This window comes from Cervus elaphus, chromosome 12 (genome assembly GCF_910594005.1).
Source record: "Cervus elaphus chromosome 12, mCerEla1.1, whole genome shotgun sequence".
NCBI classification, from domain to species: domain Eukaryota; kingdom Metazoa; phylum Chordata; class Mammalia; order Artiodactyla; family Cervidae; genus Cervus; species Cervus elaphus.
The window spans coordinates 16396552-16468093 of NC_057826.1; the positions used below are offsets into that span (position 1 = coordinate 16396552).

At 43.2% G+C, this 71542-nt stretch overlaps 2 protein-coding genes across 4 annotated transcripts; one reads left to right on the forward strand and one right to left on the reverse strand.

Moving 5' to 3' along the window:
- Window positions 1–3756: 3756 nt before the first annotated feature.
- On the forward strand, window positions 3757–29206 carry MLH3 (mutL homolog 3). Of its 3 annotated transcripts, none has more exons than XM_043920802.1 (13): window positions 3757–3896; window positions 5300–8639; window positions 11344–11442; window positions 12140–12225; window positions 12964–13068; window positions 14436–14508; window positions 18625–18696; window positions 20060–20171; window positions 21140–21299; window positions 25262–25285; window positions 25388–25466; window positions 27626–27777; window positions 28803–29206. In XM_043920802.1, the coding sequence occupies exons 1-13, from the start codon at window positions 3816–3818 to the stop codon at window positions 28944–28946; spliced, it is 4527 nt and encodes a 1508-aa protein (XP_043776737.1). In that variant the 5' UTR covers window positions 3757–3815; the 3' UTR covers window positions 28947–29206. The 3 variants fall into 3 exon arrangements, with proteins under 3 accessions (XP_043776737.1, XP_043776736.1, XP_043776738.1); XM_043920801.1 differs by having other exon boundaries at window positions 3837–3919; XM_043920803.1 differs by lacking the exons at window positions 3757–3896; window positions 11344–11442 and having other exon boundaries at window positions 8501–8639; window positions 14380–14508.
- Window positions 29207–38332: 9126 nt separating this feature from the next.
- Window positions 38333–44899, reverse strand: EIF2B2 (eukaryotic translation initiation factor 2B subunit beta). The gene is made up of 8 exons (XM_043920838.1): window positions 44653–44899; window positions 44428–44548; window positions 44119–44267; window positions 43026–43189; window positions 42289–42384; window positions 41238–41375; window positions 40151–40217; window positions 38333–38886 (listed from the first exon to the last, which is right to left on the reverse strand). Exons 1-8 carry the CDS (start codon window positions 44813–44815, stop codon window positions 38729–38731), a joined length of 1056 nt encoding a protein of 351 aa, XP_043776773.1. The 5' UTR covers window positions 44816–44899; the 3' UTR covers window positions 38333–38728.
- Between the last annotated feature and the right edge of the window lie 26643 nt (window positions 44900–71542).

Sequence of the window (71542 nt, forward strand, 5' to 3'; positions counted from 1 at the left end):
CTGGAGTTTCTGCTGTCATTTCTGTCCTCCAGGTAAGGCATTCACATAAACTGATGCTATGGGTTAAATTATGTTACCCTCCCACCCCTGCCAAATTCACATGTTGAAGTCCTCTCAATACCTAAGTATGCGACTACATTTGGAGAGAGGGCCTTTATAGAGGTAATTAAGATTAAACAAAAACAATACCCAGTTGTGGATGGGACTGGTGATAGAAGCAAGGTCCAATGCTGTAAAGAGCAATATTGCATAGGAACCTGGAATGTTAGGTCCATGAATCAAGGCAAATTGGAAGTGGTCAAACAGGAGATGGCAAGAGTGAACATTGACTTTCTAGGAATCAGCGAACTAAAATGGACTGGAATGGGCAAATTTAATTCAGGTGACCATTATGTCTACTACTGTGGACAGGAATCCCTTAGAAGAAATGGAGTAGCCATCATAGTCAACAAAAGAGTCCGAAATGCAGTACTTGGATGCAATCTCAAAAACGACAGAATGATCTCTCTTTCCAAGGCAAACCATTCAATATCATGGTAATCCAAGCCTATACCCCAACCAGTAACGCTGAAGAAGCCGAAAGTGGAACGGTTCTATGAAGACCTACAAGACCTTTTAGAACTAACACCCAAAAAAGATGTTCTTTTCATTATAGGGGACTGGAATGCAAAAGTAGGAAGTCAAGAAACACCTGGAGTAACAGGCAAATTTGGCCTTGGATGAAGCAGGGCAAAGGCTAATAGAGTTTTGCCAAGGGAACACACTGGTCATAGCAAACACCCTCTTCCAACAACACAAGAGAAGACTCTACACATGGACACCACCAGATGACCAACACCGAAATCAGATTGATTATATTCTTTGCAACCAAAGATGGAGAAGCTCTATACAGTCAGCAAAAACAAGACCTGGAGCTGACTGTGGCTCAGATCATGAACTCCTTATTGCCAAATTCAGACTTGAGCTGAAGAGAGTAGGGATAACCACTAGGCCATTCAGGTATGACCTAAATCAAATCCCTTATGACTATACAGTGGAAGTGAGAAATAGATTTAAGGGACTAGATCTGATAGACACCCTGATGAACTATGGACAGAGGTTCGTGACATTGTACAGGAGAGAGGGATCAAGACCATCCCCATGGAAAAGAAATGTAAAAAGGCAAAATGGTTGTCTGAGGAGGGCTTATAAATAGCTGTGAAAAGAAGAGAAGCATAAAGCAAAGGAGAAAAGGAAAGGTATTCCCATCTGAATGCAGAGTTCCAAAGAATAGCCAGGAGAGATAAGAAAGCCTTCCTCGGCAATCAATGCAAAGAAATAGAGGAAAACAACAGAATGGGAATGACTAGAGATCTCTTCAAGAAAATTAGAGATAGCAAGGGAACATTTCATGCAAAAATGGGCTCAATAAAGGACAGAAATGGTATGGACCTAATAGAAGCAGAAGATATTAAGAAGAGGTGGCAAGAATACACAGAACAACTGTACAAAAAAGATCTTCATGACCCAGATAATCACAATGGTGTGATCACTCACCTAGAGCCACACATCCTGGAATGTGAAGTCAAGTGGGCCTTAGAAAGCATCACTACGAACAAAGCTAGTGGATGTGATGGAATTCCAGTTGAGCTATTTCAAGTCCTGAAGGATGATGCTGTGAAAGTGATGCACTCAATATGCCAGTAAATTTGGAAAACTCAGCAGTGGCCACAGGACTGGAAAAGATCCGTTTTCATTCCAATCTCTAAGAAAGGCAATGCCAAAGAATGCTCAAACTACCGCACAATTGCACTCATCTCACACGCTAGTAAAGATGCTCAAAATTCTCCAAGCCAGGCTTCAGCAATACATGAACCGAGAACTTCCAAATGTTCAAGCTGGTTTTAGAAAAGGCAGAGGAACCAGAGATCAAATTGCCAATATCCGCTGGATCATCGAAAAAACAAGAGAGTTCCAGAAAAACATCTATTTCTGCTTTATTGACTATGCCAAAGCCTTCGACTGTGTGGATCACAATAAACTGTGTAAAATTCTGAAGGACATGGGAATACCAGACTACCTGACCTGCTTCTTGAGAAACCTGTATGCAGGTCATGAAGTAACAGAACTGGACATGGAACCACAGACTGGTTCCAAATAGGAAAAGGAGTACTTCAAGGCTGTATATTGTCACCCTGCTTATTTAACTTAAATGCAGAATACATCATGAGAAACGCTGGGTTGGAAGAAGCACAAGCTGGAATCAAGACTGCCGGGAGAAATATCAATAACCTTAGATATGCAGATGACACCACCCTTATGGCAGAAAGTGAAGAAGAAGTAGAGCCTCTTGATGAAAGGGAAAGAGGAGAGTGAAAAAGTTGGCTTAAAGCTCAACATTCAGAAAACTAAGATCATGGCATCCAGTCCCATCACTTCTTGGCAAATAGATGGGGAAACAGTGGCTGACTTTATTTTTTGAGCTCCAAAATCACTGCAGATGGTGACTGCAGCCATGAAATTAAAAGATGCTTACTCCTTGGAAGGAAACTTATGACCAACCTAGATAGCATATTAAAAAGTAGAGACATTACTTTGCCAACAAAGGTCCGTCTAGTCAAGGCTATGGTTTTTCCAGTGGTCATGTATGCATGTGAAAGTTGTACTGTAAAAAAAGCTGAGCACTGAAGAATTGATGCTTTTGAACTGTGGTGTTGGAGAAGACTCTTGAGAGTCCCTTGGACTGCAAGGAGATCAACCAGTCCATCCTAAAGGAGATCAGTCCTGGGTGTTCATTGGAAGGACTGATGCTGAAGCTGAAACTCATGCAACGAGCTGACTCATTTGAAAAGACCCTGATACTGGGAAAGATTGAGGGCAGGAGGAGAAGGGGACAACAGAGGATGAGACGGTTGGATGGCATCACCAACTCAACGGACATGAGTTTGGGTAAACTCTGGCAGGTGGTGATGTACAGGGAGGCCTGGCATGCTGTGGTTCATGCGTTCGCAAAGAGTCGGACATGACTGAGCGACTGAACTGAACTAATCTCACAATCCCCTTAGAGGTCCACTCTCATTCCATTAGAAAAATACCAAAAAATGTCAGCGAACAGAATCTTGTCCTCATCTGTAAATTAAGAATAGAGCTATATTGATTCTTCATCTTTTTCAGCTCTGAAATAACTACAGATCTTTAAGATGGAAAGCTCTGGATTAATATTTTAGTGTCTAACATAAGCCTGCAGTTCCTGGGGTGACAAGGAGTCGGACACGACTGAGCGACTGAACTGAACATAAGCCAGGCACTGTTCTTGCCATGGGGATACAGCAGCAAATAAAAATAGACAAATATCTACATTCTAGTGAGTAGACAGATGATAAGCAAATAAAATATCATGCTTAGTCGTGCCTCTTTGCAACCCCATGGACTGTAGCCCCTGAGGCTCCTCTGTCTATGGGATTTTCTAGGCAAGGATACTGGAGTAGGTTGCCATGCCCTCCTCCAGGGGCTCTACCCTACCCAGGGATCAAACCCTTATCTCCTGCATTGGCAGGCGAATTGTTTACTACTGCAGCACCTAGGAAGCCTCTGTTGAATTAAATGGTAGTACGCACACAGGAGATATGAGAAGGGGAAAAAGGGAAAAACGAGTAAAAATTGCTAGAAACAGCTTTTCACGCCATGCTAAAACGGGATAAGGACTGGAAACTTCGGTGTACCAGTGAGAACAGACCTGGGGACACGGGCGTTTCCAAGCCGGCGATACCTGGTGCGCATGCGCATCGGGGTGTCACGGACTGGAGGGCGTCCTCCGCGCGGTGCCTCAGAAGCGCATGCTCGCGGGCTCGCGCGTGCACGAGCCTCACGTGTACGAGCCACACCAGCCAGCGAGCGCGCGCCCGGCGTCCCAAGCGGTTGGTATCAGGGAGTTGGGGAGGTACGATTCCGGGTGACTTGGCGTAAAGCACGCGACCAGAGGACGATTCTGGGCCACTCGAAGGGCCTTGGCGACCGCTGCGGGCCAGCCTTACGGAACCAGCGCGCGAGGGGCCTGGGAGGCCTCCTGGCCTACCTTCAGCCGGGTGCCCGAGCCTGGGCGGGCCGGGCCGGGGTTTCCGGTTGCCAGCTGGGAGGGGGCGGGGGTGGAGCTTGAGTCTGACTGCCGCGGAGGGTGGGGTGGGATGCGGGTGCGGCCCTGCTCCTCCTCCAAGCTTTTCAGCTCTGAACCCGGATCGAATCGTCCCACTTGTCACAGGAACCCCGAAAGCCTCATAATTAGGAAATCGGATATCGTTGAGTTTTGGGTACCAGTAGGAATACTTACTAAAGCTTGACCTCTCATTTTTTGCCGGCTGCAAAGTACATTATCTTAGAAACCATCAGATCTGCAATTAGAGCTCTGATTTTCCCCGTTTGAAAAACAAGCCCTACCACTTGTGAGACGGTCCAGCCCATGCTGCTGTCAGCTATGAAGGGAGGGGACCTTTCATTGAACTATGATTTTTAGCTGCAAGAAAAAGTCTCGTTTGAAGATCCCCTGGCCATCATTATCATTGCTGAGGTAGTTTGGAGCCATCTGTAAAGACCAAAAGTGTATTAATACAAAATAATAAATCATAAGTAGTAATAGGTAAGGGCCTTCTGAAAACTTAGTAATACATGTACAAGATTTAAAAATCAAATGATAGAGAAAGGCTTAAAAGGCAAAGGAATTTTCCTGCTCTACCCGTTCCCATTCTTAGTCTCTTTCCCCTGAGATAACTACATTTAACCAGTAGTAATTATTATAATAATTATCGCTCCTTGATATAATAATTTTATTTCATTTCCTCCTCTTCCTTCACCCTAATTAGTACAGTGTCTTAACACTTCATTAGTAATTTTTTTCTAAAAGTCATGGTTATTGTGTAATGGATAAATGTTATGAAACTAGCTTGGACATTTTTTTCAGGAATAATTTCTAGCTAATGTTTCTTAGCGGAAATTAGGCATCTGTTTTTGGTGAAGTGATTGGCATTTTGAACACTTTAGGGGTCAATTTCAAGTGTGATTATGATTTCACTTAGGGCATTTGGGATTTAGAGAGGAGCAGTAAAAATTGTGAAATTATGAATACTGTTTTGGATGTTAAATCTGCTGTGCCAAATCTGAGCTGTTTGATCTGCCTAGAGATCAGAAGTATAATTTTTGTTTCGTTAATAAGAAATTTCGTTTACCTCAAATATTTCTTTGTAATGCTTGAGAGAAATGGTTGATGCCATGTAACTCTGAAGCTTTAATTGTGTGTGTGTGTGTGTGTTTTGTTTTCTTCCCATAGGCAATTATTTCCAGTCAGAAAAGGGAACCACTGCCTGGCATTCTCACCAGCTTTCTACCTGCCATGATCAAATGCTTGTCACTTGAAGTACAAGCCAGATTGCGTTCTGGTTTGGCTATATGCTCCTTAGGCCAATGTGTTGAGGAGCTTGCCCTCAACAGTATTGATGCTGAAGCAAAATGTGTGGCTGTCAGGGTGAACATGGAAACCTTCCAAGTTCAAGTGATAGACAATGGATTTGGGATGGGAAGCGATGATGTAGACAAGGTGGGAAATCGTTATTTCACCAGTAAATGCAACTCCATACAGGACTTGGAGAACCCAAGGTTTTATGGTTTCCGGGGGGAGACGTTGGCCAGTATAGCTGACATGGCCAGTGCTGTGGAAATTTCATCCAAGAAAAACAAGTCAATGAAAACATTTGTGAAACTGTTTCAAAATGGGAAAGCCCTGAAAGCTTGTGAAGCTGACTTAACTCGACCAAGTGCGGGGACAACAGTCACTGTATATAACCTGTTTTATCAATTACCTGTTAGGAGGAAATGCATGGATCCTAGACTGGAGTTTGAGAAGGTTAGGCAGAGGATAGAAGCTCTGTCACTCATGCACCCTTCCATTTCTTTCTCTTTGAGAAATGATGTTTCTGGCTCCATGGTTCTTCAACTCCCTAAAACCAAAGACATATGTTCCCGGTTTTGTCAAATTTATGGACTGGGTAAGTCCCAAAAGTTAAGAGAAATAAATTTTAAATACAAGGAGTTTGAGCTTACTGGCTTTATCAGCTCTGAAGCACATTATAATAAGAATATGCAGTTTTTGTTTGTGAACAAGAGGTTAGTTTTAAGGACAAAGTTGCATAAACTCATTGACTTTTTATTAAGGAAAGAAAGTATTATATGCAAACCAAAGAGTGGTTCTGCCAGTAGGCAAATGAATTCAAGTCCTCGGCCTCGGTCTAACCCAGAACTCCATGGTATCTATGTAATCAATGTGCAGTGCCAGTTCTGTGACTATGATGTGTGCCTGGAACCAGCAAAAACCCTGATTGAGTTTCAGAACTGGGATACTGTTTTGGTTTGCATTCAGGAAGGAGTAAAAATGTTTTTAAAGAAAGAAAAATTATTTGTGGAATTATCAAGTGAGGACATTAAGGAATTTAGTGAAGATAATGATTTTAGTTTATTTAGTGTCAGTCTTCAGAAGCAAGTGTCCTCTGATGAGAAGTGTGGCCAGGTCAATTTCCAAGAAGCATGTAATAATATTTTGGATTCCTACGAGATGTTCAACTTGCAGTCAAAAGCTGTGAAAAGAAAAGCTCCTGTAGAAAACGTAAGCACACAGAATTCTAGGGATTCAGAAGCTATCAGGAAAGAGACAAATGATTCATTTTTGTACACTTACAAATCCAATGGGCCAGCCCATTGTAAAATGGCAGAGTCATCTTTGCAAAATGAAGACAGTGCTTGCTTACAGTCAAGGAACTTAGAACAAGAGACAGCTGGAGCATCAGAATCGGGAGAAAATAAGAAACATCAAAAATATTGCTTGGAACATAATTCTCCAGAAAATCCATGTGGAACCAGTTCAGCAATGTTTGGAAGTCCTTTTCAGACATTATATCACTTTGAGGGGAGTGGAGAAGATCTAGAAATACAGAAAGTAAGTACTACTGTTAATAGCATGGATGCCAACATCCTGGAAAATAATAGAATTCAGAATCAACCAGAGAGATTTAAAGATGCTACTGAAATGGAATGCCAACCTCTGTCTTTTGAGACAGCATTATCAGGAGAACCTAGTGCTCAGAGAGAGGAAGAGAAAAGGAAAAAACCTAGTACTTGCGGAAGAATAAATGTTTTTCATTATGGACAAGTTAAATTATGTTCCACTGGCTTCATAACTCATGTGGTACAAAATGAGCAAACTAAATCAACTGAAACAGAACATTTATTTAAAAATTATGCTCAACCTGGTCCTGTGAGTGCCAAAGAAACATTTGGAAATAGAACACTCCATTCAGTTGAGACTCAAAACAGCAAAGATTTAACCAGCACTTTAAGTAAAGAATTTGCTCAACTGCCCAACGAAAGTCTCTGCAGAACAAATCGAAGTTATGGGCTAGAGAACAAACATACAGCAGCTTATAAAAATTTTGCTATTTTTCGGGAAAGTAGTAAAAAATCACACACAGGTGGCTTATTACCTGACACATCCTCTTTCTCTTGGGGTAGACATGTTTCAGATGGTAGTAAGAAAACAGACAAGTTGATTGGTCCTGCCAAACCCATACCTCATAAGAAGCTAAGCTTAAATTCACAGCTAGGATCTTTAGAGAAGTTTAAGAGGCAATATGGGAAGGTTAAAAATCCTCTGAATACTGAAGTGGAAGAAAATAATACTTTAGAAATCACTACCAATCTCAGTCCTCAGGTTGAACCTGACATCCCATTGAAAGACAAAAACCACTTAGACAACTCTGATATCTGTGAAATCACTACTATGAAATATGATTCCAATAGTAGCTGTCAACCAGTAAATCACATGTTTTTTTCAGAAAAGTTTCCATTCTCCAAGGAATATGATTGTTTGGAACAACAGATGCTTTGCTTAACAGAAAGCACTATAACTCCACAGGAGTTACCTCATTTTAACAGGAAATTTTTGGATGTTCAGAAGTCGCCTGAATCACTAGCCTCTAAATTATCCAGATTGAAGGGTTCCGAAAGAGAGACTCAAAAGATGGAGATGAGTCATTTTAATGAATTGCCACAATTAGATTCCAGTAGGAAAGATGGTGACTTGTCCAGTGGGTTAACCCTAGATTCTTGTAAGTTATTTAAAACTGAGCATAAAAAAACAGAAAGTGACAACATCCCAATGTCAGACTCTGTCGCACAAGGTAATCTCTTCAGTAAAGACAGTGAAACATATTCTAACAACAATACCACTGAGAAGATACCAGGAAATCCTTTGGTACTGCCCTATGACCATGCTACAGTTACCAGTAAGGATTCAGATGTTCCTATAGCTTCAAAACAACAGATTGGAAGTCCTGACTCTCCGAGTAGAATGTTAATGAGTTGCGTGGAAGATTCCACAGCTAACCAAAATGGAACTTGTTTTCAGAGTGAGGGATCCATAGCAAGAACTTGTTCTGGAAATGAAGAGTCCAACACTTGTTCTTTGGATTGGCAGCAGCATTTTGATGTAACTCTGGGAAGAATGGTTTACATCAACAAACTAACAGGACTTAGTACATTCACTGCTCCTACTGAGGATGTTCGGGCTGCTTGTACTAAAGACCTGACAACTATGGCTGTGGATGTTCTGCTGGAGAATGGTAAGTATATGGCGTTCACTGGCATGAGTGCTTTTGAAGGTGGAAATAATGGCTGAGGAGTAAGATAGTCATTATTCAAAGAGATTTTATCAACAGAACATTTTGAAGTTTAATTATAAAATGTGTTTTATTATATATGAAAACTCTCTAGTTCCAATATTATTTAAACATAAAATTACAATGAAAGAATGGTATAGAATGGAACTGTAAGTATATATATGGCTGTATGTGTGTACAAGAGGATGAGACAATGTTTAATGAAAATGGTGCTATTGATAGTTGAGAATATCTGCAGTGTTTCCCTGGGGACTTCCCTGGTAGCTCAGCTGGTAAAGAATCTGCCTGCAATGCAGGAGACCCCAGTTCGATTCCTGAGTTGGGAAGATCCACTGGAGAAGGGATAGCTACCCACTCTGGTATTCCTGAATTTCCCTTGTGGTTCAGCTGGTAAAGAATCTGCCTGCAATGCAGGAGACCCCAGTTCGATTCCTGGGTTGGGAAGATCCACTGGAGAAGGGATAGCTACCCACTCTGGTATTCCTGAATTTCCCTTGTGGTTCAGCTGGTAAAGAATCTGCCCGCAATTCGGGAGACCTGGGTTCGATCCCTGGGTTGGGAAGATCCCCTGGAGAAGGGAAAGGCTACCCAAAAATTCCAGTATTCTGGCCTAGAGAATTCCATGGACAGTCCATGGACTGTTTTCAGACTCAGTCCATGTTTCCATGAACTCTGCACCTTTCCCAGGTAAAGGACTAGAATGATTCTTGTAGTCATCCTAGATTTCCCAGTAAAATCTATGGCTTAGTACAGTAGTATACTTATAAACTTAAAAAAAAAAGGACTTGACCATAAATTTTTTGAAATGTAGGTTAAGTATGTATTTTTATAATCATACTTTTCAAATGTACTTTATTATAATGTATATGCTAATAATCTTGGTCTGTATAAGTGGCCGTTATTCAGAAAAACAATAATGTGGCTTTTAGATCAGACCACAAGGCCACATCAGAGCCTAGGCTAGGACTCTGAGTTCCCAGGTCTCAGTCAACATTAAAAGTGACATTGTTTTGGCAGCATGTTGAGAGCCAGATGTTGGGAGATGGTAAAACTGATTTCCATCTGGCAGTAATCTTGGTTTTGCATCAGGAGGATAAACATTAAATGTTCATTTGTATTAAGTCTTGAATGTTGCAAAAGAATGTAAATTGTATGAAGGTAGTTCCAAATTAACTTATCATTTCTCCCTAGGATAAATATCTCTAGCAGGAGGCTCTGATTCATTTAAGGTTAAATAAGACTTTTATTTTTCAGTGGTTTCCAGTTTTTTTCCCTTGTGAAAAAAAGTAATCATTGTAGTAACTTTCAAAGTATTAAATAGAAAAAAACCCTTTTCTTCAGTACTGCTCCTGAGACTATCACGTGGCTCTTAAAGACACACGTGTTTTTCAGTGTATGTAGTTTTGTGTCCTGATTTATACTGAATGCTAATCAGAGGTAAATCTAAGGCACTGGCACCTCATCTTTCTGAAATACAACTGCTTCTGATATGGTAACAAAAAATAACTGAATATTATTAAACTGAGATGGTTGTTTCTAAAACAAAAGGGGGAAATCTTGGCTGGCCATACTGAACATGAACATCTGCTCCTGTTAAGTAAATCTAGATGTCTAAAATGCTTCAACCTACTTAATTTCTGGATTAGCAGGTCTTATAGTGAACCTTTGAGAGTCACGTTAAGTCAGAGATTCATAAATATTTGGGGTCTAGGAGCTAGTTCCAAGAAACATGGCTTCTGAGCACCCTCCATTCACAGGTGGGGTGAGGGTTGGCTACCATTCTGTAAATGGCTGGTGTGTAGCAGGTCATTAGGACATGGTTGAGCCTCATGTAAAAGGTTACATGAGATGGACTGTTAAGAGGTAGATTTAACTGCACAGAAGAAAGGCTCTACAAAGGTAATTTTAAGGAGTGGCTGTCAGGTCTCCAGCCCTGGTAGTTATTTTTCTTTAAAATGTCTTCAACTCTGTCCTTTCTATTGACAGTGACACACTTTATTTCACCTCACACTTATATTATTCTTAGTTAATCTCTCTCCATTTTTTGTCCAACAGATTTATCTTTTTGAAATAATAGTTTCATCATGTTTTACTCCTGTTCAAAGCTGTCAAATTCGGTATTGTCTCTAAAACTCAAATCTGATCATCCTCAGAGAGGAGGGCAGAATTTGGGTGACATCTTACTGGGCATTGGAATTTAAATTGAGAACTTTTCATTCATTCATCTCTTTATTTATTCACTCATTTGTGATCCATACCATGCTTGGGGCTGTTACATTGCATATTGACTGGCTTTACTTTCAACTGTCCACAGACTGTTGGGGAGGACAACCATCCAAACATATTAATAGGATGAGGTAAATGTTATAATAGACACATACGTATTGCAAAAAAGAGTATGTCCATTGGGGATCTTTTCTAGGTCTTCATTCTGCCTGGTATAGATGGGTAATAGGACTAAGCACTAGGGCAGATTCCTAAATTAGCAGAATAATTTCATTAAAAAAACTTCTGACTCAGTCTAGTGTTTACTAGTCTGCCTTATGTCTTAATTCAGTTTGTACAGAAAGAGATTTTATGAAACTATTATTTTAATAGTGTATATTTTGAGTTCAAATGTCTAGATTTTTTTCTTTTTTGTATTTAGGATCTCAGTACAGGTGTCATCCCTTTAGAAGCGACCTTGTTCTTCCTTTCCTTCCTAGAGCTCGGGAAGAGAGGCCTGTGATGAGACAGAGTAACAGAGGTAGGGGCACTAACAGCGCCAGAACACCTAGTACATGCTGTGCCACCCAGCTCGAGGAGAACAGAGCAGGGCTGTGTGGTCGAGCTTGATCAGTGCCAGCTGTGCCTTCCTGGAACCAGGAATTCCCTGTGGTCCTGTTTCACAGCAGAACTAAGTTAATTCAGTGCATGCATTTAGATCAGAAATTACTTTTCCAGACGAGGGCAATGCTGGTTGATTAGGCACAGTCTGTGGTGTCTTGTGATTGAGAAAAATGTTTCTTATTTTTAAAGATTGGAGTTGACTCCATATTGCAGTAGTTTTATATAAGCAAGATTCTTATCTTCAAAAAAAAAAAAACAACCTGCATTTATAATTTTTCTTTTTGTTGATTCTAAAAATAGATAAGGTATATTTTTACCTCAAAAAGTGGGGCTACTAATTTGAACCAGTTTCTTGTGGACTTGTATTCTGAAATATCTCTTGAAAATAGTTTATAGAAAAAGCTATAACGCCAGAAGAACAGTCATCAAGTTTAGTTTAAGAAATAACGGATAAAAACAGTTTAGAGATACAGCCAACACTTCACATGTGCAGAATATGGGAACGCGGTGTCTGATCTTTGGTCTTGAGGCTGCACTACACCAACCATGAGACACCATGCACCCTCTTCCCTGAGGCTCTTGATGCCAACTTTACTTGTCCCCTTTTGCTCTAGCTACTGGGGACGATGCCTTTGGTCCTGAATCGCTTCAGTCTTTGTTCTCAGAATGGGACAATCCAGTATTTGCTCGTTATCCAGAGGTAGGTCTGCAGCACTTATTCTTTGCATGTTATTTTAAAATTTGAATTTCATTTAAATTGGAGGTGGGCATGAATGACTATATTGATTTGTAATTATGAAGGGAAAGTGAGCATGTTTCCAAATAATGTATTTGGAAATGAATATTTAATGTAGAGAGGAGGAATCAGAATTCATAGCAGTTTGGAAGCTTGGACACTTTGGATGATACTTTAGACCTGTGTCATCAGTGTGTGAATAGTGAGTGTGTTTACCACTCTCAGAAACCCTGACTTGCAGCTTTGGCCAAGTATTTAAGGTGATGGTAATAAAAACTGTTATCATTTGATAAAGTGCTTTTATCTGAATCTTCATTACTGGACCTGAGTGTGCACCCTCTCCTCAGTGGGTTATCACACAGTGTGCTTTCTGTGTGGTCCTGAGGCTGCAGAGTGGATGAGCATTTGTTACTGATTCATCAGTTAAGATGTCTTTAAGGACATGCTTATGAAGCACAGGCAGATTGTTATTCTGAAAGGTATTGGGTTTTTGTCAGTAATTTTGTGTATAAACAAAAATTATTATTCAAGAGTGAAAACTCATAGAGCCCTTTGAATTTTTATAAGTTCTCTAAATTCAACCCACCTCTAATAGGTTCTGTGAAAATGAATGTTATTAAAGCACCTTGAGATCTTTGGTAAAACAGTTCTGCAAACATAAAAGATTACAACGTAAATGACATTTGTTCTGGGTCTTTCTAGGTTGCTGTTGACGTAAGCAGCGGCCAAGCTGAGAGCCTAGCAGTTAAAATTCACAACATCTTGTATCCTTATCGTTTCACCAAAGAAATGATTCACTCAATGCAGGTAAAAGGTTGCCTTTGAAATCTCATTTATATATATAAATATATAGCCTAAGCTAGGCTAACTCATGTGAAATTGGATTTATTTAATGATATAGACCACCCTGATCAAGGCACATGTGTTCTTTTTAATCTTACTAAAACTTTTATCATCAGAAGGAAAAGCAAAGGACTAATTATAATTGCTATTGTTCAGTTGCTAATCATGTTGGTCTCTTTGCAACCCCAAGGACTGCAGCATGCCAGGCTTCCCTGTCCTTTACTATGTCATAGAGTTGGTGATGCCATCAATTACAAAAAAAAGTGTCCTTAGTGGGGTGAGCAAGTTTGGAGTGATGAATTATGGATTCAGGCACACAGTTTCAAGGATTATATATTGACTTTCTGTACTGACAATAATTTGTAAGTCAACTAAGTAATGTCGTTGACTTATAAATTTGGGCTTTCCTGGTGGCTCAGATGGTAAACAATCTGCCTGCAATGCAGGAGACCTGGATTCCATCCCTGCATTGGGAGGATCCCCTGGAGAAGGGAATGGCAACCCACTCCAGCATTCGTGCCTGGAGAATTCCGTGGGCAGAGGAGCCTGGTGGGCTATAATCCATAGGTTGCAAAGAGTTGAACACAACTGGGCAACTAACACTTACTTACTTAAGTAATGTAGAGACATTGTCCTTAAATGTGCAATGATGCCCCTTTTAAATGGCCCTCTATTGTATGAGGCTGCAAATGACATGGCTTAGGAGATTCCAGATTGAAAAGTTAACACAAAGGACCCTTTTTCTAGTTTGCCCTCTCTCTACACCACTCAGGCTGTCCTCATCTTCTTATTTTCAGTGTGGAAACAAATTAGAAGCTGAGACCAATCTAGGTAGAGGGGAGCTACCAAGGTCTACAGCCACCAGTGGCTATTAACTTACTGCCTTAATGTACCAACTCCTACAAAAATGGTTTCCATTTTTTGTATACATTTTTTGCATACATTTTCCAAATTTTTTTCAGCCCTATTTGTTAGCAGTCTCTGGTCATATTAGTAATTGTCTGGTCACATTACCTGTTATTAAGAGTCCTTCTGTTGGGAACATTTAAAGTCTACTCTGAAGTTTTATTAACATAACCCTATGAGTTGCTTCAGTCTGTTCCCTTGTAGTCTTTCCTTTTGTCTTATAGTTGCTCTACATGTCTATTCTTTATCCCTCCTAATGACGAACCTTGAACTCCTGCAGGTTCATCAGCAGCTCTCCTCAGTCTTAGATATGAATGTTATAATGCAAACACCTTTAAATTAAATGTGATTTTGTCTCTCTTTATGCAGATAAGCCATTGTTAACTTATATTTAGTATTGTACCACTCACTTGAATGTATGGCAGGTTCTCCAGCAAGTGGATAACAAGTTTATTGCCTGTTTAATGAGCACTAAGACTGAAGAGAATGGTGAGGCAGGTAAGAATCGGGTTAGTTTTAGTGACCAGCTGGTCTTCTCACAGTCTCTTTTTAAGGTTATTTTTTAATACATGATACAGTTTCAAATTTGGCCAGATTAGGAAAAACCAATCTAAATTATGAAAATACATCATGAAACAATAGTTTTAAAGTACATTTAGTTTTATGTGCATACACATAGATGTGTGTGTGTGTGTGTGTGTGTATGTATGATACATGTTAAACTATTAAGAATGGTTACCTTGGGAGTGAGAATAGAAATGGGCAAAGGGGAAATTTCATCTTTTACTCTTTGAAATATTTTATATTCTCTAAATTTTTAATAATGTTTTAATACAGTTGCTTTATAATAATAGAAAGTTTATATGATGAACTCTGTTAGGTTTATGAAGAGTTACATATAATCTCTTGGTGACCTGCTTTAATAAAACAATGATAATTTGTAAATAATAACATTAACTCATTCAACAGATGTTGATTGAGTACCTACTACATATGAGGGACTCTGCTAGAGATACAGTGGTGGGACACAATATACAGGCAAGAGAAACAGATAGTTACACAAACATTAACATTTTACCTTTAGCGTTATGGAGGAGAGAAACAAGATGCTGTAAGAACCTGTATTAGGAGATTTGATTTAGTGAGGAGGTCAGAGAAGGTTCTGTTGGTAAGGAGAGATCTGAAGTGTAAGTTAAGGAGGTAAAGAAGGGAGGGAGAAGTATTCTGGGCAGAGGGAATAACATGCAATTCGTGCTTCCGTCTCCTTCAGTGAGAGGAAGCAGGGCAAGCCCTTGTGTGAGAGCAAGGAGATGGGCTAGAGATGTAGATCACAGCCAGGTCTTAAAGCCCATTTACAGGCGTTGTCTTCATCCCAGTACCAATAGGAAACAATTGAAGGCTTTTTGTTTTCTTTTTTATTGTTTGTTTTCACAGTGGCACGTGTCACATCACATTCGATTTTTTTTTATTCAACTGTGCTGGGTCTTCATTGCCATGCACAGGCTTCTCTTGTTGGGACTTGCAGGCTTAGTTGCCCACGGCATGTGGGATCTTATTCCCTGACCAGGGTTCGAACCCCTGTCCCCTGCATTGGCAGGTGGATTCTTAACCACTGGACCACCAGGGAAGTCCCCACATTTGCATTTTGAAAATACTGCTCTGGCTGTAGTATGGAGTGTGGAGCAGGTGTGGAGGTGGAGACCTAGTCGCTCCAGAGAGAGTGTTAGGAGGATGTTGCAGTATCTAAGAAATGATGGGGAGGTGGCCTAGAGAGAAAGATATTTAGGAGATAAGTCAGTAGGACTCGGTGATGGATTGGGCATAGGGAAGGGATGTCAAAGAAGACTCCTGGTTTTCTGACCTCTGTAGCTGGATGACATTACAGGACCAGGCTGAAGAAGAAGCAGGCAAGGAGGGTGGTGAAAATCATGAGTTTGGTCTGAAACACCTTTGAAATGTTCAAGAATATATCAGGAATGTGGTTGGATATTACACCTCTAGCAGAGACTCCGAAATCTGTGACATGGAAGAGAGACTAGGGAGGGTGAAAGCTTTTTTTTTTTTAAAACTGGGAGAGCCTTGAGCTATTTACAAGGAATGCTAGATCCTGTCTGGTTCTGGAAAAGGCCTGAGTGCCTGAGAGTCCTGAGCACCCCTGCAGGAGTTGGCATCTGATCGGTAGGCCTGCAGGAGAGAGCTTCTGAAGTTTGAAAGTGGTTCATTCTCTTTGCTTTTCAAAATGTTCCCTTTTATCTTGTTACAGTATAAATTTATTTGATAAATATCATCATAGATCAGGGGTAAAGTAACCAAAAATTATCATAATTATCATAAATGTAGAATTAGTAAATGTCAAAATCTAGTAGTCTTACTATATCTAGAAAGCGAATAGATTTTTTTCCCCTAAATATTTGATTACCTGAAATTCTTTGTTGTTTAATACCAAAATCTCTACAGTGGCACCTGAGATGGGTATAGCCACTAAATCTCCAGATATTTAAATGTCTCTTGCAATTCCAGGTTGTCACTGTGTTGATTGGCTACCACCAAGAAGTATGTATTAGATTAAAAAAGTTTTTTTAATCAAAATGAGTTTTTATTGCTCATGAATACCAAAAACAACCTATCCCTATAATTGTTTTATTTTAGTATTTTCACTAATTTTTGTAATGGACATAGAATTGTTTTAAATTATAGTGAAACGAATGCCATATAATGGCATTTTTATTGCCTCTTTCCACCTATAATTATGATACTCTAAAGAATAAGGATTCATTCATTTATTCTGTAAATATTTATTGAGTGCCTATGATGTGCCTGGTGCTGTTGTACATGCTGGGAATATAACAGACAAAAATCCTTGCCCTTATGAAGTTTCTATTCTGTTATTTTGGAATATCAAAAATATAGCTCTGACATAAGTAAATTACTTTTCATTTATTCTGCTTCATTCAAGGAATGGAAAATGTCATGAACATTTTGTAGACTATAAGTCTTCCCTCCAGAGTAAGGTGCAGGATTGATTTCTTAGAGTTCTTGACTTTTGGTAATTTACACTGGTAATTTACACTGGCTGTAGTTTTGAGTTTGAGGTTACTCCCTCATAATTTATTATTTATTCCATTGTTTTGCCCAATACAGCATGTTCAGTATTCATCACAACCAGCTGCAACTCCTCCTATCCTCAAAGGAGCTTAAAATTCAGCATTTGGGGGCCTGTTTTGTGGTGGAAAATGCTGTCAGAAAAATTACATAATTTTTTTTTTTTTTTAAGTCTGAAGCTCTTTTGCCATGAATTTGATGGTGTCATAGAAACAGTTTTTTTATCTTATTAGTAGAAACAGGAAAAATGGACATTATCTCGTTTGATCAAATTCAAGAGGAGAACTCTCATTTCAGTATAATCAGTAACAATAAACGTCAACCCTTTGGCCAAAAGTAGTAAAATTACAAGGTAAAATGTACTAATGTCATTGAGAATCAGTCCTCCTGTCAGTGAGAAAAGGATTTCCCTGTAGGTTTGGCTTTGGGGTCAGGACAATCTGTTTCTTTTGTTGCACTTGAGAGTGTAAAACCTGGCTACTCAAAATCAAGGTCAGTAAATGACATCACATGGGAGTTTGTTAGACTTGCACAATCTCGTGTCCCATTCCTAACCTACTGAATCAGAATCTGCCTCTTACTAAGATCCCCAGGTGATTTGTCTATTCTTCAAAGTTTGTGAAGCCTGAGTCTAAAGCAAGGCACACTGTGGCCTGGGGGGCCAGATCCGGACAGCTGTTTCTGTAACATCCAGGGCGATAAGAATGGTTTTTATTTATTTTTTTAAATTGACATATAGTTAATTTACAGTGTTACATTAGTTTCAGGTGTACTACATTTTTAACTAGTTGAAAAAAAGCAAAGGAAGAGTTATATTTTTTAACACATTAAAATTATATGAAATTCTATGGCCAATTCATGTTGATATATGGCAGAGGCCATCACAATATTGTAAAGTATTATCCTCCAATTAAAATAAACAAATTTTTAAAAATTATATGAGATTAACATTTCAGTGTCTATAACATTTATTGCATCACAGCTACAATATTCACAGATTGTCTATGGCCACTTTGATTCAGAATGAATATTTGAATAGTTGTCTCAGAAACCATGTTTCCAAAAGCCTAAAATATTTACTGTCTAGCCTTTCACAGAAAAGAAACTGCTGACCTCTGATCTAAAGTGTAGTAGAATTACACTCTTCATGGGTTCTGGAGTAGCTTGCAAATCAAGGTTAGCTGATTAAAAAATATGTAGTTTAATGATCCTTCATTGTATCAAATTTGAATTAAAAAGGCAAAGTCAGTATTTAAACATTAAATTCACACATATTTTAGAAATGAAATGCTAATGAACCAAAGAGTTTATCATCAGAGATACATTTGTTTTAGTTTTCCCATAATACTTTTTAGGAAATAAAAGAAGCAATTGTTACTGCATAGTTTGTATGCTTCTCTTATGCTTATGTTGTTAAATAGTTTGAATTATCCTTTCCTTCCTCAACATAACATGATTACTTTAATCTTGACCTAAGAATTTGAAACCCAGTGGTGCTTGCTGGTCTTCTAGGTGGAAACCTGCTAGTCTTGGTGGACCAGCACGCTGCCCACGAGCGAATCCGATTGGAGCAGCTGATCATTGGTAAGGATCTGCTGAGGCCTAGGAAAGATTCGAGACTCCCCAGTGGAATTAATGTGCCTGAGTTTGCCTAACGTGACTATGGTGAAAAAGATGAGTTGTATGTTTAAAAAAAATGAAAAAACAAACTATAAAAAAATGAAGCTGAAGCCTGTTGGAGTGACTTTTCCAATTAAGATAATGTAGTAGTTCACTTTACTAATTCAAACATGTGGATCTCACTTACATGGTCAAAGGCATATTTGCCATATACTTACCATCAGCCCTAAAGATGAGGCTACTTTATTACAACATTCAGCACAAAGATATGCCCCTCCACATGCCCATGTAATCATGGTTTACCTTCACAGTTCATCAGGCAGAGACCACCAGCAGCTCAGAAGGCCCAATATATTTTGTTTCTATTTTAAAATTTAATTTGTTTTTGAATAGGTAGTGTAATTGAATAGGTTCCAGTCTGAAAAGTACAAAAGGGAATAAAATAAAGTTTCTTTTCTACCCTTGTCCTTCATGGCACCTAGTTTCTCTCTCCAGAGGCAACCTGCATCACTAATTTGTTACGTATTCTTCCAAAGTCATTATGTGCTTTTTAATTTTTGCTACCCATTTTTTCTCATCATGAGCCTGTGTGTCCCCAAGATGATGTAAAATACCCAGGAAATCGTTACTCCTGTGGTCAAGTAATAAAAAAACCAAATGGGTGAAGACTTCAGGAGGTATTTCATGGACTAGAATGGCAATGATGTCACTTTTCACTTTTCCCTATAAAATGAAGACCTAAGAGTTGGGAAAGATACAGTAAAAGCAGTGTTAGAAAAACTCGCTTGCTATAGGCCCTGGACTGTTTGAGAATAGTAGTAATTCTCATCAGAGACTGGGCAGTCCCTCCGAAGGAAAGGAGGCACCTTCTTGAGCCTTGGGTTGTGCTGTGCTGTGCTTAGTCGCTCAGTCTTGTCCGACTCTTTGCAACCCATGGACTGTAGCTTGCCAGGCTCCTTTGCCCATGAGATTCTCCAGGCAAGAATACTAGAGTGGTTGCCATGCCCTCCTCCAGGGGATCTTCCCCAATATTAGTCAACCTCTGTTATTGAAATCACATTTGTTGACTACCTACAGGATCACTGAATTGTTCATTTGAATGTAACATTTAAGTCTTATATTTCTTATTTAAGAAAATACTGCTAAAATGAGTAGACAAACTAGATATTTACTAGTTTGACTTTAATGATGGAAATTCAGAGCCTAAAACCGAACATTGAACATGCTACTAAGCACTATAAAAATCCCACGACTGTGTCTTCATTTTTATCTGAATTTGCAAGACTTCAACTTCTTGCTCTTAACCTGTTCACCTTTCTCCCAATAGATTCCTATGAGAAGCAACAGCCACAAGGCTTTGGTCGAAAAAAATTACTGTCTTCCACTGTAAGTCCTCCACTAGAGATAACAGTAACAGAGGAACAAAGGAGACTCTTACGGTTAGTACCACCATGAGGCTGTGATGTAGCTAAGGTGCATCCTCACAAAAATTCTGTGAGATGTAAACGTAACTATTGTTCCTTTTCTCAGATGAGGTCTACATGACTTGTTCAAGGTCATAGCAAATATTAAGTGATGGAGCAGGCACTCAGAGGCAGGTTTCTGACTCCAAATGCTGTTCTTTCCACTATATCACAGATGTTGAGTAAAGGGTATAGTTTCCCTGATAATTCTTTCCAGAAGTTGGCTTAGAGTACTCTTACCATTCCTTGGAACAGTCAGTATTTATGCTGTGCTGTTTCTGAAAGCGAAGTTACTGCAGTAATTGCTTCCATTCTGCTTTGCCTTGGTGCATTCTAGATTCTTAGTGTTCATCACCATAATCGTACTGGGAAGAAAGTAAAACCCCAGGCCCCAAGGAACGGGCCAATCATATAATGAGTCACAAGATAGGGCATTTTCCTACTTTGGGGCAGCATAGATTATTGGAAATGAAAAAGAGAGAATTGTCTCTAAATTTATTTAATGTGGGGAATATGAGACTGCCAATAAATCTTTTTCTCTGGGGCATAATTTATATTAGAGGCAGATCCATTTATTTACATCCTGTTAATCAGAACTTCTCAGTTCCTGGGGCTGTTAATTACCTCCCTGCTTTAGTGCTGATTCAAAACATTCGCAGCCCTTTTGTGTCAAACTTCTTTAAGTGCCAGCAAGGAGTAGTTAGCAATCCCTCAGCAGAGAATAAGACACAGAAGCAAATTGATTCAGTGGAAAAGAGGGGAAAAAATAAAAGTTACTATAATTCAAAAAGGAAATTTGATAATAAAATCCTAAACAACCATAAGTGTGAGGAAAACAGTGCAAGTTTTAAAGCTCATGGCAGCTTTTGAGAAACTATCAAGTATTTGGAACCAATACTGAAATGTGAATGAAGTAGCTGTTTTACATTTAAGCTTCTCTTTAGGTGTTACCACAAAAATCTTGAAGATCTGGGCCTTGAAATTGTATTTCCAGACACCAGTGATTCACTGGTCCTCATAGGAAAAGTACCACTCTGTTTTGTAGAAAGAGAAGCCAGTGAACTTCGAAGAGGAAGATCTACTGTGACCAAGGGCATTGTGGAGGTAAGACACAGCTGCAGATGCTGAGAAAACTGCTGCTTGCTAATAACCTCCTCCTTTGTTTAAAAATTCTCCATATTCATCTTTTATTCAACAAACATTTATGAAATACCTGCTGTCTGCCAAGTTCCAGAGATTCAAAGATGAATTAGCTCAAGGTGAGGAAGGATACTTAAATTACACTGCAGTGAAATTTGGCCAGCAGAGGTATGTTCAAAGTGTTATGGCAATACAGAATATTTACTGTGCCCAGGAGAGTGGAGGTCAAGGAAACTATCAAAAGAAAAGCCTTTTTTTGTTTGTTTTAGGAAAAGTCTTGTAGAACAGTGGGAGCCTGCCAAGTATAGAAGAGGGGAGGTCATTCTCCACAGATATCAGAGACTTGAAGCAGATCCTGTGCTTAGGGAGCTACCAATACACATGGCTTGTATTAAGACATACACAGGATAGTGGTGGGCTTAGATGAGCCTAGATAGGTGGTCAAGGCCAACTGATCAAGGGATTCAGCATATTCAGCTAAATAGTTTGCATTTTATCCTGTAGGCAACCAGTGAAGAAGAGTAAAGTATACTTTAGCATTGCACTTTAAATACTTACGTGTTTTTTTAAAACAAACATGATTTATTTTGTATTTGTTGTCTTTTCTTTCCTGTTTTCTATTAAAGTTTCCTTTATTTCTCTTGTTTTCCCCTCTCCTGGTTTAGAAGGGGAATTTTAACTTGCATCCTTAACTCAGTTAATGGTAATTTGTTCTTCTGTTCTCTTCCTAAACTGTACATAAAATCACCACCTTTTATCTTCTAGCACTCGTCTCCCACCTGTCCTTTTTTCATGGTGTCCTTTTTTTATTCATTGTGATTTCTTAATTGCTTCTTTAGCTCTTTCAGTTTGGAACACAGGCAAATCCACATCAACTCAGTCTATCATTTTTTCCAGACACCTGAATTACTGTAGTAACATCTAAAAACAAAAGGTAGAAGATAGATTTAGTGGATAAACTGTGAGATAGATGGATTTAGGAAAGATTTGAGGTAGAGAGCACCTGAGGGGCTAGTGCCCTGGTGCCAATAGGACAGGATGAAGGTTTGACTTAAGTCAGTAGCAACGGGAACAGAGAAGATAGACGTATATGAATGAGACATAATCTGGAAGGCAGCATCAAGAGGACCTGCTGATCAAGAGAATGTAAAAGAGATAAAGGAGAAAAGTAAGTAATGATTCTGAGGGTTCTCACTTGGTCGACTGTAGGGATGGCGCTTTTGACAGAAAAAGGAAATGGAGGAGAGTACCCTTGGCTGAGGAGTTAGACCCTGAGCCTTCAGATGAAGATATGCAGTGGATAGACAGGCCAGATCCAGCACTTGGGAAAGAATTCGGGCTGTAGAATCTGTTTGGGAGTTAACACTATAGAGTTATATGGCCCTTGAACAGCATGGGTTTGAACTGTGCAGATCCACAGATACACAAATTCTTTTAAAAAAATATACCCTACCCTACTGCAGGATCTGTGGTTGGTTGAGTTCCCAGATGTGGAGGTGCGTCCACGGGGGGCTGACTCTAAGGTTATACAAGGATTTTCTCACGTGAAGAGAGCTGGTGCTCCTAACTCCTGCATTGTTCAACTCCCTTGATGGTCAACTGTTTATATTTTGATAATATCAGAAGCTGGAAAAGCGTCTAAAGGACATGAGATTGTTCCAGGAGAATATGAAGAAGAAAAAGAGAGCAAAGTGCGGGGCCTGTGGAACACCAGCATTCAGGGTGTATACGTTTTGGCAGCAGTCTGGAATGCTAGTGCTAAAAAGAAGAGACCGTAAAGGATGACTGAAAATATTTGGTGAGAGAAGGAGGAGGAAAACCAGGGAAAAGTAATACTGCCACCGCGAAGGGGAATTTTCAGCAAGAAGGCAATGGTCAACAGTGGCCAGAGAGTAAAGCCTGAGGAGTTGGATTTGGCTTCGGGGGACGCTGCCTGCCTTGAGGAACCCGTTCTTAAGGGTCGGCAGGAGTGAGGGGAGGGAGAAGGGGGAGCTATGGAGGCCATTCTCCCAAGGACTCTGGCTACATCCAGAAGAGACGGGGAGACAGCGACAGGTGAGGCGTGTCGGGAAGTATGGGGGCAGGGCACCCGTGGAGGAAAGAGTTTTGTCTCTTGTTGGACAGGAGAGACTTGAGCAGGTGTGTTGGCTAAGCATGAGAAGACGTTTGAGAGGAAGAGGCAGCTGACGGGCCAGCTGTGGGATCACCTTGACTTGAGCCTTCCCAGAATCGCCGTTTGATCAGACCACCTCTGCCTGGCTTTCAGCAGGGGGCCCCTTTCTTCCTGCACAGCTTGTTTTCTCCAAGGCTTCTCTTCCAAACTGTCTTAAATCCAAGAGATAGGATCTGCTCGAATCTTTTATTGTAATTCAATCCTTAAGTATTTAACGAGAAAATTATAATAAAAACTTTCCCTAAAGTGACTTCAAAGATGACTGGTAAGAAGTTTACCTCAGACTGAAACAGGGCTTATGGTTTCAGCAAATCTTGATTATGTTAAGTCAGGCTGATCAAAAGAGATTTTGTCGATTCTGAAAGAAGCTGGAAAAGTTCTGGCATCTTGAAGAAGAGGTAGTTACTTGGATCCTAGCAGTTGAAAGATCAAACCAAGACATCTTTCTATAAAGTTCTACCTTACAGCTTAATGAATGTGCCTTTTAAATATTATTCAAATTATCTAGCATTAATTGAACCATTGAAATATGAAATGAACAGAGAGTAAGATCCATTTCCCCTTCCCCAGGCTTACAGACTAATGTTTTACAAGTCCCAGATAGATAAGCAAAAGAGAGAATAGCAAAGAAGTTAGGATTGGATCTGTAACCACACTAAATTTTGTTAGCGGGTCAGGTATAATGAGACATCTATTTAGGTTTGTTTGGGAAAATGCATGGCTTTTAAAAAATACATAATATCTACCCCCTAGTTCTTGGTAACTGCTCATTTATAAGTATGGTGTCCTAGTGTCTAAATGAGAGAGGCAAGAGAATTTTCTGAGTCTGGTTGAAAAAGAATCTATCATGTTGTAATCTTGTGAAGCTATTTTTTTTTAACTGTACCACTTGGCTTGTGGGGTCCTGGTTCCCCAACCAGGGATTGAACCCAGGCCCCAGCAGTGGAAGCACTGAGTCCTAACCACTGGGCCACCAGGGAATTCCCAGGAAGCTGATTTATACATTTTTAGGAGTAAAGAAATCCTGTGTTTTCTTATAAAGAAATTATTGAATGTGCCATATCGCAAAACAGTTTTTAACCTCCAGAGGTTAAACAAATTAATAACATGAAATAGTGTCTGCTTTAAATTTCTTTAGTCCTTTCATAAATATTAACATCTGCAGGGATATTCTTACTGCAAAGGCTACCCTAGGGACAGAGATATGCAAAGGAGGAGAAATTTCCCAACAAAATGCCTCAAAGAGTAAGCTTTTTGACCTGAAGGGAATTATTGCACACACAAAAATGCCTCTGGGAACTAACTACTTATGTTTCTGATATCGAAGCAAGTGTTACACTGAGTGCACAGTTGTGTTGATGACCGTTGTGTATTCTGTTTATGTGCCATATTAACGTGTTCTAGCCAAGGTAATACAAACAGACAACCTCGCAGTAAGAAACCTCCCTGATACTTAGTCAAGTCATTAGCCTGCCAGTTACATAACCTCATGAGTTGATGAGCTATCTCTGGAGAAAGCTTCAGTAGCTAAATATATTCTCCACTGAGCAAGAGTTCTTTCAGTTGTCTTGGTATTTCATATTCAAAGTGCCGTACAACAAATACATTGTTTGTATCTAAGTGCTATATTGCTGGAGCTCTTTTCTTCAAGAGGCATATTTTTAAAGAAGGAAATTGGGATATTTTGTAAATTATCAAAGGGCAGTTATAACATAGCAATAGATTCATGTCTGTTGTCCTTTTCTCTTTGTAGGAGTTTATTCGAGAACAAGTGGAGGTAAGCTTTACTTTCATTTTGGGGTTCCACACAGAGGCACCGCACACAGAAGGCTCCATTGTTCCACTGGCTTTTCCATTAATGGATGTGTTTATGCATTAGCTACTCCAGACCACAGGAGGCATCCAAGGGACTTTGCCACTGACCGTCCAGAAGGTGTTGGCATCCCAAGCCTGCCATGGTAAGACTCTCAACACACCAGCTCTTGAGTGCCTTTGCATGCTAAGCACTGGCAGGGTTCAGCAGTTATGAAAGAAGTACACGATTATCATCTGCCTCTTGAAAGGTACAACTTAGATCAAGAAACAATACACTAAAAATGAACCCTAGAAAATTATTTTTACAAAGCAAAATTTGTTGTTGTTGTTGTTGTTGAGTCACTAAATCGTGTCCAACTCTTTGTGACCCTGTGAACTGTAGCCTGCCAGGCTCCTCTGCCCGTGGGGTTTCCCAGGCAAGAATACCAGAGTGGGTTTCCATTTCCTTCTCCAGGGGATCTTACTGACTGAGGGATTAAACCCACGTCTCCTGCATCGACAGGCAGATTCTTTACTACCGAGCCACCAGGGAAGTCCACAAAGCAAAATACCAACATATATAGTGGACCATAATGCAGACTGATTTATATGAGTAGAGGAGTAACTCACTCCTAGAGGAGATGCACTTTTGAGTCAAATTTTGAATGAGCTGAAGGACGTGGATTTAGAGGAAGGGAAGGTTTAGTACAGGGGAAGAAACAGCCTGTGCAGAGATCCAAAGGCAGAAACAAATCGGTTATATGAGGAGCAACAAAGAATACCAGGAAATTAGGATGGTGAGGAAGCGTAGAATCCTAGAAGTCACAACAAAACCTTTAGACCTTATACAAAAGGCAAGAATCATTGAGGGTTCTTGAGTAGGGTAATATGATAAAATAGAGAAAATGGTGTTGGAGGAACTTACTTTGGGGATCATGAATCCCCTATAACTCTCATTTGACCACAGTGGGATCTCCACTCCAGACACCCTCCCCATCCATTTGATCTCCCCGCAACCCCCATCGACCTTCCCCTCTCTTCACTTCCTGTCTTTTCTGGCCTTATAACCTCAGTCCCTCATTAATTTGTCTCCTGCAAATACCACAGATCCCTTCCCCACTTTATCCTATCTTTACTCCTTGTGTCTTCTCCATCCCCAATTTGATCATCTCTACCTGCAAAGTGTATCTTCAGGTGTCTAATGCGAGCTGCTTCCACTGCCGCCTCCCCGCCCCAGGACTCAACGATTCTTCCCCTGTTGAGTCCTCTGACTTAGTATTCCCATATGTATCCTGGTTTCCCTTCAAGCCATTCTTCCCACAACACCCAGAGGAAACTTCTTGAAACATAACTCCGAGCGTGTCCTTCTTAAAGAAACATGACGGTGACTCCCCATCGCCCTGAGGATGAACGTGTTATTCTGACTGTGGCCTGCAGGGGTCTTCAGTTTCTTCTCACAGTACTCTCCACCTCGACCTTCACATTCCAGCTGGCTTCCTTGGTCTTGGTCTTGTTGCTAAATTCTGCACTGGCCTTTTTCTTCTGTCTGAAATGCCCTTCTGCTCATTCCTCAATTAGCTGTGTTTTTCTTAACCCAAGGTCTCAGATTAAATATCATTTTGCCACAAAAGCCTTCCCTGACCCTCCTAAACCAGGTTTGGTCTTCCTTTATATATATTCTTTGATTTTCTATATTTTATAGTACTTACAATTTTAATTATTGTGTAACTGTTTGTTTAATGTTTGTCTCACCTATTAGAGAGTAAGCTTCGTGGGGGTGGTGATCATCCATCTCATTCATTGCCTGGCAGAGCTCCAGCATAGAGTAGATACTTAATATTTGTTGACTGAGTAAATTACTGTAGGCATAAAGGCAGTTTCTGACAGTATGAGAGTTTAGAGTAAGAAGATTATGACGTAAACAAAAAATCAGCAAATAAAATGGACATTGTAGGGAAACAGATATCTTGGTGATAGACTGGCTCTGGATGGAAGATGACCTTGATTTCACAAACTTAAGAAGTAGGCAAAAATATTGCTTTTACCTCTCTGAGAAAACTCTGAAAGCAAAGTCCTAACAAGATAAGAAATGCCTGCTTCAGGGATTAGAAAGACAACTGACTCCATAAGGAAAGTTGAGAGACAAGTCAGTCCTGAAGCCTTAGTTTCATCCATGGAAGTAAAGGCCGATTTCAAGCAGTATTAAAGTCACATGAGAGAAGTCTAGGAACATGTGTCTCTCCCCAGAGATTTAGCTCTCACCCAGGGCCAGCAGGGTTTCCCACCATACACACCATACCCCTGGTTTTTGTCTTTTGTTTAGGGGCCATTAAGTTTAATGATGGCCTGAGCTTCGAGGAGAGCTGTCGCCTTATTGAAGCGCTGTCCTGGTGCCAGCTGCCGTTCCAGTGTGCTCACGGCAGGCCCTCCATGCTGCCGTTAGCTAACATCGACCACTTGGAGCAGGAAAAACAGGTACAGAAATGACTTAACAGGAGACTAGCTCCTGTGATCCAAATGTAATCTGTCTTAATCCTTTCCCCAATACAAGAGTTTTGAAAAATACTGGAAGTTTTTTCGGAAGTCTCACCATTTCATCTTCTAGCTCAAATTCAAAATGGAGTTTAGGCAGAACTATCTGATTATACATATGATGCCTTCGTATTTTTTAAGCTTAACACATGTACAGACTAAAGCATCCTAAACACCCGTTGCCTACAGGCTCTAGGTTTTCTGAGATAGAGAAGTTCTCTCTGGGACCACAGAAAGTTGGCCAAAACAGCAAATTCACTGCCGGCAAATGTAGCCTAATGAGCCAGTTGCTTGATAGTATTGGGTTGGCCAAAAAGTTCCTTTGAGTTTTTCCATAACATCGTACAGAAAACCCCGAATGAACTTTTTGGCCAATCCAATACTTGCTGGAAATGGTAGCCATCTCCAGGGATCTCTAGAATAATGATTTGAGGATCAGGCAAGGAACCAAGCTTAGGAGATTTTCACATTATGTTTTGGCCCTGATTACTCAGCAGTCCAAGAACAATGATGTGGATAATTCAATAAAGGCAGCAAGTGGTTTAAATTAAAGAACATTTCTATCCTTGTTATAATCTTAAATGAAACAGAACATGAGAGCATAATAGGAATGTCCGCTTTCCAAAACCTTTTATTTTGCTTACTTTTCCTGCTGAGGGCTGTATAGTCTTTTCTTGCATGGAGTTTTCAGGTACTAATGTTTTCTGATTCATCTAGTCCATTTTACTCCATTAAGAACTTTTTGTTTCATATGACAGTGGAAAAATGAAAGAAGTTTTGTGCCCATTCCTGAAGAGATGTGCCTCTAGACTTAGTTTTCAGTCCCACTTATCCTAAGGAAATCTAAAAATCTTTTCTGAATCCAGAAACTAGAAATCTAAACTAATGTGAGTAGCCGTAATTAGGAAATACTTACATGCTCCTTGGCTTTTCATACTGCTAACTCGAGTTATTCTTTCTTCCCACAGACTAAACCCAATCTTGCTAAACTTCACAGAATGGCTCAGGCCTGGCATCTCTTTGGAAAAGGAGAAGGATGTGATATGGGGCAAAGCCCGCAGGCATCCATGCCTCCTTGTGAGCTGCCAAGAGAACAGAATTACTGTCTGTAAAGAACCAAAGGGATGCTGACTATAGGCCTTTGAGCAGAGAGCGTGAGCAGCAGGCACTAGTCGGGTCTTGACTGAATGGGCCTGGGGCCCTGATCAGCATCTCCATCTTCCCTGAGCAGGTGATCCCTCCAGTTGAGGAGCCAGATGGATTTCAAGCCTAAAGACAGGTCATTCATTGGCATCCATGGACACAGGAGGTTGCCCTCTAATATCTGCATTTTGTAATTTATAAAGAGGATAAAATGTAATGATTAATTGTCTGATTGTCTGGTTGGTTTGTTTGCAGAATTTGGGGGTAGTAGGATGGGGGTTTTCGTTTTGCTCTGCCACTTTTTTGAGCCTCATAATTTGCACCCGATGCTGAACTCCCTTCCCCTCTGGCCACCTCCACTGCCCGCCGCTGCTGCTTCACATTCTGCATCTCGGCCTTAAAGAGTTTCTCCATGCTTAAAAATGTGCCTGGCAGTCTTCCACCAGGCCTGTAGTTAGATTATTTTAAGGGTAAAAGCAATTGATAAAGAGAAGCGAGGACAAGGATGGAACAGAGAAACTAAAGCCCTGCTGCTGGTTTTTGTTTTATTGCCTCCTTGAAACCTTTTAGGCGGGCACCAGCCCAGCGTGGCCAGAGCTGCGCCTCAGGCAGGCCCAGGCCCCCAGCTCTGCAGTCTCCACCTGCCTGCAAGAGAGCTGTCAGCTCCCTCTGTCACATGCTTGTTGATCATACGAAAATTCTAGAAACAGGCCCCCTGACATCTAAAAATGTTGGAACTGTATTGGTGAGGGCTGTAGCCTGTGGTGATGTAATAAAATTACAGATTTAAGTGGATGAAGAGGGAAGATCATGAATGCCAGGTCTAAGATTTGGCTGTAGTTCCGCAGCTGCCTCCAGCTGGTTAGCCACCCAATAGGTAAAAGGGAAAACAGTAGAGGAAGCTTAACCATCAAATACATGGACGTAAAGCCAAGGAACTCTGCCTTCCTCCTGTGGCTGCACTGTTCCCTGCTGGCGGAAGGTGCAGTCCAGGCTGCCCTGGCTGATGACACAGGGAAACAAGAACCCAAGAAGGCAGGGGCAGAAAAGATAGGAGCCCTTGGCGAAGAAGCCTCGGCCAGGTTGCATCAGCAGTTTGCTCCCCCTCCCCGACAGTAAAAGAGCCACGAGATACACAAAACATTTACTTTTCATAGTGTGGCTCAAATGCCAGCAAAATGCACGGTTTAGTTGTTCTGAATCCTATGATTTCTTTCAGCCCAAGTTTATCACCTTGACCCAGTTCATGAATATTCTGAATTGTCTGTACAGTCTCAAAACTGAAATAAAAAAAAAAAAAAAAACTGAAATCAATAATGAAGTTTCAGACTTCCCTGGTGGTCCAGTGGTTAAGAATCTGCCAGCCAATGCAGGGGACATGGGTTCAATCCTTGATCTGGGAAGATCCCATGTGCCAAGGGGCAACCAACTCTCAGTAGAACAACTACTGAGCTCACACACCTACATTCTGTGCTCTGCAACAAGAGAAGCCACTGCAATGAATAGGCAGCACACCGCAACTAGAGAGTAGCCCCTGCTCACCATAACTGGAGAAAGCCCACGCACAGCAACGAAGGCCAAGCACAGCCAAAAATAAGTCATTAGTTTAAAAAATTTAAAAAATAACAATAATAAATGAAGTCTCAAGTTTTGGTAGTCCACAAAATGCACAAATAACAATTTCACCTGAATCTATTTTGAGGAAGATTACCAATAGAAGTCTTTGATAAAAGACATAGGTATGATTATTTGATAGAACCGATTCTGTTCATAAGTGAAAAGTGAAGTCACTTAGTCATGTCCGACTCTTTGTGACCCCATGGACTGTAGCCTACCAGGCTTCTCCATCCATGGGATTTTCCAGGTAAGAATTCTGGAGTGGGTTGCCATTTCCTTCTCCAGGAGATTTTCCTGACCCAGGGATTGAACCCGGGTCTCCCACATTGTAGGCAGACGCTTTACCATCTGAGCCACCAGGGAAGTCATATTAATAAGTAAAAGAATATAAGACAAAATAATAAATAACCCCCCCTCTCTCAGAGACTGATATTGTTCATATCCCAGACCAGTAAAATGGTGAAAGTACTGTGAGCTTGTTTTAGAAAAGATTTTTTTGTACACAAAGTATCTCTCTTAATGTGAAAGCAATTTTCATATCAAAAATGCAGCATTAATTCTTTCAACCTAACCAGATACATTCTCTACACTTTTTCAGGAGACATGTGTTATTTTGGTCCCTTTCAAATTGCATCTCGGTTTTTTTATTGCGGTACACCTATCTAATGGCCCCATAATTTCATTTGGGACCAGGACTGATCTTTCTGCAAATGCTTGTTATGCTACTCTTAATCCATACTTGTCCCACCTTTTTAGATGACTTGATTTCTGGTTAATAAGACTCAAGAGACTAAAGTACTATAAAAGGAGGGGAAAAAAAAAGCAAAAACAAAGCTAGTAATATGTCTGGGATGGGATGTGTTTTGAATGGGATGCCATGTGATGAGAAAGATGTTGCAATGAGAATTTCTACTTTTGTATTTCCTGGCCAGCCTGCTCACACTGGTCTTTGTAGCAAATGGAGTGATTTTCTTCCTTTTTAAATACAGGAATCAGATTTGTCCTCATGGAAGAAAAATTCACTTGCCAGCAGCCTTGCAGTGAATCTTATGGGAGCGATGAAGTAGCGCATTCACAGAAGGTTTAGGGAAAGCCTTCACTGGTTTTCAAGGGGATCGTTGTAGAATTATGTAATTGGACCCCGGAAGAATAGGCGCCACTGTCTAAATATGGCCCTTATTCCTCTAAGTATGTATAAATGATTTCATAAGCTGGGAGGTATGACCTTAGAAAGGAGAGTGTTTTCAGGGCCTCAGCCTCCAGGAGCAGTGGGGTGCTGTGGCCTCTGGACCTCTGCCGCCACTCCCCAGAACTTCATGGAGGTCAGCTGTCCTAGGTGTTTTAAAAATCTTTTTAGGTCAGACCAATCTGTAGGATAAAAAAAAAGTCTTACTATACCTCTTATATTAGGATGATGGGGTGCGATTTCACAAGGTTTTGCTAAAAATCCCAAACTCTGTGTTCTTGAGCAGGAGACTAGAAAAAGTTCTCCAGAAATCATGTAACCAGTCATCGTGGCCAGCCTGACTCTAGCAATGCAAGAGATAATTATTCTTTCTTAATAATTTTTATTAATCTACACATCTTTATCTTTACACAGCAGAAATGATTTATAACAAAGAGTCAAAATGCTGATCACATAGTTACATCAATCTAGTATCTTTAGTTTCACATAGCAGCAATCATAACAAAAGGGTAAAAACACTGATTATGTAGTCACTATATACATGTTATCCTTACTGTTTTTATCCCATCACATTCAGGTAATAAGAAAATGAATTTGTTATTTCCAAAATTTACCTAAAACAGCCAAGGTTTTATAATTCCACTGAAGTTTCAGAATTCAATTAGACACAATACAAAGTGTTCTCTATCTTAATAATTTATACACACAGTAGCACGCATCAGCACAAAATCAACCAATTAGCAAAAAACATCATTACTTTTATTGCCTGTTAGCATTCTGTTAAGTTTTTTTTAATCAGGTGCCATATTACAAATAATATTTGCATAATTTACTTGAATTCTTGGCAATCCATGAAATAAGGTGGTAATTATCCTCCCCATTCTACTAAGTGGGAAACTAAGGCTGAAAAATATTGTCTAACATCACACAGCTAATAAGTAAAGCAGAGCATGGTATCCATGTTTTCTGGCTCCAAGAACAATGCTGGCTACCATTTTCTGAGGGCTCACTATTATACCAAATGCTTTGTATACGTGATCTCTAATCCTTACAAAGTCCCCTTAGGAAGCTAATATCTCTCTCTTGCATTGAGACTTCTTAGCCTCAGAGATGTTAACAGGTTTGCTGAGCATGAGAATTCCAGCCCAGGTCTGTTGGACTTCACATTGCACCCTCCTTCCCATTATTACCCCACACTGCCCAACATATTTTTAATTTATTAGGGATTTATCAGATTGTAAACCTGGGGTGGTTCAACTTTGTTCGATTCTGGTTGGTGGAGGAGGCTTTGTTAACTTCAGAGTAAAACTTGAGAGATGAGAAGTGCAACAAAACCATTCTTGAGAGTTCCTTTTGTCAGTAACACTCATCAGAAGTGCATTGGGAAATAAAGGTGTATACCTTCAAGACGCTTAGCTTCAGTTAGGGAGAGAGACAAGGAAACTAATTAATGTGTGTGCCATGTGCTCAGTTGGGAATGGCTCTCTGCGACCCCATGGACTGTAGCCTGCCAGGTTCCTCTGTCCATGGAATTTTCCATGCAAGAATACTGGAGTGAGTTGCATTTTTTCTCCTCCAGGGGATCTTCCCAACCCAGAGATCAAACTGCACATCTCCTGTGTCTCCTGCCTTGGTAGGTGGATTCTTTACCCACTGAGCTATCAAGGAAGCCCGAAACTAATGATAGACTATGGTAGCTTCCTCTAGGTGTAGGGATCACCATGAGTTACAGCTATGTCTTTATTATTGAAACAAAAGGTGATAATTCTACGGTCAGAATTAAGATGGCAATAGAAGCTAGTAAAGAAAGCTGAGCACTGAAGAACTGATGCTTTTGAACTGTGGTGTTGGAGAAGACTCTTGAAGAGTCCCTTGGACTGCAAGGAGATCAAACCAGTCAATCCTAAAGGAAATCAGTCTGAATATTCATTGGAAGGACTGATGCTGAAGCTGAAGCTCCAATACTTTGGCCACCTGATGCAAAGAATTGACTCATTGGAAAAGACCCTGATGCTGGCAAAGACTGAAGGCAGGAGGAGAAGGGGACGATAGAGGATGAGATGGTTGGATGGCATCACCAAGTTGATGGATATGAGTTTGAGCAAGCTCCAGGAGTTGGTGATGGACAGGGAAGTGCTGCAGTCCATGGGGTCTCAAAGAGTCAGACATGACTGAGCAACTGAACTCAACTGAGAAGCTAGTATCAGAAAAGCTCAAGGTAGGAATTCCCTGGGCCGTCCAATGGTTAGGACTCTCTCACATGCTCTCACTGGGTTTTATCCCTGGCCGGGAAACTAAAATCCCAACAAGCCATGTGGCCAAAAATACATGAATTTTTTCTAAGACAGAAATTTGGCAAAGCTTAAAGTGTAGGCTAGAAGGAAAAGGAGAGGCTAGGGAGGGGGCTAGGGCAAATTCCAGAACCCAGGTGGGGAGGTGGAACTCCTTGAGTAGCTGAAAATGAAGAGGATCTAGCAATCAGACATCAGAGCAAGGGAAAAGGTCAGACACAAATCAACAGCTGGGATCTGAGCCTAACAGACAGTAAAAAGAACAAGGCAACCCTAACAGGTCAGAGCAGGAGGGGGCTCAGGGCCAAGTTCTGGAGATGTGTTGGGGGCTGAGGAAGCCATGCCAAGGGAGAACAGACGCAGCCCATCATTTCCTAGACAGCATTGACAACCACCAGCTTCAGTGGAAGCCTCAGCTGGGGGCCAGCACCAGCATCCCTGAAAGGAGGGAAGAGCAGTTTCTGGCACAAAGAACCAGGCTCTCCTTATCTGTTTTCCACTGAAGTGCACCCCCTTCCATCAAAACCCTTTACACAAGCAGGCTAACAATGAGAACTGACTGCTGCGTTTGCCACTGTATATCATGCCTGTTTTCACCCCTTCTCAGCTGAAGGTGTTCATCAACACTGAGATGGCAAAATGTGGGCTCAGAAGAGAGGAAAAGAAGGAAGCCTGGGAAACCAAAAATCTGGATAATCTGCACCAAATAAACCCTTCCTCCCTTCTATCCCTCCATTTATTCATTTATCATTCAGTAACCTCTAGTGAGTCCCTTCTAAACGTATTGATGCAGAAATAGTGGAGGCAATAAAAAAAGTTATCCTATGGTTTAGGACTTATCAAGCCTTAGAATCACTTTCATCCCATACCCATTTGTCACAGAGCACTCAGTTTTATCTAGAAACATCTGATAAAGCTCAGGCAACCTGATCAAAGACTGTGGAAATCTGAGTATCTAATATTTTGCAATCTATCGAGCCAGCAAACTAGCATGACTCAAGTAGCGGTGTGAAGAAGCTGGATTTGGCCAGATTTTCCCTGTACAACTTGCCTGACTAAACAGTTTGCTCATATTTACTTTAAGAGAAAAGAGTATCCAACTGTGATTTAAAAAAAAAAAAAAGAAAAGTTGGTCTGGAGTTAGTCTATCATTAGTTTATCACTGCCCTTGGTCTATCATTACTTAAATATGCTACCACCTCTCTTTAATAGTAGTTAACTGTAGAATTTTACATATAAATTATGAATCTTGTCAAGTTTTTAAGTAGCTTCCTTCTCTAGGCAGGTCTTAATTCTAAATGAAAATAACATGCCTGCAAATACACTACTGAAAGGCCCCTTCTTGTCATGGCAGTACTTAATATAAACATCAGGAGATGATCATTTCAAGTGCGGTTAGGCTTGAAGGCAGCCCCGCGTGTTGTGAAGGTTGAAAGCTTAGACCATAGCTCTTTATTAATAGTAATTGCTTAGCCATTGTGCAACATCCTGGAACAACTGTTTGGTGAATGAAAGGGTAATTCAGAGCAAAGTAGACCAGATAAGAAAAACACTTCCAAACCACATTTCAAAATAGCTTCTTTGTGTCAGCTGGGTACATGTCTGCAGAGTAGTTTTTGCGAGGACGGGTGGATAGTATGGAGCCTTTACAGTAGTGACATCCCCATCTGGTACTATCTTTATGGCAAAGCATGCTGTTGTACTGAGGTCTACACATGTGGTGTCAGAGTCAGGGAGCTCCGGGGTGAACCTGTGAGCCGGGCAGCCTTCATGAACCCAAAGACTGCTGCAACAGCTCACATTGAGAAATGGCTTTCAGGCACATCTGTGAAACTTACGATCTTGAGAGTACCGGCATTTCTTTTGAGGTATCACTTTACACTTCAGTTTTTCTTGGTAGAGTATTTTTCAGAGACTTCTCTTAGGAGGCTATATTAGGAATTTCTGTTCCTTATTTGAGTTCCAGGAACTTGTGCCTTTCCTGCCCGCCGTCCAAATTGGAAGATACAAACCGTGGGAAAACATGTCTTTACAAACTCTATGGAGTGAGTGATCTAACTTGGTTTATTTAGCATATTCAGGAAGACTTTCATGTCCATGGAATCCCTGATTAATTCTAAGCTACCACTGTTTTTAAACGAGCTTCTGAGTTCTGCTGCAAAGGCAGGGGTGGGAAGCAAGTTCAAACAAAGGTTGACAGGTAGTAAGCTGACAAGAACACCTCGGTGTCCCCCTGCTTAGATAAGGTTCTCCCTTTCCAATATTTACTCTTCCTCAAGCAGGAAAAGGGAGAGAAAGAAATAAAAAAGCGAGGTATATAAATAGCGCAGTGGGATTTGCTTAATTGAAGTTCTAAAGTCCAAAGAATCCACATCTGTGCAGCTCTGTCGCAGGCGCTGTAAGAGCCGGCTGCAGACAGCAAGCCTCTACCCTGGTGACCTTCGTCCATCTCAGGGATGCCTGGGAAGGATGCTGGTGCTAACTTTAGACCCAGAGACTAAGATGCACAAAGGACAAGTATCATAACAGACTTTCAGAAACAGATTTAAATCCCTCCTGCTCTTCCTCCAGAGCACAGTCACATTCAGGCAAGCCGCTGTTAGGATGGGTGCCTTCAAAGACTTCTCGAAACGGGTAGCTACAAGCCACTTTACTGAGAAAGCATGCGGTCTTAGATGTTTTAAGAAATAATTGACAACAAAGACCTGCGTGAGCCGGGCTCTTCTGGGTCAGAGAGCTTTCAGGTCAGTTCTTTAGACTGACTCTTTTCAGTCTTGCCTTTTTCCTCTCTCAGGGTCTGAAGGCAAAGATCTGCCCATGTCAAGTAGGATCAGAGTAGAGGCCTTTCCCTCATTGTCTACCTTCTGGCCAGTGTTTACCAAAACACAAATATCAAATCACCTGGTAAAATCCCTTGAGATGCTTGTTAAACATGCAGATTCCTAGAACTTCCACCTTCTGCCTCATAGACACTGATGTCAGAGGTTGACTTTGTGACAAGCATCCCAGGGGGGTTCCCTTGCACACTCGGGGGATCTTGGCCCAGAGAAGAAGTTTGCTTTGCACCATGCTTTCCAAACATGGCATCCAGATCATCTGACCTGAGGAGGCTTTTTGAAAACATAAATCACTAAAGTAGCACACATGAAGAATAGAAACAATATCCTAAATAAAATCAGAAACTATCCTTCTGCTTGCTACGGTTTGGTGTTAATTCTTCCAGATTTTTATCCTGTGCATCCACATAATTTGTTTTAAGGAGCTAAGGGTCATTTCATGCAGATTGCTCTGCAGCTTGGTTTTTTTCCCCAGCTTGCTTTTGGTTAATAGAATATAAAATAGACTTGTTTATATATCTATCCCATGCATTAACACAAGGGTCACAACTCAGATGCCCATAAAGGTTCAGCAGACAATATAAATGAGTTTTGCAAACCTGGCTTGGAATTGTAGAAAACGGGGTTCCCATTTACTAGAATTAGAAGCTATCCACCTATAGTCAAATTGTTGCCATTTGGGAATGCGGGCCCAGAGTTCACCAAATCTTCAGGAGACGGAAGAAATCCGAATTTATCCAATGTGTAACATCCAGATTTTAAAATACTGGTAACTAATTCAAATTAAATACCAGATGAATCAATCAAAATGTTTTTAATCCAGACACTGATCTCAAGTCACCTTTTGAAACCTCTATTGCAATGTATACATCATCAAGTAGGTCACATTTAAAAACCTTTCTTGTTTTTAACTAACAGAATACAAAATGCTATATTGCTGGACCCTTAGGCTGTGACATTACAGCTGCTACAATGGACATTCTTGCCTATGTCTCTCTGTGCTTGCAAAAATAAATCTAGAAGGTTGAAAATTTCCCTGGAAAAGGTTGCACCAATTTGCAGTTCTATTAATAGTTCACGAGGGGGTCCTTTTCCGGGACGCTCTAAGCATATTCCCAGGACACTCTAAGCCAACCCAGAGATCAGACACAGTAGGTCTGAGATGGAGGCTGAGAGTGTATATTTTCTTAAGCTCCCAGATGATTCTGATGATCAGAGATTTTGGAACCACTGTCTTGGATTATTAACGAGTTGTTTGGGACCATTTCCAGTGAGTTATAAAGGAAATCATAAATACTTTCATCTGAATTTCTGTTTCAGGCTGTTACCTCTAATTACTGCCCTCTATGAAAACACCAAAGGGCTCTGCTGCTGCTGTTTCAGGCAGTTCAGTCGGAGCAGAACAATAAATAAACCAACTCAGGAACCTTCAAGCAGCTTTTATTGGCACGGCCTCGGAAAAGGTGTGGCAGTCACTTCTGAGCAAAAACCTGTAGCCCAGCAAGTCTTCGGTGTTGTGTTTAAAACACCACTGAACCAGGAAGTTTAAGTTCCTGAAACAGATACTCCAAGTCACTAAGAGGCTCCAAAATCAAGAGATCAAGCTCTGCTGGCTCTGTAAGATCCAAGAGACAAAGAACAGTCCTGGAGATGCATCTCAGTTATGGGATGACCGCAATGGCAGGAAACAGATTCAGGTTTTCTAAGGCTGACTCTTGTTCGCTCCCCCATTACAAGGAAGATGCATTTCAGTCGTGGCACAGAAATCTCCTCTCCGTTCTGTCTTTGCCTAAGCAGATTCTGCTTAGGACGAGTGGTGGTTATAGGATGTGATCGTCAGGATGGTAGAGTTCACTCATCAGGCGGTAGATGTAGGAAGGTGCATTCCCACCAATGTTGGAGATAAACAGAGTAATGAGCTCTGGAGGGACGTAGTCAAAGACGGGGCAATGGACACTGACCTTCTCCAAGATGTCCCCTGAAAGGCAATCACACGAGCTAAAGACAAAACCGAGGCTCCTGTTCTAATAAGTATCTCATGGATTCTAGGCTCAATAACACAGGGATACTTGCCACCCCAAGGAAGGGAAGCTGTAGCAAAATATAAACCAGAAGAAAAGACGTCTGATCATGATCTGCCCTGTGTCTACGACTCTCCAATACCTTCCCATAGAAAGGCAAAAAAAGTTTCAAATTCGGGATTGCAGCCGTCAAGATTTGGGCCCTCCCCACTGCACTACACTATAGGCCGTATCGCTCTCCCTCTTGCTCATTACTCTCCAGCCACATGGCCATCTTTTCCAACTGGCTAAGCATGTACCTAACTCGGGTCTTTTGCACCAACATCTGGAAACTCTTTCCTTCACCTTCACGTGGCAGGCTCTATTCCTTCAGGAATCAGCTGAAATGCCATCTCATTAAGTCCCTTCCCCAGTCTAAGGTAGTCCCCTAGTCACTTTCCATCATATCATCCGTATTTTCTTCCTAAAACACTTCATGCCCTGACATATTCTTGTCTGTCTTTTGCAACATGACTTAAACTCTGGGGGAGCAGGGCCCATCTGTGTTAATCACTGTTATATCCCTAGTGCCTGAAATAGTGCTGGATACACAGTGGGTGCTCAAGAGTCATAAATCTTTCTTGAAAGAATGAATGTTTGAATAAATGGTGAAGTTATTAAATTTCCAAGAAGAATTAGCACTCCAGGTACTATGTTTTGCTCCCGGAGGATGTTAAAGACCATGCAAACTGTTGATGAGGCAGCAAGCTCACTGAGCAAAGCTGCTGCCTTCAGAAGAAGAGAAAAGGTCACCAACACACAAAAGTGTCCAGACTACAGGCAAGTTTTATAAGTAACATTTCAGAGCCTGCTTCCTTTAGCAGTCACATCACCAAAATGACTCCCTGCAGCAACCAAAATCAAGTACACTTTCTGATTGGGCTGTTGCCTGTATTTCAACTTGCAAAGCCAATCCCAGTCAATGCCGGGTGATCCAACCCCACATAGTCCCCATAAGTCAGCTAAAATATATTAGTTTCAGAAGAAAATGAACATGGATTAGGTCAGGTCTGCAAACACTCTAAGTTGCTAAAGAGAACAGTCCCCACAAGAAGTATGATTAATAAAACACAGCCCAACGACATTCAATCCCATTGACCACCAAAAGACCAAAACAAATATATACAAAAATCCAAAACACACCAACTGCGTGTGCCATACACATTCAAGCAACTTCTGTACCTTCTGTGAAAGGCAGGACTTCTTCAGGAGCCACGAACTTGTGAAATGAATCTTCTTCATTGGGGAACTGGAAAAGGAAAAATTAGGAAGAGAAAAAGAGAGATCTGACACTTTGACTTTCAGGTATACACCCAAGAGAAATAAAAAGACATCCAGACACTTGATTACAAAGGCTTATTGCAGCATTACTTACAAAAGCCAGAAGGTAGAAATAACCCAGATGCTGATCAACAGATGAATGGATGATTAAATTGTGGTATAGCCACACAACAGAACATTATTCAGTCACAAAAAAGGAACAAAGTACGTGCTATAACTCAGATGAACTCCCAGAGTATTTAGAAATCAGAAACAAAAGGGTCCATACTGTATGACTTCTTTTATGTGAAATATCAAAATTAAGCAAATCCATAGAGACTCAAAGCAGATTAGCAATCACTAGGAGATGGGGAAAAGAAAGAAGGGAGTGATTACTTAATGGGTACAGAGTGTTTCTCTGGGATGATGAAAAAATTCTGAAACTAAAGAGTGGTAGTTGCACAATGCTGTGAATGTACTAAATGCCACTGAACTGTACATTTTAAAATGGTTAATTGTGTATTATGTGAATTTCACTTCAATTTTTTAATAAGTAGACACCTATAGATAGGTTGTTATTTTCAAAGCAAGTAGTTTCTATCACTGGTAAAATGACTCTTTACTTAGTAACTGCTTGTGTTCAGGCTACAGAATACAGTTCCTGGAATCATGACAAATAAAAACCAATTTCTATGTTTCTAGTTTCAACTTGCTTGGCATTTTCAGAAATGGTCAGGGTGACAGGGGAGAGGTGGCAATGTAGACAAAGGGCCTTCCCCAACTACATGTTATCCTGACCTTACAATTTTGACCTCCTAAAGCTGAAAGGTTGTAACTATCAATGGCTCTTCCTGGATCAAGACTACTGTGACCTTTTCCAGTCTCCACTGGGTCTAATCCACTGAGTAAATGCGGAAAAAGAGAAGTCCCAGAGTGAGAAGGTTGAAGGTTAAAGAGTTCAAACCTATACTTTGACTTCCTTCTGTTGGCTAGAGACAGACAGACATACCTGTGGGGAAAGCTTGAACATAGGAGCACAGACGATGAGTGGGGTGGAATGGTGTTTTGCTGCCAGAGCTAGAGTATGAGTTCCTGCCACAGCTCGCAGGGCACCGTTGGCCAGGATGGTCTTTGTGCCAATGATCACCTTTGGGACAGGAAGAAAGAAGCGAGCCATCCTGAGAACAGAGCCTTCAACAGGCCATTGGGCATGAGCGCCTGAATGCTTAGCCCCCAGTCTTGGCAATTAGCAGGGGGTGGGCGTGGAGGTCACACACCAGGAGAGGGAAAGGGATTCTAGGTTCAGACCACAAGTTCTAGTATAAAAGTGGATTCCCAAGGGAAAAATGAACACAGTACAGGACAGAAAACTGCAGTGTTTATTGCTCTTAGCCCTGTCTTCTCTGGAAATCTATCTGCCACACCTCCTGAGAAGTGGGAAGCCTTTCTTCTACCATCCACCACTACCAAGCTCTCTGAGCAGAAGTGGGCAGCTCTCTACCAGATCTCTAAGAGGCTGACATGATTAGCTTAGTCCCATTTCATTCCTTTCAATCCTTTAACCAAAATGAGGTGCCTCCAAGGGAGGACAGAGAAGGAAATGGCACCCCACTCCAGTACTCTTGCCTGGAGAGTCCCATGGACAGAGGAGCCTGGTAGGCTGCAGTCCATGGGGTCGCTAGGAGTTGAACACGACTGAGTGACTTCACTTTCACTTTTCACTTTCATGCAATGGAGAAGGAAGTGACAACCCATTCCAGTATTCTTGCCTGGAGAATCCCAGGGACAAGGGAGCCTGGTGGGCTGCTGTCTATGGGGTCGCACAGAGTTGGATATGACTGAAGCAACTTAGCAGCAGCAGCAGCCAAGGGAGGAATAAAGAGGGGGGATCAATATTAATAGAATAAGAGACTTAAAAGGTCCATGTATGTGTTTTCAAAAGGTACTAGAAACTCTCCTCTCTTCTTATAGATATTGGGGCCAGGGAGGGGGGGGCAGATATTAATATTTTAAAGTATAATCTTCATAAATTTGACGTAATATAACTCAAATGCACCCACCTTGTTGACTCTTGACATAACAGCAAAAATGGCAGCATCAGTCATGACAGTTGTCTCAATACCTGCTTTGGACAAATTGACTGCCATCTCATGACCCTGCATTTGGAGAGAAAGGCTGATGCTGAGAGGAAGAGTGGGAGAGAGAGAAAAAGCTTTCAAACATAACTGGATCTGGGGGACTGTGTGACACTGGGCATATCCAACATGCAACTTCCAACAGGTAACTAACTCATCTGGTAGGTGTTCTCTGGGAAGCGACAGGAAGCCCAGGGGAAGCTAATTAATGTTTATTACTCCCCAGCAGTGCTGGGACAGGCACAGAACTGGAAATACAACTTGCTTGTGTAACTGGGCAGAGTGCACAGGACAGCTCCTGGCTCATTATTTTACAACATCCTTGCATCCTTACATATTTCCTTTCTGGAGACCTATTATTTACCTGAAGACTGACTGAGGTCAGACCAAGCATCAGTCATCCCCAAGGTTATTTACCCTATTCTGATTTCTGAAAGAACTAATATTTATCTTTTCTTAGGCCAAGTAGTTCACTCAACTTCCTTAAATGAATACTTTAAGAATGTTCACAGGATCAACAACGTGAAATTCTCTTCAATGTTTTACTCTATCTCCTCAACATTTGAATCGCATCAATTCAAAGACGGCTTGGAGCCCACCGACCTCTCCTTTATTCTCTCCTCATTTTAAACTTTTCTTAGCGGCTCCAGCAGTCCCCATACCTGACAGAAAGGTGCACACTCTGCCACGATGACATGGAATTTCCTCTTTCGGGCGGCCTCTTTGAGGAACGCCTCCACTGTGCGGGAGAAGCCGATGGTCATGATGACCTCATTGGAGTGGATGTGCTCCAAGGCCTGGGCTGCGATGTTCTCTGTTGTCCCTTCTGCAAGAAGCCAGTTTTGCATGGAAAATACGACACAGCCATGCTACAACACAGACTTGAACAGAAAGGGACGTGTGCCCTTCTTGTACACTGCCCACCTAGCAGAGCCTGGTAACACATGGTCAATGGACTAAACATGAAATGTCCTATTGCCTTAAAAGCCCCTCCCTCCAGGGTTTTCTATCTCCCAAGCTCTCAGCCTACCGTCTCGCCCAGCAGTACCCCTACTCATCAACTTACTCCCCTCACCCCTAGCCCGCCCCAAAGCTAGTTCTTTACAACTGACTTTGAAGACAATGAATTTAGGCAAGAAATGTCCCATCTGGGAAATTGAAAGTGCTGACAGTAGGGTAAACAGAGCTTCCCTCTAAAAGAATTCCTCCTCCAAAAGGTGGCCACAACGCCTCCACCTGACAGGGAGGACACAGAAGAAAAACAGGGGAGGAATTTGGAAGAAGCAGCTCAGTGCAAGCAGCTCAGCGCACAGACAGACCCAGTTTCTTCCTTTCCTGGGAACACTCAGGGCAATAAATATCTGGTCTCCGAGGTCACAGAGACAGGGGGGATAGAAGTGGCTTGTGCGTATGCATATGGGTATGTATGTGTGTGTGTGTCTGTAAAATTTCAAGAAGTTGAGTGAAAAAGGGTTTATCAACTGTGGTTTTCAGAGGTTCATCTTAAAAAATAAAAGCTCTTCCCAAACAGCCTCTGCCACAGTGGATTTGCAGTGGGGTCAGTCTGTAAAGAAATGTAGAGAGGGTTATCTTAGTCTTGCCACCTATTCCAATCGTTCATAATCAGGATGAGGGCAAACCTCTGAGAACCAGAAGACTGGTTATCTCCCATCTCTGCTTATGAACAACTTCCAGGGTCTTCTGTTCCCTCATCTGCCTGCAACTTGTCCTGTACACCTAAGGATCAGGACTCACCCAGTTCCACCAGCAGCTCATTAATTGCCTCAATGATGTTGGACTGGAGTTGAGCATAATGGGAACGGAAATCCTCGCTCAGGCCCCCGGATGTCAAGAGTTTGTGCAGAGACTCCTGCTGATCGCTCTCGTCGCTGCGTCCGTGGAGTCTACGAAGGCAACAAGACCCAAAGGAGTTGGGGTCAGAGATGTGGTCATTTAAGTAACGACAGCTGCTCAGCTCCAACAAAGGCTCCAAGCAGGGGGAGAGAGGGGCCCGTGCAAAAAGCTTCACTGGGCCCAAGCCCCGGTTCAGGATGTGGGCCTGACCTGCCATACTCCTCCCGGATGATTCTGAGCACTCTCCGCACCATGTTGCCCACGGTGGTCTCTGAGGGTTGCGCGGCCGTCATCCTCCGGCCTTCTCTGCGGATCAGTTCCATCAGCTCCCCTACAGCCCAAAGAGAAAAGGTGAGGGCGAGAAGCGCGCGGCGTGGGGCCTGGACGACTTTCCGCCTGGGGATCGGGATCAGAAAGGGGCGAGGCCTGCCTCACCTGCATTGCTCCAGCGGTGGTCCGTGATGATGCGGCGAAGCAGTCCCAGAGTCTCCCGGGCCATGTCCTCGGAGCTGCGCCGCCCGCCGCCCCGCTTCAGCGCCTCCACGAAACTCTCGATCCTCTCGGACAGCTCCGAGCCCTTGGCGGCTGCCCCTGGCATCTCGAAAGAAGCCGCCTTGCCGGCGGAATCCACACCTGGCAGACCTCCGAGCTTGCACTTCCGGGACAGGAGAGGTCGGCTTCCGCTCTGCTAGAAAAAAAACTCACCCTTGGGAGACGACTGGGCCACGCCCCTCCCTGCTAACTCCCGCCCCCCACCCCGACAGAGCCAATCAGACTCTTGGAACTCGATGTGTTACGTTTACCGCCAAGCGTCCGCGGGCCTCGGAGGTTAGAAGGCTTGACGGTTGACGCCACCAGAGGGTGGCTAGTCCCGTTGCTGTGGAAACAGCCAGTCTGAAAGGCCCCTACCACTTCCCGAGGCTACGCTAGAGAAGTTGCAGGCCTACTTCCCGGTCCCTCAGCTTCGGTGACGACCAGAGTGCGGCTCCAGGGTCCGCTCCCCCTAGGGCAGACGCCCCATTATAATGCTGTTACATTGCATGATACTGGTTCGTTTGCGCCTCTGTCTCTCTAACAGATTGAGCTCCCTCATGGCAAGGACTTTTTTTTTTCCTTTGCCTTTTCAACGTCTAGCACATCTCCTCACAGATGAGGAGACCGAATATCCACCAATAAGGAGATTCAGAGTTAATATGGGAGCAAAGATGATGTCTTTCCATCTGGACAGACTAGAGGGGAGTAAAACATATAACACGATCGTTTACTTTTGAGTTTACTAGGTATTGGACACTGTGTATGAATTGTCTCATCTAATGCATCTCTATGAGATAGGTCCTCTTATCCTAATTTTACACATCAGAAAACAAAGCTACAGAATTTTAAGCAATTAATAAGGGGATGCGTTTATATTTAAATCCAGTTGTGTCTGAACCTAAAATCTGTGTGTAATGAGAATCTCTATTTCATTAAAATACATTCTTAGAAATGGAAAAAAAAAGAAAAAGGGAAACCTTTGGCACGCACTTTTCTAAGACTTTTGCTACAGTTGACAAATTGCCTTGCAGAAAAATATATCAGTACCAAAATCAGACAAAGATAATACGAAAAAAAGAAAATTAGAGACCAGGGTCCCTCCTGAATGCAGATACAAAGAGCTGCAACAAATTATTAGCAAACCAAATTCATCAGTACATAAATGATTCATGTAAGGACTTCCCTGGTGACCCAGTGCTTAGGAATCCACCTCCCAGTGAATGCAGAAGACACAGGTTCAATCCCTGGTCCAGGAGGATCCCACATATTGCAGAGCAACTAAGTGGTGTGCCACAACTACCAAAGCCTGCACCCTCTAGGGCGGGAGAACCACAACTACTGAGCCCCTGTGCTGCAACTACTGAGGCCCATGTGCCTAGAACCAGTGCATCACAATAGAGTAGCCCATGCTCACCACAGCTAGAGAAAGCCTGCGTGAAGCAATGAAGACCCAGCACAGTCAAAAGTAAATAATAAAATTAAGATCAATGTATAATTATCAAGTATAATTTAAATCTGGAAGGCAAAGCTGTTTCAATATTTGAAAATCAATTTGAGAACTCTATGTTAATATTCTAAAAAGTAAAACCACATGACCGTTCAATTGATGTAAGAAGCATTTGACAAAAATCAACAGCCATTGAGTTAAAAACAAAAAACCTTAAAAAACTAGAAATAAAGAGGAACATCTTCAGCATGATAAGGGCCATCTACAAAATCCTGTACCTAACATCATACTTTGTTGTCAAAGAAAATTTCTCTCTAAGATCAGAAACAAGGCAAGAATGTCCACTTTTACCACTCAAATTTAAACTCAAAGATCCAGCCAGTGCAGTAAGACAAGAAAAAGAAATTTAAAAGCATACAGACTGGAAAGAAAGAAAACTAACAGAAAACATCATTGTCTTCATAGAAAATCCCAGAGAATCAACAATAAGAAAAAACTTCCCAGAACTAATTTAGCAAAGATGCAAGGTCAACACACAAAAATCAATCATATTTCTATATACTGTTAATGAATAATCAGAAACCAAAATTGAAAGCATAATTACTCCCCAAAGCCATCAAGTATTTATCAATTTACCATGTTAAGTTTAAAGTGTCTGAAAAGTTGTATCAATTTACAGGCTTGCTAGCACTTATCATGTTCTGGCCAACCTTGGATATTGTCATTATTTTTCCAGATATAAAGACATTAAAAAATAAGATATGTACTGTTTTATAATACAAAAGAATATGTGTGTGTGTATATAACATGTATATGCAAGTTATGAAATGACAATGAATACCTGTGAGCCCATCTGTCAACTTGAAAACTAGAAATCTCAAATTCATAGACACAGGAAAGTGGAATGGTGGTTGTCAGAGGCTGGAGGGAAAGATTATTTATTGTTTAATGTATAGAATTTCAATTTTACAAGATGAAAGGAATTCTAGAAATGGATGTGCATTTATATTGTATAATAGTGTAAGTGCATTTAATGCCACTGAACTGCACACTTAAGGGTTAAAATGGTAAATTTTATGTGTATTTTACCACAATTTAAAAAATAAATATGTGAACTTTTAAGAAAACACTTAAAATACTGCCAATACCATCACATCATGTGTCTGCTCTTCTCCTAATCCATGTCCTTGCCTTCTACCACACTCAAGGATAACCACAAAATTTTGATTGATATGCCTTTGGTTTATAAAAAAAGTTTTATATATTTACAGCCCCTAAATAACAAAGTGCTTAATTTTGCTTATTTGGAATTTTTTATAAATGGTATTATAATGTAATCTTCTACAAGTTGCTTTCTTTTTAACTCGATATGATGTTCCTAAAATATCCCTCCATGTTGCTACATGCGTCTATAGTTCTGTTTGCACTGCTGCATAATGTTCCGTCATGTGACTATACCACAATTTATGTATTCGTTTTCCTTGAACAGATATTTGGGTTGTTTCCAGTCTTTCTGGAGGGTGAGAGAATATAAACTATAAATATTCTTGTGTATATCTTGGCATACCTACAAGTGGAACAGCTAGGTCATAGGCTATGTGAATATTCAACTTTACAAATAGTGCTAGTATTCCAAAGTGGTTACATCAATGTATGCTCCCTCCAGAAGTGTTTAAAGAGTTCTAGCTGACCTACTCCTTACCAACACTTGGTATTATTTGTGGTTGAGGGAGGTGGGTGGAATCAGATAGATATAAAAGGATGTATCATTGGCATCTTAATTTGTTTTTCTTATTACTAATGAGGTTTTTTTTTATATGTTTATTGGCCATGTCCTTTTTCTCCTTTGTGAAATATCTGTCTTTTACCTACTTTCTTTAGACAAAGAAAAAAAAAAACTTTTCCTAATATATTTGTAGGAGTTCCTTATATATTTTGAATACTAGTTTTTTTCCCCCTTAATTTATGGCTTGTCTTTTTACTCATTTTGAGATGTCTTTGAACAAAGTTCTTGATTTTAATATGATGAAATGTATCAATCTTGTCTTTTATAGTTAATGCCTTTTGTGTTTTATTTAGAAAATCCTTCCCTAATCTAAAAGCATAAAGATAATCACCTGAATCTTCTTCTGAGTAATTTTACAAATTGCCTTTACACATAATTTTGAATTACTTTCTATATAGGATGAGAAATGAGATGTAATTTTATTTTCTTTCTTCAGTGATTTTCAGTATTATCATGGTAATTTGTGAAATTTCTATATTGTGAGAGTCTGTTTTGGGGCCCTCTGTTTGTTCCTATTGCTAAATTTGCCTGTCCTTGAATCAATATTACATTATCTTAATTACTACTATCTTTTTTTTTTTAAGTCTTGCTATCTGGTAAGATAAACTCTCTTACCATATTCCTTTCTTTAAGAGTGTCTTTAGTTTGGGGCCTTTGCTCTTTCATGTATATTTTAGAAATAAAATATCTGTTTCTCAAAAATAAAAACCCACTCTATTGAGATTTTGTTTGGCATTGCTTTAAATCTCTAAACCAATTTGAGGACAATTGACATCATTAAGATACCAAGTCCTACTATCCATGAACATGGTATATATCCGCATTTACTTAGGTCTTCTTTAATGTTGTCCAGTAAAATTTTATAATTTTCTTCATTTAGGTCTTGCACATCATTTATATAAAATTTCTTCTTAGGCATTTTATATATTTGTCTGTATTGTAGGTGATTATCATTCTTTTTCATCATTTCCAAATTAATAGAGAAATACAGAAACTACTTTTAATTTGTACCCTTTTGCTCATTAATCATGAAGAGCCTTTTTTCATATTTATTTACCATTTGCTTTTCTTCTCTTATGAAGTACTGGTGCATGTGGTTTGCCCATTTTTCTGATGTGATGTATAGCAGACATTCTGGTTGTTCATTCAATATCCATTTCTCTCTTTTTTCTTATTAAAAAGAACTTATTTTGTTTGGTTTCTACCCACAGGAAAGGTGGTTTTAGCTAATGAGTAAATCTTGATTGATCTAAACCAAGCATAGCCATTCCATTCTCCTTTTTTTTTTTTTTTTTAAATAGATTGGTATAGAGCAACCTATTTACTAGCCAGTGGAATGCAAGGGAAATCTGTTTGGCACTTCTTGGAAAGGTTTCCCTGTTCTAAAGAAAGAAACAGACAAGACTACTTAGCCTTGTCTATTTCTGGACTTCTTGGGTGAGATTCCTAGAGTTAATGCAGCTATCTTGTGACCCTGAGGTCTGAAGACTGAGAATAATGTTAACATGCTAAGGATTCCAGAACAGAAAAGCTGGAAGAACCTGAACTCTTGATAATGTCAACACTTAATGGCTATTTTACATATATTAGCTCTTCATCCTTAAACCTATGAGATAGATACTATTAATATAGCCATTTTCAAAATAGGAAGCTAAGGCATAAATAGGATAAGTAACTTGCTCAGTGTCCCACACTCAGTAAATGGAAGGGCCAGGGTGTAAACCCAACAACCTAGCTTCAGAGCCTTTACCATTTGTCTATGTTTTGTGGTAGCTTTTTAAAGTTATTGTGTGAAATCAACAAAATCAGAAGTTGCCCTACCTTTGGAGTTATTATATGACGTCTAAATTTCTCTATTGTTTATATAATTTTAATTGGAATTTTATATCATTTGCAGCCCAAAGCATCTTGATTTGGGGCATTTCTTTTTTCTAGGTGACTTATAAGATCTATTTAGATATTAAGAATGCTAACTGTTTGATTGTAATTTGTGTTGAAACATAACTGCCTAATTCTTATATACTGCTATGGGATTGTAAATTGAAACCTTTAGTAGGACAATTTGAAAAACAGAAAGCAAAATACTTTATAATGTTCATCCATACCCTTTGTTTTTATTCGCTTTATTTTTTGGCTGCACTGCACAGTATGCAGGCTCTTAGTTCCCAAACCAGGGATCAAACCCACACCCCCTGCTATGGAAGCTTGGAGTCTTAAGCACTGGACTGCCAGGGATGTCCCTTCATTCATACCCTTTAAACCACTATATCTATGTATAAAAGTTTATCCTGAGGAAATAATCAGAAATAGACACAAAGATTTTTCCACAATATTTTTCATTTTATTATTTATAACACAAAAATAAGAATACTCGTAAAATTCAGGAATTCCTAAAATTTAGATTGATATTATAGTATGGAATAGCATGTTTTAGAAGTATATTTAATGACATTGTTGTTTAGTCGTTATGTTGTGTCCGATTCTTGTGACCCCTCTGGACCGTAGCCCAACAGGCTCCTCTCTTCTTGGGATTTCCCCGGCAAGAATACTAGAAGTGAAAGTGAAAGTAGCTCATCTGTGTCCGCCTCTTTGTGACCCTGTGGACTACCCAGTCCATGGAATTCTCCAGGCCAGAATACTGAAGTGGGTAGCTGTTCCCTTCTCCAGGGGATCTTCCCAACCCAGGGATTAAATCCAGGTCTCCCGAATTGTAGGCAAATACTTTACTGCCTGGAGTGGGTTGATATTTCATTCTCTAGGAGAGCTTTTTGATCCAGGGATTGAACCCATGTCTCCTGTATTGCAGGCAGAGTCTTTACCACTGAGCCACCTGGGAAGTCTTATTTAATTAAATAGAAAGTGTTTAACGATAAGGAAAATTGTTGACAACATATTGTTAAGTTTAAAAAAGTAGATTGCATACAGTGAGTCTGCAAAATAGTTTGGCAATTCCTTTCAGAACTGAAGATGGACTTATAATACAACCCAGGAATTATACTCTTGCTCATTTATCCCAGAGAAGTGAGCACTTCTGTCCAAATAGGAAGTTGTACATGAATGTCCATAGCAGCTTTATTCATGATAACCCCGAACTGAAAACTTAGCCAAATGTTCTCCAGTTGATTAATGTTTAAACAGACTGTGGTATTACACATCCATACCATTGAATACAGCTCAGCAGTAAAAAGAAACAAACTATTGGTGTCTACAGCAACTCAGATGAATCTCAAGACAATTACAATGAGTGAAAAAAGCCAATCCTAAAAGTACTAATACTATCTAATTCCATTTGCTTAACATTCATGAAATTATGGAGATAAAGAATGGGTGCTTGGTTGCCAGGAATTAGGAATGAATGGGGGATGGGATGGGTTTGGCTCTAAAGGAGTGATGTACAAAGGATAGAAGAATTGAGTTTCTTTATTGTGGTGATGTAAAGCTACACATGAGTCCATGTATGACTAATGAAATCTAAATAAGCTCTATGAACTGTACTGATGTCAATATACTGCTTTTGATATTGACCCACCATTGTATAAGATGTTACCTTTGGGGGAGGCCGAGGAAGACTGCATGGGCCTTGGTGTACATGGCTTTCAACCTCCTGTGAATCTACAATTATTTCAAAATAAATAAACAAAAACTTCATAAACCAGGACCTACAAAATAAAAACATCTATTATTATTTAAAAGAAATTCATAAAGCATTACCTTACTCTAATTGTTTAAATGACTCAGTGCTAAAACAAACTATAAAAGAGACTTTATTTAAGAGCTGTGATTTCTCAAAAAAACAGGATAAAAAATAGTATATTTGGTGGGAGCTCAATTTCAGTTAAAATATATATGTTATTTATATAAATTTTACATAAAAATATGCATACATATACACATATGTACTTCAAGCACATATATGTACCATGTAGCTTTATCTACATATCTATACATTCCTATATTTATTAGATTGGTGCAAAGATAATTATGGTTTCAGACTCTGAATTTTAAATCATTATAACTAGGCTCAAGCACATCTTTATTAACCAAAATAGGAACTATTGAAATCAACAAGAAATAAGTTTGCTTGTTTCTGTTACATAAAATCCGTGCTTCAGAATTCGACAAACTCTTGGAAAGCATTTTCTGCCTCTTGCTGGCTGTGGAAGCATTTTTCCTGCAAAAAATTTTTGCGATGCTTGAAGAAGTGGTAGTTGGTTGGCCAGAGGTCAGGTAAATGTGGCAGATGAGGCAAAATTGTAGACCAGTTCATTCAACTTTTGAAGCATTGGTTGTGCAACGTGCAGTTGGGTGTTGTCGTGGAGAAGTCGGCCCTTTCTGTAGACCAATACTGGCTGAGGGCATTGCAGTTTTCGGTGCATCTTATCGGTTTGCTGAACATATTTCTCAGATGTAATGGTTTTGCCGGGATTCAGAAAGCTGTAGTGCATCAGATGGGCAACAGACCACCAAACAGTGGCCATGATGGTTTTTTTGGTGTAAGTTTGGCTTTGGGAAGTGCTTTGGAGCTTCTCAGTCCAACTGCTGAGCCAGTTGTCGCCGATTGTCGCATACAATCCATTTTTCATTGCACATCACAATCTGATGGAGAAACGGTTTGTTGTTACAGAGAATGAGAGAAGACAAGACCTCAAAATGACCATTTTTAAAAGCTTCCAGGCAGCTCACGAGGCGCCCACTTATTGACCTTTTTCACCTTTCCAGTTTGCTTCAAATACGGAACAACCATAGAGTGGTCGATGTTGAGTTCCTGGGCAACTTCTCGTTAGTTACAAGAGGATCACCTTCGATAACAGCTCTCAGTTGTCGTCAGCTTCCAATGGCCAGCCAGCCGCTTCGCTCCTCATCTTCAAAGCTCTTGTCTCCTTTGCAAAAATTCCTGAACCACCACTGCACTATATGTTCATTAGCAGTTCCTGGGCCAAATGCACTGTTGATATTGAGAGCTGTCTCTATTGCTTTACGACCCGTTTTGAACTCAAATAAGAAAATCGCTAAAATTTTGCTTTTTGTCTAACATCATTTCCATAGTTTAAAATAAATATAAAATAAACAGCAACTAATTCTTTAGCAAAAAAAAATAAAGTGAGAAATGTGCATTAAAATGACCTATTATATAACTGCATGTATTTAGAATGTATTCCAATATCAAATGGCAAATCTCAGCAATGCAAGACCGTAATTACTTTTGTACCAATGTAATGTTTTTCTGTATGCAGGTGTGTGTGTGTTTGTATGTGTGTATGAATGACATATACCAAGATGTTAACAGTGGCTATCTCTGGGTGTATTGGTAGCAGGTTTATCAGTTCAGTCACTAAGTCATGTCTGACTCTTTGCAACCCCATGAACCACAGCACGCCAGGCCTCCCTGTTGATCACCAACTCCCGGAGTCCACCCAAACCCACGTCCATTGAGTCGGTGATGCCATCCAACCATCTCATCCTCTGTCGTCCCTTTCTCTTCCTGCCCTCAATCTTTTCCAGAATCAGGGTCTTTTCAAATGAGTCAGCTCTTCGCATCAGGGGGCCAAAGTATTGGAGTTTCAGCTTCAGCATCAGTCCTTCCAATGAACACCCAGGACTGATCTCCTTTAGGATGGACTGGTTGGATCTCCTTGCAGTCCAAGGGACTCTCAAGAGTCTTCTCCAACACCACAGTTCAAAAGCATCAATTCTTCAGTGCTCAGCTTCCTTTATAGTCCAACTCTCACATCCATACATGACTACTGGAAAAAACATAGCCTTGACTAGACGGACCTTTGTTGGCAAAGTAATGTCTCTGCTTTTTAATATGCTGTCTAGGTTGATCATAACTTTCCTTCCAAGGAGTAAGCATCTTTTAATTTCATGGCTGCAATCACCATCCGCAGTGATTTTGGAGCCCGAGAAAATAAATTCAGCCACTATTTCCATCGTTTCCCCATCTATTTGCCATGAAGTGATGGGACCGGATGCCATGATCTTAGTTTTCTGAATGTTGATCATTGGCCAACTTCTTCACTCTCCTCTTTCACTTTCATCAAGAGGCTCTTTAGTTCTTCATTTTCTGCCACAAGGGTGGTGTCATCTGCATATCTGAGGTTATTTATATTTCTCCCAGCAATCTTGATTCCAGCTTGTGCTTCTTCCAGCCCAGCATTTCTCATGATGTACTCTGCATATAAGTTAAATAAGCAGGGTGACAATATACAGCCCTGACGTACTCCGATTTGGAACCGGTCTGTTGTTCCATGTCCAGTTCTAACTGTTGCTTCCTGACCTGCATACAGGTTTCTCAAGAGGCAGGTCAGGTGGTCTTGTATTCCCATCTCTTTCAGAATGTTCCACAGTTTGTTGTGATCCACATAGTCAAAGGCTTTGGCATAGTCAATAAAGCAGCAGTAGATGTTTTTCTGGAACTCTCTTGCTTTTTCAATGATCCAGCGGATGTTGGCAATTTGATCTCTGGTTCCTCTGCCTTTTCTAAAACCAGCTTGAACATCTGGAAGTTCACGGTTCACATGTTGCTGAAGCCTGGCTTGGAGAATTTTGAGCATTACTTTACTAGTGTGTGAGATGAGTGCAATTGTGTGGTAGTTTGAGCATTATTTGGCATTGCCTTTCTTTGGGATTGGAATGAAAACTGACCTTTTCCAGTCCTGTGGCCACTGCTGAGTTTTCCAAATTTGCTGACATATTGAGTGCAGTACCAGAGACCCCTTAATTGCCTCAGTAATAACTCTTCTGTAGTAATATTCTGGGCAACTAGCCACCCAGAAAAAAAGACTACATTTCCCAGTTTCCCCAGCAAGCAGATGTGCCCATGTGACTACATTCTTACCACCGACCGGGACAGTATGGACACCTTGTGTTGCTATTTCTGAGAATCTTCCCTAGGAGTAGCTGTCATGGGTCCTTGACCTCTTTATCATCTTCTCCTTCTTGCTGTCTTCCTGCTCTGCTCACTTAGATTATGAGGTGGCAGGCCTCAGTGCAGGGATGGCAGAGTAGTGAGCTGGAAGGAGTCTAGGCTTGGCAAAGTCTCTGGAGAGCAGAAGTCCCACGCAAGCCTGGACTTTTGGACTTCATGTAGCTTTGAGCAAAATATACTTCAGTCCTGTTTAAGCCATTGTTATCTTGGGGTTCCTATCAGTTTCAGTCACACCCAATCCTAACAAATACAAGAGTAGTTTTTTTTTTTTTAATTTATTTTTGTATTGAAGGATAATCGCTTTATAGACTTGTGTTGTTTTCTGTCAAACCTCAACATGAATCAGCCATAGGTATACATATATGCCCTCCCTTCTGAACCTCCCTCCCATCTCCCTCCCCATCCCACCCCTCAAGGTTGACACAGAGCCCTTGTTTGAGTTTCCTGAGACATACAGCTAATTCCCTATTTTTAAAAATAGTTTACATATGTTACATATCTAGTTTACATATGGTAATGTAAGTTTCCATGTTACTCTTTCCATTTTATATGTGTTCTGTTCTGTATTTTCAAAAATTCCTATAATACACACAACCCATTTATAAACAGAAAAAGTTATTTGTAAGAAAGAAAAGTTATTTGTCAGGGAAAAAAAAAAGTCATCAGGCCCATTCTCTCAACCAGGAGTGTGATTATGTTGACCAAATCTTCCAGATTTTTCCAAAGGATCCCAATTTCAAACATCCTAGCTAATTGTCTGCATAATTATCAAATTACCATTTTCAAATTTAATTTGGAGAATAAGGTGCTGCGCTGTGCTCAGTCGTGTCCAACCCTTTTGTGCCGCCAAGAGTGGTCTGTTCACCAGGCTCCTCTGTCCCCGGGATTCTCCAGGCAAGAATACTGGAGTGGGTTGCCATTTCCTCCTCCAAGGGACCTTCCCACCAGGGGTCAAACCCGTATCTTCTGAATCTCCTGCATTCCAGGTGGAATCCTTACACCTGAGTCCCCAGGAAAGCCCCAGAGAATAACATGATTATGATGATAATTCTCAACTGGTTGGGGGGGGGGGGGTTGGGGGGGTTGCTGACCAAAATATTTGTGTCTTTCTCCTAGTGTTCTAAAGAATCTCTTTTAGGCCATCGGATCACTTCCTTTTCCTGAAGGGCTTTGACTCAGCACTCGGGCAGTGAATGCACTATTGTTTTTATCCTTCTTGGATTGTTTTGGTGGATAAGTCATGTCTCTACACAACCTGAGAACAAGTGCTATTGTAGTGGACACCTGTTGTTTTTATCTCCCCTGTACCTCCTTTCCTTTGGGAATTGCCCCTCCTCATCCCATGTCATTCAGGTGGAAGTGTCAATCCCAAGGCCTCCTGGTACCCAGCGTGGCTCCTCACCACAGGGATGGCACACCACCCAGGTCTGGTCAGTCACCCACTTCCATGCTGACTGATTGTGCAAAGCCCTTCAATTCTTCGCTGTGATTTGTCATACAGACCCCAGAAGAGAGCAGGTTTCTATCTTCCTCGTCTGCTGTAGGGAAATTGGCTCAGGTCTATCAGTGGCCAGCTTTCCTGCCTCATAGAGAAAGCTTGTCTGCAGGAGAAAGTCAGGCAACTGCTCCAGGAGAAACAAAAGCAAGCAGAACCAAGTCCTGGAGTGAGAGGAGTGAAAGGGGAAAGAGAAAATAAGCTGATGATTTGAAGCAAGCTGATGTAGGCCCTTAGATTTAGCCAGTCCTGAAGGCAGTCACCCTTGGACTTCACAACAAATTCCTCTTTGGCTTAACTTTTGGGGTTGCTAGAGTCTTGACTAGGTTTCTCTTTTGTCTCCCAACCTTATTGTCAGCTAAGGTAGGCGTTTATTATTATTTGATTGATCCTGTTAGACTAGAAGCTAATCTTGGTCTAAATATGAATGTACATTTTTTTTGGAAACTGGCTCTGTTCTTGAGATTCCCTGGCACTTAAACATGATTCATTCCTAAGAATTTGGAGGGAAAGTCTAATGACGACACAGTAGTAGTCCCAGGGCATGTGATTAGAAAAAAAACAAAACACACTGTTATTGCTATTAGGACTGGGTATTAATAGTTGCTCTTCATAGAGCAACATATTCAGTATGCAATAAACATTTATTCAGCATATAAATAAATATAAGCACCATGTTGCCTATTGGAAAACAGCCCCCGTAGTAGGGGAGACTCTAATAATAAACAGCATCACCCCTTACACTTAGAGGATCTTGCCTTTTAGTCAAAGATATTCATATTCCTTGCCTCTCTCGGTCTCGAAAGAGCCCTATGAAGTGGGCTGGCTCTGGTCAAGAGATCAGTCATTCCACAATTGATAGGTCCGTTCTTTGGATTTGGAAGTCATGCAAATCTCAGTTTAGATCTTAGGTCTGCCTCTCTGAAACTAGGTGACGTTATCTGTCAGGGGAGATGATAATGGCAGTGACATTCGATAAGGGTGGTCATTTTAAAGATTAGTGTAACTGCACGCTAAGTTGCTTCAGTGTGTCCAACTCTGCGACCCCATGGACTGTAGCCTGCCAGGATTCTTTGTCCATGGGATTCTCCAGGCAAGAATACTGGAGTGGATTGCTGTGTCCTCCTCCAGGGGATCTTCCCAATCCAGGGGTCAAACCTGTGTCTCTTATGTCTCCTGCATTGGCAGGCAGGTTCTTTACCACTAGCACCACCTGGGAAGCCCAAGTGTAACCACCTGTGAGTATTTCAGAACAGCTACAGACACTGCATGATGGTGTAGCCCAGACAGGAAGCCTGGGTCCTGGGTCCCAGCACTTCCTACCATTCTTGGTGCCTCTGTGACACTCAGCCACTAACCTGCAGGCAGAGGCTACTGGTGGGTCACAGGGGCCCAAGGCCCACCCTCTCCCATCTGGCTCCCCTCCTTCTTTCCCTGGAATAGTTTCTATCTGATGGTTTGATGGTTTGATGCCTACAGCAGGAACATCCTTAACAACACACAGTTGTCGTCTAACTCTAGAGGGTAATTTGATTGACTGGTTCCTGACCAGAGTGGAGAAGGGAAAGGTGAGGGAGCTTCTCAAGCATGCTGTCCACATTGTGCAGAACCTGGTGGGTGGGGAGAACTGAACTGAGTACTGAGATCAGAAAGATCTTTCTAGTCTCAGCTTAGTTTCCTTCTTTGGGCTTGGGTAATAAAAATCAGTGTCCTCCACTTATTAAACACCACACCTACCTTGTGCCAGAGACTATTATTATAATTACATCAAAACCATCCAAGACTCTATAGGGTAAATGTTAATGTCTTTATTTCACAGTGGAGGGAGCCGAGGCTCAGAGAGATTGAATTCAATGCCCAGGCATGTAGCCAGTGGGGCAGAGGTTAGGTTCTAACCCAGGTTTGTCTTCCCCAGAGATTTCCACAGTGTCTCCCAGTTCCACAACATCTGTACCCTTCATGTTAGAGTGGAAGTCAGGGGGCCAGGCTCCCACCAGTCTCCGAGGTCTTCAGGATCTTGGGGATATAAAGTCCTGTGTCCCTACCCTGTCACATGTTTAAGGAGCTGAAGGATGAGACCAGAGCCAATGCTGAGAAAGCTGTGTGGCAGGCCTCTGAGAGCTGTGCCCTGGCCTTGCTAGGATGTCCTGCACACACCTGAGGGCACTGGGGGGTGGTTAGTGGAATCTCCCCGTCAGCCCCTATCCCCTGAAGGGAAGGCTGCATGGAAACTTCCCAGGGCTCACAAGCCCTAGCCTGGGGTGGATGGATCCATGAAGCCCAGTGGCCAGTCACACCCCGTGGGAAAGCCTTGGCCCTGGCCTGCCTGGGAGCCACGGCGGTGCCGCCTCCTGCCCACGGCTTGGCTCAGCGGGTTCCCAAGTGGCTTGACTTCCTGCCCCCTGATCCACCACCAGACTCCCTCACCATGGTCCCCAGGGAGCTAGGGAGGCCACTGGCAGAGTTGGCTCTCAGTCCCGCAGGACTCCCAAAGCCTGTTCTCCCTACACCTTGGAGCCAGATTTCCCCCCAGGGAAGCAGGAGAGGAGACCCTCCAATTCCCCTAGGTCTCTTTGGGGCTGGTGGGCCCCATCCCCACTCCTTCTGCTGCACGCTGAGGCCCCAACTCTGGGCTGCAATAACAGGGCTTTGGGTATGGGCTGTTGTTTTTGCAGCTGGGCTGGGGCGGAGCAGCAGGGGGAAGGCTTCGCGGGTACCAAACATCTGAGAAAGCCCCGAGCCCACATTCCCATTAGGGCTGGGACAGCGCTTCAGACTAACAACTGTACTGTTCCTACAAGAGAGGCCCCTGGGCAAGGCTCAGAGTGTGGAGGGAAGGCAGAGAAAGAGGCCAGCCAAAGGGGAGCGAGAGCATAAGGGAGACCCCGGGCCTTCTTTGAGCCAACCCTTCCCCAGCAGGCTGTGTTTCTTCCCTCATTTCCAACTGCAGCTGGACGGAGCCTCTCCCGCCACCCCCACCCCCACACACATCTGGGAGATGCTGGAGCAAGCTTCCTCAAAACAAACAACAAACAAACAAAAAAAACCTCATTTACTAGGGCAAAATGTCAGAAACTAAAAAGAAAGATTAACCCATAATCCCTTTACTCAAAAATATTCATTAAGGGCATTTTGATGTATTTCCCCTATGACCTCCTTTTTTTTTTAACAGAGGTAAAATAACATAAAATTTACCATTTTTACCGTTTTAAAAAATATAGTCATTTTAAAATGTATATTTATATTCTTGTGCAACCACCATCATCGGCACTTTTTATCTTCTCACATTGAATCTCTGCATGATTAAATAATAACTGCCCACTCCCTCAAGTCCCTAGCAACCACCTCTGTCTCAAAGAATTTGACTACTTTAGGTACCTCATATAAATCATACCGTAATTGTCCTTTTCTGCCTGGCTTATTTCACTTAGCATAATGGCTCTAAGGTTCATCCATGTTGTAGTATCTGTCAGAATTCCTTTCTTTTTGAGCTGAATAATAATATTCTATATTTTCCTAGACACAACTTTTAGTGCTCATTCTTTAATTCCTTGTGTAGATGATATAGCATAATATACTTAACCAGTCTCCTACTATTGGATACTGAGATATCTTCTTTGTATGTTTGCTACTATAAATGACACTGAGAAGAACATCTTTGAGGACATTTTTTCCCTGCCTTCCTACAGCTCTGCCTGACTTCTGACATTTCAGATTATTTCCCAAGATAGAGTACCAGAAGTGGAATTGCTCATAAAAATGATAAACCCTCCTCAGTCTTCTTGACAAATATCACCCCAAACTTACCAGAAGAAACCTGTCTACTGCTCCTCCCTCGAGCAGTATAGGAAATCCAGAGCCTTTTCCTTCCTTCACCTCATATTTTCCACATTGCTGAGCACTCATGTGCCTGGCCCCAAGGAACCAACGATGCTCGTCCTTTGACTTCTCTTCCCTGGAGAAAGGTCGAGGACTCCATTAGCAGAGGCTTCCATGGTGGCCTGACGATAAAGAATCGGCCTGCCAGAGCAGGAGATGCGGGTTCAATCCCTGGGTCGGAAAGACCCCCTGGAGAAGGAAATTGGCAACCCACTCCTGTAATCTTGCCTGAGAAATCCCATGGACGGAGGAACCTGGCGGGCTACAGTCCATGGGGTTGCAAAGACAGCGACTAAACACCAACAAGGCCCAATGACTCCGCTCACAAACCATAGGCCACAGTTACCTCTGCGGTTTCCATTTTACTGACAAGGCAACTGAGTTCCACGGCCATCTGCTTCTTCTTTCAAGGCACACAGCTGGTGTGTCATAGAGCTGGGATTCATGCGCAGATGTCTCTAGCTCTGGACCCTGTGCTCTAGACTATTCCTATCTCCTGCTTCTTCTCACAGGGGCACCCCCAAGGAAGAGAGAGGGAAGGGCTGTGGACCAGTGATGGTCTATGGGGTGAGATTTGGCTCTGCCCTCTCCGCCCAACCTGGCCAAATTCGAGACCAGAGACCCTTGGCCATTGGGAATGGGGAGTGCTCTATGTCCCCAAGGGGACCTGGGTAGGGCAGGGGTAGGGGCAAGCGGAGAGAGTGTCTGGGGACCACACTGCACACAGAGTCTGTTGTGTTGCAGCCTCTGCTCTTTGGGAAAATGAGCATCATGAAGTCTTCCTGTTTTGGACAATCTGGTGTCCCAGAGACCCCAAACCAAAGAAAACATGGACTGAGGAGCCAGAGCTGCAATGCTGAAGACTGCAGGTGAAACCAGCCCTTCTGGGGTTGTCCAAGGGAGCTCTCGTAGGTTCTCAACTAGAATGCGGGTGCTAATGACCAGAACAGACTCCTTGCTTGAGGCTCCTTCAGGTTCAGTCAAGCCTGGAGCTAAGGGAATTACTCCACAGACAGATGGAAGCCACTGGAAGCTCAGAGATCTGATGCACATTCCCTGGGCTCCCGTTGCTCAACCTGGGGAACACGCCCTGAGATGAAGCAGGATAGGGGCCCGCCAGGCCTCAGGTGGTCTACAAAGCAACCTACAAAGCAAGGGAAGACAGCTCAGTGAGAACCCCAGCAGGGAAGAGTGATCTTTTATTCCAGAACAGGACTCCCTGCGGGGCGCAGAACAGAAGTCAGTAGGCGCTAGAGTCCCGGACATGCCTGCTTGACTTGGCTCGGGTCAAGAGGGCAGCCCACGGGCCTGGCCTCGCCAGCCAAAGCCAACACAGGAAATGCCAAGCAGACCGCAACAGCTGGGTACCTCATTTGTACTGGCTAGCAGGGAGCACCCGCCTCCCCAGCACCGCTGGGACTTAGCCAAGGCATCAGCACTCAGGAGATGCACAGTCCCAGGCCTGCCCTGGTAGGCCCTCCACCCCAGGGCCCGGAGGAGCCAGGCAAACACACAGGAGGCTAGCAGGCAGCGAGAGGAGTCAGGCGTTAACCTGGAAGGCGGCCCTCAGATTGCTGTTGGGATCCAGTTTCACACTCCTACTCCTTGGAGGAGAGCTGTGAGGGATCATCCCCTCCGAGACGCCCCGGGAAGGAGACTGATGGGCAGACAGTTGTTATTCACGCCACCAGGGTGATGAAGGCCACTGTAATTGGCCTCGCAGACAGGCAGGGGCCAGGCCTGTCTGCCAGCTTCCCCCCAGGGTCTGCGGGGCCAGGGAGGGGACCGAGGCACAGGGAACAGCGTGTGCTATAGCTGCTTGTGCTGATCGGATTCGTTTGTGAATTGACATCCAATCCTCCTCAGTGATTTTCTTTCCAGGGCCCCAGTGAGGGCCAGAACTGTGGAAGTGGATGGGTTTTGGGCAGGGAGGGGACATGGGTCTTCTGAGGCTCTTTTTACCTGCGCGCTAGCTGGGGCAGCCTCCAAGGCGAGACTCTGCATCCTAATTATGGCCTCAGCTTGGCCAAAGCCCACTCTGAGCCCCGCAGGGACTGCTCAGCCCACCCCCGGTGGAGGGGTCCGCTCATCTCTTGCTGGTAGTCCCCCCTCATTCCCAATGCAGGTGCGCTCTGTACTCCCAGGCCCAGCACAGTGCCTGGCACAGAGTAGGTTTGCCAAGGATCTTGGCACAGTGAGCACATTGGTGTCCTCTTTCCTAGTTGGTCTGAGTACCTTGTGGGAGAATCTCTGTGATACTCTTTGAGGTCTGAGTGGTCCTTGTGGGCACATTTTTTAGACAGTCTCAGCTATAGAGAGCTCTCGGGCCACCAGCCCTGACCCTGCTTCTCCAGGCAGCATCCTTTACACCATCTCTGATGGGCAGATGTGCTACACTTCAGCCAAGTTCTTCCTTTCTACACGAGTGTGTGTGTGTGTGTGTGTGTGTGTGTGTGTATGTCTGTGTGCACACAAGTGTGCATATCCATGTGTATGGCTGGGGGAGTCTACGTGTGCGGCCCTGGGTATATTCTTTCCTGTCCATCCCCTATGTTCCCTTCCTTGGAAATCCCAGGCAGGGAGGAGAAAAGCGAGGTGTCTGGTGTGGAGGCTTCTGGGTTAAGACCTTTTCAAAGTCTGTCTTATTTATACTTCAGTCTGAGGAACAGGTTAGGCTGGCCTCTCACAGGCCTGTCCCCTCAGCCCCCTCCTTGAGGGGGTGTCCCAAGCCATCTGAGAGTAGGAGCTGGTCCTGGCTGCTCAGGATCGTGGCTGGGATTCCTTTCCACGGGAGGAAATATCAGAGGCCAGGTACCTGGAGCCCTAGAGGGAGAACAAAGGCCCATTAGGTCAGTACCAGGGGGCAGGGGCAGTGGCCAGCACTTACCAATGGTGATAGAGGAGAAATGCCCCTTCAAGCATAAGAAGGCATGTGCCCCAGGGACACTGGGGACTGAAATGCAATCCTTCGTTCCCTTTTTAAAAATGCATTTATTTTTTTTTTTAAGAATCTTTTTTTTTTTTAATTTATTTATTTGGCTGTGTAGGGTCTTGCTTGCAGCACATGGGCTCTTTTGTTGCTCCTCATAGTACATGGACTTCCTTGCCCTGGGGCATGTAGGATCTTACTTCCCCAACCAGGGATTGAACCCACATCCTCTGCATTGCAAGGCAGATTCTTAACCACTGGGCCACCAGGGAAGTCCAAAAATGCATTTGTTTTTAATTGGAGGATAATTGCTTTACAAAATTGTGTTGGTTTCTGCCGTATATCAACATGAATCAGCCGTAGGTATACACATGTCCCCTCCTTCTTAAACCTCCCTCCCACCTCCCACCCCATCCCACCCCTCTAGGCAGCACTATTTACAATAGCTTGGACATGAAAGCAGCTTAGATGTCCATCCACAGATGAATGGATGAGGAAGTTGTGGTACGTATACAGAATGGAATATTACTCAGCCATCAAAAAGAACACATGTGAGTCAGTTCTAATGAGGTAGATGAACCTAGAGCCTTTTTTTAAAAAAAATTATTTTATTTTATTTATTTATTTTTGGCTGTGGTGGGTCTTCATCGCTATGCGGGCTTTTCTTCAGTTGAGGAGAGCAGGGGCTACCCTCTAGTTGCGGTGTGCAGGCTTCTCATTGCAATGGCTTCTTTTGTTGCAGAGCATGGGCTCTAGGGCTCGTGGGCTTCAGTAGCTGCAACTCCTGGGCTCCAGAGTACAGGCTCAATTGTTGTGGCACACAGCTTCTTTGCTTTGCGGCATGTGTGATCCTCCCGGATCGGGGATCAAACCTGTGTCTCTTACACCGGCATGCAGATTCTTTACCATTGAGCTACCAGGGGAGCCCCCTACAGGGCTGTTGCCAACTTTAAATGTTAAGGTACCTTTGTTGAATGAATGAATGAATGATGGATGAAGGCCCGGTGCACATCTGGCTCAGCATACGCTTCTCCCACCCCCACCCCCGCCAAGCTAATTCTGACTCCCTACTTACCCACTTTCTTCTCCGGAAGGGGTTAAAACAGCAGCACTTCCGAAGGAGAGTAAAGGGAGTTCAGAAGCCCCCCGGCAAGGCCTCAGCGGGATGTGTGGGGTGACATGGAGGGGGCACTGCCCAGCAGGCTGCTAGGCCAGCCCCCTCTGCTCAGCTCAAGACCTGCTTCCAATTACCCATGAAATCTGAGCTGGAAGAGACCTATTAAAGCCCCATTTAGTTTGATCCCCTTGGGGGCCAGGGATCTTTTCCGGCGACATCCCCCTCCTTATCCGACTGGGACTCCAAGCCCTTTGGATGTTATCTCCTCCTGGGTCAATATTGTGACAACTCCAGCTGTGACCCAGGCCACCCTGGAGCCAGAGCTGATCTGAGCCTGCTGTGGTGCAGGAGGGCACCAAACCCAGCTCCCTTTCTACCTCGAGGCTCCCAGAGGTAGTGGGCAATCACAGGAAGCTGCCTGCTTCTTGCCAGAACCCAGCCCAGCCTGCACCCCCCATTCCCAGCTGGTCTGCAAGTGGCCGGATGGCTCCTGGCCCACCTGGTCAATCCCAACGGGAGTTCTTACTGGTAGGGACCATCTTCCGCATATTCCCAGTCGTGCCTGGTACAAAGTCCCGTGTTTCATAACCCCCATTACATAAGAAATAATAAATAATGATGATTAATGACCTCCTCCCCAAGTCCCTGAGCTTGCCGGGGTCAGACCTCCCAGGGATGTCACGGGAACTCCAGGAGGAGGGGCAGGGAGCCCAGGGCGTAGGGGATACCCACCCTCCATCCACACCCTCCCCAAAACTTCTTCATGTCCTCTCCCATAGCCAGTCCAGCAGGAGCAACAGGAAGCCACCAGTAAACACATGGCAGGGGCCCCAGAGCCTCTCAGAAGAGGCGACCCAGCACGGAGGTGGGGGCCCAGGGTGCAGTCTCAAGTTCAATCGGCTTTGGTTCCCTCGGGGTCACCCTGGTGGGGTGCCCTGTGCCCACCAAGGCCTGCCCTTTCCTCCTAAGGCACCCTGCCCTCCGAGACGTCCCTTCAAGTTTGGGCCTCTAAGCACTGTTCCTGTGGCTGGGAGACCCAGGGCTGGCCTCCAGGGACCAGGCAGGACTGGGCTGGCCCTTTGGGGGTGGTCTGCTGGGAGGTTCTGTGGCTTCTTTCCCGAATTCTGGAGCAGCAGGGAGGGAGCGAGGAAGCCACTCTGGGGGCAAGGCTGGGGCAGCCCCTAGGAGGTGAGGGGAAGGCGACAGGAAGTGGAGGATAAGAAGGTTTTTGGCGGGAGGAGTTGGGGGAGGCATCTTGGGGGCAGTGAACGAAGGCAGCCGGGCTGATCCTCTCCCCAGTCTCCCTACTGGGCCCCCTCAGAGCTGCAGAGGACTCCCGGCCAGTCTCCTGCCTCTGACCCCCTCCACCACGTTATGAATGGATGTGGATTCTGTCTGGGGGATCTTCGCAGATGTGGATTTTGTGGCCTTGGTCAATGAGGGACGGTCCTTCCTTCTGTCTAGCCTAAGCTTCGTTGCTGCGCTGTAAACTTGTAGCTCCTCATCCCCCCTAAAGTGGGGGTTCACACAAATGGACCCTCCCTCAGCCCTAACTTGTGGCTTTGTTCCTCTGAAGTTGACTTCCCAGAGGAAAGAGGACTGCGGAGCCCTGGCATTCCCTGGGTACTCTGGCCTTGTCTCTGTCCTCACCTCCAGTAGCCAATATGTGCAACCCAGGGAGGATTCCTGTTGCCTGGGACGAGCACAGAGCCTTTACGTCTTTCTTTGACCAATCGTGTTATTTATGTATTTATTTTTGGCTGTGCTGGCTCTTCGTTGCTGTGCAGGTTACTCTCTAGTTGCAGTACTTCTCGTTGCGGTGGTTTCTCTTGTTGGGGATTACAGGTTCAAGGACACACAGCCTCCAGTAGCTGTGGCGTGTGGACTCAGGAGGTGTGGTTGCCAGGCTCTGCAGTGCAGGCTCAATAGCAGTGGGGCACAGGCCTAGTTACTCCGCGACACATGGGATCCTCCTGGATCAGGGATCAAACCCATGTCTCCTGCATTGGCAGGCGGATTCTTTACCACTGAACCACCAGGGAAGCCCAAGCCATTACCTTTTTGCTGCACCCCTCCTGAGCCCTCCTAGACCCAGTCACTGGCTATGTGGGGCACAAGGGGTCCCGAGGGCTGGGGGCCAGGGGCCAGGTCACCATGGGACCAGACCCCTGCCGCTCACAGATGCTCTTCACCATGGCTGGACAACCGCACAGGAATGCTTCATTTATCTCTGTCAAAAGTCAGGATGCAGTGTGCAACCCCTCCTCATACCCCTGGAGGCTGGGCATGGGTCGTGTGTGGAAAGCAGACTGTGTGGGCCTTGGCCTTCCCCAGTACCATGGGCAGGGCAGAGGGAAGTACACCAGGATATGGACACCGGCATGGACAGACAGATTCTCCAGCAGAATTCTCCAGAATTCTCCAGCACACGCCTTCTCTACACACACTCCCCAAAGCGCATGCTCTGGTCCATGAGTGCAGGGTCACCTGCATAAGCTCACGTGCACACACCCACTTTCACACAAGCAGAGGCACACTCATTTCCACACATTTCCAAACCCACACGTAGCTCCGTGTGCTCATGTTGCCTTGTATCTTCCCACGAAGGTACAAATATTCATCTCCATACAATGATACGCTTCATGTGGAATCACACGGAACATTAAGGGGAGGTTTTCAGCTGCTGCTTGATTTACAATACGGAATATGCCATGGAAGTCATTCCAAAGCCATTAACTCTAGAGAGCATGGGAAGAGGAACCCTGGGTCCACAAAAGAAGTTTTCTCCCGTGCCCTTTTGGGACCTATCAGCCTCCCAGGGCACGAGGAGACCCCAGACCTTGCAAAGTGGGTAGAATTTCAATAGGTAGGCGTGGTGACATGTTCCAGGAAGAGGGTCTGCTCTGAGCAGGGGAGCAGAGAAGGAGGAGTTTCAGGCCAAGACTGGGGCAAGGCTTGGGGATGGCTTGTTTGGAGTGGAGTGTTCTCTGGCACATCCTAGGGGATGGTGCAGCAGCTAGAGAGTGTAAAAGTTCTTTTGTGACGGAGAGCCACGGCAAATGTTTGAGCTGGAGAGCATCAAGATAAGAATGGCTCCTTAGGAAGCTTCATTCACTCGATGCTTGTGAGACGACAGCCCAGAGTGGGGAAATGAGCGATTCTACCTGGAGCTGATGGGGGGAGCGGGAACAGCTTCACGTCTGATGTGGGTTTCCAAAGATGAACAGGAGTGGTCCAGACAAGGAAGGACGGGAAGAAAGCCTGAAGCTAGACCTGGCAGCTGGGAAATGGGGAGGAGAGCTGTGTTATTTTTCACATGCTGCTCATAGAGCCAAGCACAGGTTGTCTTGAGGAGCTGAACACAGCATCTAGGCTGGAATCAGGAGTCCCAGCAGCTATGATCAAGTTCACCAGGACATACAAAATGAGGCCACTGAACAGTGCATGATGTTATCTTGGGGCAGGCTGACCTAACCTCGAGAGAACTCTTCTCCTGAATGAGGGAGAGCCCTGGGGTGAGTACACAGAAGGAGTCTTCAGGGCCAGTTGGCTGGCCTTCCCGAGGGACCACTCATGTCTCAAGGTCACCTGGATAGAGAACAGGTAGAACTATGGGGAACACCTGGCTCTGATCCTTTGACACATCCCCTCCCTTGGAAACCTCACTAAAGCGTTCTTGCCAACCTCTACCCCACTGTAACCCTGCCATCCTGCTGAGAGCTGTGGCCAAGAGGCCCAGTGCCCCAGACTGCAAACCCACCAGAGCGGGAAACACCACATCCCAGCTGTCTGACCAAATCCATCCAGAGGCCAGCCAGCTTGGCTGGCTGAAGTTCAACTTAGCCCAGATCCAGGAGGCACTGCTGGGAAGAGGCAAGGGCTGAAAGAAAGCTGCTGGGTCAACCCCCTTCTGGGACCTACAGTATAGGATTCCCCCTGGCACAGCCATGGGCTTGTCCATTACTTGTCCATTGCCAAGTATTTCTCCAAGCCTCTCTGTGCAGTCTTAAGTGATACAGGTTGCCTTGACCGCTGGTGGTTGGATCCCAACCTGATTGCCAAAGGCCTGGAGGTCTGGCCTCACTTAGGACAGAAGTGAATCTGGTTGAAAACCCACAGTCCATCTTGCAAATTTGGAGAAAGCTTGTCATCATGCAGAGACCCTCACTCTGAGATCAACTCCCTCCCTCCTCCCGGCCCTCCCTTCCCACCCCAGCCCTACCCGCAGCAGCTGTTGCAGCCCTTGGGACAGCCTGGGGCCACTACCACCACTGCAGAAGATGAAAGGAGGCTGGGCGTTGTTGGGAGGGGGGAACGGTCATGCCGGGCTGCTGCCTCCTCCCTAGTTCTGTGCAGTAGGCTCCTCTCATCCTCCAGACACCCTGCTCCCTGGGCCCCCAGCCCCTGAGCAGGCTCATCGCTCCCTTCCCTCTGCTTTCTCCTCCATCCATGCAGCTCCCAGCCAGGAGACCCTTTTCTGCTGCCCATGGCCTCTGGTGCCATCTCCAGTCTGCCACATTCCATGCATATTCCCTTCTGCCCCTTTTGCAGAGAGGGGAGCCATAGGGTCCTAGAGTCAGAATCAAGCAGCAGGGTGGAGACAGCCAGAGGACACAGCCTCTGAGACAGTCGGCGAAGACATCTGTTCACAGAAGGAGACGCAGAAGTGGATGGCGAGACAGAGGCCCAGGGTCAGGTGACTCCCACCGAGCAGCCCCCATGAGGGTCGTCGTGGGGAGTCCTGGGTGGGGGCAGGGCCAGTGCTGAGACAATCTCACGAAGAGTGGGCCCGAGTGGGCCCGCCCCTCCCAACATTCCCATTGCTCTTTGACTGCCGGATCTGAGGCTCTAGACGGATCACCTGGTAGGCAGGTGTTTGGGGAGGTTGAGGATACGAGGTTTGGAGTGAGACACTTAGATCTGCCCTTCCAAGGCTATGTGACGTGGACCAAGAGCCTTCATCTCTCCACGCCTTGGTGACTTTGGTGAAAATGGGTCTGCTGTTGTACCCGTGATTCCTGTGAGACTTGAATGAGTTAGTGTTGCAAAGTATTCTGCAGAGTTCCTGGCACTGAACAACATGATCTTGGGGTTAGGCAATTGTTACCCTCATTTTCTGAGTTTTGATTTCCTTGCTTGCCACAAAGAAAGTGAAAGTGAAGTTGCTCAGTCATGTCTGACTCTTTGCGACCCCATGGACTGTAGTCTACCGCGCTCCTCCATCCATGGGATTTTCCAGGCAAGAATACTGGAGTGCCATTTCCTTCTACCTACATACCTCCCAGTGGCTATGGGGAATGAGTGGGTAGACGTCAACTCGGGGTCCCACTCTAAGCTTGAAGGCTGTGGGGCCAGGACCCACCCCTATCCCAGCCCAGTGCCTGACTGGCCACCGAGGCCCCCAGGCAGGCTTCATGCCCAGCCAGGCAACAGGTGGCAGGGCCAGCTGGGCACAGGTGCAGCCTTGTTGGGGGATGTGGGGGGGTAGTCCCCCCCCGTTTCCTCCCCAGGAATGGCTTCCCCCAGCTGCTGGCGGGATGAGCTGTGCCCCGGAGGAAGGCTGGGCGGAGGGAGCAGCCAACGTGCGTGCGGCCGGGGCTGAGTAATCGCCGTTTCCTGCTGCCACCATCAGCAGCTTCAGCCCCACTGGCCAGTGGGCGGCTCACAATGCTTGCTGGGGCAGGCGCCCAGCCACGGTGCAGGGTCACTTCCCTGAATTGTCCCGGTCTCAGGCTCTCCCAGCACACCTGGCGGGCCTGTCTTGGGGAGCCATGGGGTGCCTAGCCAGGCTGGAGAGCATCATACCGAAGGGCAGCCAGCCCCCACCACCACCACAAGGCCAGGGGGTGGGGGGCTTGGTTGGGCATGGGGTCCACAAGGGAGCCAGGGAAGGGGGGCCTGAGTTGGGCCCCAGCCCACTGTGCCCCCTGGCAGCAGTAACAGGAGTGTTTGCACAGAACTCTACACCAGGATTGGATGCGGGCCAGCCTTCTGGCAGCATCTCCCACTATCTTGGTGGGCTCGGGGTATCACAAACACCCCAGCAGAGTGCTCTGAGACAACCGAGAGGGGTGGGATGGGCTGGCAGGTGAGAGGGCGGTTCACGAGGGAGGTGACACATGTCTACACATGGCTGATTCATGTTGATGTATGCAGGAACCGGCACAACATGGTAAAACAATTATCCTCCTATTAAAAATAAATAAATAAATAAAACTCAGCAGACAGTGAGAACAAATGCAAGTGGCTAATGCTCACTTGGAGGGAGAATGTTCAACTCAACTCCCCAGTAACCAAGAAAATGTATGCAAAACAGTCCCAAGTCTTTCCCAGACCTGATGGCAAAGATGTAAAAAAAGAATGATGATACTAAGACCTGCCGAGGTGTGGGCATCTCCTCATTCTGGACATGGTAGGGAGGAATGGAACGGCTTTCCTCTAGGGAACTTGACAGTAAGCCTCAAAATCCTTTGACCCAAAAATTCTACTTCTAAGCATGTAAGGGATGCAAGCAATAAATATGTACATGAAAGTCACTCAGTTGTGTCCGACTTTTTGCAACCCCATAGACTATACAGTCCATGGAATTCTCTAGGCCAGAATACTGAAGTGGGTAACCTTTCCCTTCTCCAGGGGATCTTCCCGACCCAGGAATTGAACCGGTGTTTCCTGCATTGCAGGTGGATTCTTTACCAACTGAGCTACCAGAGAAGCCCACATGCTCATTGTAGCACTGTTAATAATGGAGAAAACATTAGATACAACCTGAACGTCCAATTATAGGTGGGTTTGAAAAGAAAAATTTAATCACACAGTGATAAGTCTTCTCTGGAACTACAGCCATGAAAAATGATGCCAGACAGCAGCATTCTCAAACATAGTATGCACAGAAATATCCTTGGGATCTTGTTAAAATGAATATTTTGATTTAACAGGTCTGGGGGTGATACCTAAAATCCTGATTTCCAGCAAGTTCCTAGGGGATGTTGATGCTGCGGGTCCCTGGACCACACATTTCAAGCAGCAAGACTATGGAATTTTTACTACTCATAGGAAAAGATATTACCAAAATATGATAAAATGAAGAAGAGCATGCTATAAGCAATATGATGCCATTCTTATTTTTAAAAAGATATGCATGCTTAGAAAGAAATCTAGACTAATAGCAAACAAAGTATTAGTAGAGGTTTTCTCTGAGTGATGAGGTTGA

Coding starts and splice junctions, on each gene's coding strand:
- EIF2B2 (XM_043920838.1), bottom strand. CDS start 44,815: ATGCCAGGGGCAGCCGCCAAGGGCTCGGAGCTGTCCGAGAGGATCGAG. Junction 44,549..44,652: donor CCACCGCTGGAGCAATGCAG/GTGAGGCAGGCC, acceptor TTTGGGCTGTAG/GGGAGCTGATGGAACTGATC. Junction 41,376..42,288: donor TTATGTCAAGAGTCAACAAG/GTGGGTGCATTT, acceptor CCTGTCCCAAAG/GTGATCATTGGCACAAAGAC.
- MLH3 (XM_043920802.1), top strand. CDS start 3,816: ATGCTCGCGGGCTCGCGCGTGCACGAGCCTCACGTGTACGAGCCACAC. Junction 11,443..12,139: donor GATGAGACAGAGTAACAGAG/GTAGGGGCACTA, acceptor CTTTTGCTCTAG/CTACTGGGGACGATGCCTTT. Junction 27,778..28,802: donor ACTTGGAGCAGGAAAAACAG/GTACAGAAATGA, acceptor TTCTTCCCACAG/ACTAAACCCAATCTTGCTAA.